Source organism: Erigeron canadensis, chromosome 1 (genome assembly GCF_010389155.1).
Source record: "Erigeron canadensis isolate Cc75 chromosome 1, C_canadensis_v1, whole genome shotgun sequence".
Lineage (NCBI taxonomy): Eukaryota > Viridiplantae > Streptophyta > Magnoliopsida > Asterales > Asteraceae > Erigeron > Erigeron canadensis.
Window position 1 is genome coordinate 60297509 of NC_057761.1, and position 72089 is coordinate 60369597.

At 33.9% G+C, this 72089-nt stretch overlaps 8 protein-coding genes across 10 annotated transcripts in view; 3 read left to right on the forward strand and 5 right to left on the reverse strand.

Annotated features, from left to right (window-relative positions):
- Positions 1-3060: 3060 nt before the first annotated feature.
- Positions 3061-16622, reverse strand: LOC122598240 (myosin-8-like). Of its 2 annotated transcripts, XM_043770853.1 has the most exons (37): positions 16543-16622; positions 16232-16360; positions 15632-15775; positions 15389-15534; positions 15137-15296; positions 14980-15038; positions 14732-14891; positions 14487-14636; positions 14279-14415; positions 14043-14189; positions 13865-13966; positions 13709-13766; positions 13517-13618; positions 13367-13404; positions 13147-13273; positions 12857-13036; positions 12627-12758; positions 12442-12551; positions 12222-12282; positions 11952-12129; positions 11685-11860; positions 10003-10059; positions 6300-6491; positions 6121-6218; positions 5916-6003; positions 5752-5838; positions 5409-5579; positions 5138-5272; positions 4852-5016; positions 4543-4641; positions 4385-4455; positions 4200-4299; positions 4078-4134; positions 3927-3983; positions 3701-3775; positions 3558-3625; positions 3061-3473 (listed from the first exon to the last, which is right to left on the reverse strand). In XM_043770853.1, exons 1-37 carry the CDS (start codon positions 16543-16545, stop codon positions 3356-3358), a joined length of 4137 nt encoding a protein of 1378 aa, XP_043626788.1. In that variant the 5' UTR covers positions 16546-16622; the 3' UTR covers positions 3061-3355. The 2 variants fall into 2 exon arrangements, with proteins under 2 accessions (XP_043626788.1, XP_043626782.1); XM_043770847.1 differs by lacking the exons at positions 15389-15534; positions 15632-15775; positions 16232-16360; positions 16543-16622 and having other exon boundaries at positions 5752-5829; positions 15137-15264.
- Positions 16623-19112: 2490 nt separating this feature from the next.
- On the forward strand, positions 19113-20297 carry LOC122585620 (golgin subfamily A member 6-like protein 22). The gene is made up of 2 exons (XM_043757745.1): positions 19113-19628; positions 19912-20297. Exons 1-2 carry the CDS (start codon positions 19214-19216, stop codon positions 20145-20147), a joined length of 651 nt encoding a protein of 216 aa, XP_043613680.1. The 5' UTR covers positions 19113-19213; the 3' UTR covers positions 20148-20297.
- On the reverse strand, positions 20267-25582 carry LOC122585619. Its single transcript, XM_043757744.1, has 18 exons — positions 25053-25582; positions 24871-24929; positions 24684-24765; positions 24506-24573; positions 24304-24373; positions 23809-23890; positions 23661-23725; positions 22560-23492; positions 22430-22492; positions 22303-22349; positions 22183-22228; positions 22027-22106; positions 21815-21928; positions 21593-21674; positions 21373-21498; positions 21046-21126; positions 20767-20892; positions 20267-20515 (listed from the first exon to the last, which is right to left on the reverse strand). The coding sequence occupies exons 1-18, from the start codon at positions 25389-25391 to the stop codon at positions 20438-20440; spliced, it is 2541 nt and encodes an 846-aa protein (XP_043613679.1). The 5' UTR covers positions 25392-25582; the 3' UTR covers positions 20267-20437.
- A 7156-nt stretch (positions 25583-32738) lies between these two features.
- Positions 32739-36527, reverse strand: LOC122602905 (beta-amylase 1, chloroplastic). Its single transcript, XM_043775520.1, has 4 exons — positions 35785-36527; positions 34084-34294; positions 33849-33959; positions 32739-33732 (listed from the first exon to the last, which is right to left on the reverse strand). The coding sequence occupies exons 1-4, from the start codon at positions 36345-36347 to the stop codon at positions 32941-32943; spliced, it is 1677 nt and encodes a 558-aa protein (XP_043631455.1). The 5' UTR covers positions 36348-36527; the 3' UTR covers positions 32739-32940.
- A 9762-nt stretch (positions 36528-46289) lies between these two features.
- LOC122596579 (transcription factor MYB20-like) lies at positions 46290-47374 on the forward strand. Its single transcript, XM_043769190.1, has 3 exons — positions 46290-46425; positions 46587-46716; positions 46921-47374. The coding sequence occupies exons 1-3, from the start codon at positions 46290-46292 to the stop codon at positions 47372-47374; spliced, it is 720 nt and encodes a 239-aa protein (XP_043625125.1).
- A 10731-nt stretch (positions 47375-58105) lies between these two features.
- LOC122585052 (histone-lysine N-methyltransferase family member SUVH9) lies at positions 58106-61871 on the forward strand. Its single transcript, XM_043757151.1, has 2 exons — positions 58106-60465; positions 61449-61871. Exon 1 carries the CDS (start codon positions 58394-58396, stop codon positions 60380-60382), a length of 1989 nt encoding a protein of 662 aa, XP_043613086.1. The 5' UTR covers positions 58106-58393; the 3' UTR covers positions 60383-60465; positions 61449-61871.
- Positions 61872-63110: 1239 nt separating this feature from the next.
- LOC122585928 lies at positions 63111-64330 on the reverse strand. Of its 2 annotated transcripts, XM_043758044.1 has the most exons (5): positions 64200-64330; positions 63897-64091; positions 63739-63786; positions 63436-63582; positions 63111-63323 (listed from the first exon to the last, which is right to left on the reverse strand). In XM_043758044.1, coding segments are annotated over exons 1-5 (507 nt in total). In that variant the 5' UTR covers positions 64201-64330; the 3' UTR covers positions 63111-63207. The 2 variants fall into 2 exon arrangements, with proteins under 2 accessions (XP_043613979.1, XP_043613977.1); XM_043758042.1 differs by having other exon boundaries at positions 63111-63582.
- Positions 64331-71693: 7363 nt separating this feature from the next.
- The window catches only part of LOC122585387 (plasmodesmata-located protein 2-like), a 1391-nt gene continuing 995 nt past the window's right edge, over positions 71694-72089 (reverse strand). Inside the window, exons 2-3 of the mRNA XM_043757521.1 lie at positions 72029-72089; positions 71694-71939 (exon numbers count right to left, since the gene is read on the reverse strand). The exon at positions 72029-72089 is cut by the window's right edge and continues 50 nt beyond it. Coding sequence (XP_043613456.1) covers positions 71932-71939; positions 72029-72089 — 69 coding nt within the window. The 3' untranslated portion in view covers positions 71694-71931. The remainder of the gene's footprint in view (positions 71940-72028) is intronic.

Here is a 72089-nt window from a genome sequence, read left to right on the forward strand (position 1 = left end):
CCACAAATTTTGATGATTATGTCACCTTCTTAGCTGAAGATGAGGACATTAGAAAGCTTACTGATCCTACCTCTTATCAAGAAGCCATTAATAGTAACCAAGCCTCTAAATGGAATGACGCCATGATTGAGGAGCTTAATTCCATGAAACATAACGACGTTTGGGATTTGGTTGAACTTCCTGAAGGATCCAAACCAACAGGTTGTAAATGGGTCTTCAAAAGCAAACTAGACCCGAATGGAAATGTTGAACGCTATAAGGCTAGATTGGTTGCAAAAGGCTATACTCAAAAGGCTGGAATCGATTATCAAGAGACCTTTTCTCCTGTGTCTCATAAAGATTCCCTAAGGATCGTCATGGCACTAGTAGCTCATTTTTATCTCGAGTTACATCAGATGGATGTCAAGACCGCTTTTCTTAATGGAGACTTGGAAGAAGACGTATACATGTGGCAGCCTAAAGGATTCATTCCAAAAGGTAAAGAGCACATGGTCTGCAAGTTGAAGAAGTCCATATATGGGTTGAAACAAGCGTCACGTCAATGGTACCTTAAGTTCGATGAAGTCATGAAAGGACAAGATTTCTTAAAGAATCCAGTGGATCAATGCACCTATTTCAAGATCAGTGGGAGTAACTTCATAATCCTTGTTTTGTACGTAGATGACATCCTACTTGCAAGTAACAACTTGGATATGCTGCATGAAACGAAGCGCATGCTTTCGCAGAATTTTGACATGAAAGATCTCGGTGAGGCCTCTTATGTCATAGGTATCGAAATACACCGGGATAGGCGTAATGGTGTTCTGGGTCTTTCTCAAAGGGCCTATATTGACCGTATTCTGGAACGCTATAAAATGCAGGACTGCTCGCCCACTGTAGCTCCAGTAGTCAAAGGAGACGTATTCGGTTCTTTCCAAACCCCGAGTACTGAGATTGAAAAGGAGCAGATGAGGGTGATACCTTATGCATCTGTAGTTGGGAGCATTATGTATGCTCAAGTCTGCACTCGACCAGATATCGCTTACATCGCCGGTATGCTAGGACGTTATTTGTCTAATCCTGGATTGGCACACTGGAAAGCGGCTAAAAAGGTTCTACGATATCTGCAAGGAACCAAAGACTACAAACTGACTTTTAGAAGGAGTGATGACTTAGAAGTAGTAGGATATTCTGATTCCGATTTTGCTAAAAGCAAAGAGGACAAGAAATCTACTTCTGGATATATTTTCATGTTAGTTGGCGGACCTATCTATTGGCGGAGTCATATACAGAAACTGACTGCAACGTCCACCATGATGGCTGAATATATTGCCGTTTACAATGCCACTTGTCATGGAATGTTGTTAAGGAGCCTTGTCAGTGGACTTAAAATCGTCAATTCTATTTCTAGACCATTGAAGCTTTACTGTGATAACTCAGCTGCCGTAACTTTCTCGAACAGTTCGACTGGCGCTGGACTGTACCTCGATACAAAGTATCTGTTTGTACGCGAACGGGTTGAGGAAAATGTTCTTTGTATTGAGTACATAAGTACAAATGATATGCTAGCGGATCCGATGATCAAAGGTCTTCCTCCTAATATCTTCATAGGACATGTGTCGAAGATGGGGCTCACAAAAGATTTAATTTAATAGCATATTGTACTTGTCAGGTCATTATTATTAAATTTAATAAAATTTTTCTCTGTATTCAGATTTTGTTTATCTATTATTTACATTCAGCATGCATAATGATGTATGGACATTACTGTAACAAAATTTGTCTTAGTCAATTGATCATTGCTTATTTAGTTTTAAATTTGAGTCATAGTTTGACTAGTGAGGGTCCTGAGTTGATGTTCTTCTCTACGACTGTACTTATTGGCTATGATTTCGGTTTAAAACAAAATGAGTATTATCCCGGCCGGATTAACTGTGATACTCAGATAAATGATCGCTTGGTCAAGTGAGAGAATGTTGGACTCACGAAGTTGTGACCTTCACCGATCATATATCAGTCCGATATGATAATTGACAAATAATTGAAATCCTTATGTCGGTAAATATACGATGAGCGTATTTACCATTAATGACATAATATAGGGTTTCCCATTAGGTGATTGGAATTATAGAGAATTATATTGCACACTCATGAAACACCAGGGGGCTAAAGTGTAAATGTTCTATTTATAAATAGAACCTAATTACACTTCATTATAACACTTAATCACTTTCTAATCTCTCTTAATTGTGTGCTTATGCTCTCTTAATCACGGCCTAATTACCCAGCCGAATAACACCTCATCAAATATACAATCACCTTAATTTGGGAACCAATCTCAATGGCAAGAATGCTAAATCAACTAACAGGTTCCTCAGGATCTTCAGGTTAGTGTTATTAATCATGTTTATATTATATTAATTAATACGAATCATTATTTTTCCAACACTACTTTCCATCATGCTGCTCTAATATCAACCCTTCTTCTTTATTGTTATTTGAAAATAACGTCTCACTTTCCTGCATGCCAGTACTATAAACAAGAAGATATATATATATATATAATATATATCCCTATAGGTAACACTCCAGAACAGTCTTAAAATAAGAACGGTGAGAATACTTAAAAAATATCATTTTGATGCATTAAAAGTCCATATAACTAACATAGTGCATAACTAATTATCATTATTTAAGTGTTTAACAACACATTGATCCATCAAAATCGAAAAAATCACGTTTTTTGATGGATGCATCATTTTGAAGAATATGCATCCAAGATGGATGCACAAAACAAAAAACATGAATTTCTTGATTTTAACAGGCCAATGTGTTGTTATACACTTAAATAATGATAATTAGTTAAACACTATGTTAGTTTTATGGACTTTTAATGTATCAAAATGATATTTTTTAAGTGTTCTCACCGTTATTTGATTGTACTTTTATATATATATATATATATATATATATTGTTCGACCGTAAACATATAATAATATACTCGTATATATTAAACATCTCTATCTCTATACTGTAATAAATGGTTGAAAATAGTAGTACTAGTATAATATAGTCATTGATCGATCATTTAATTAATAATCAGATAGAAACCCTAAATTGAAGAGTTAATGAATGAATGAATGCTGCATCCCTGCCCTGTCCCCATATTAATTTTGCCTATCTCTCTCACACACACACATATATATATATATAATCTACACATCTAATTAACCTAACATATATAATGCTTTTTATACCAAGGGCAGGGGATATCGCTAAAACAATGAGCAACCTACCTAATTAAATCTACTCGTAAAATTGAGTGGTAGTGGCTGATGATCTTGATGTGCCAAAATAACCACCACCAGCCACGGTCTACTCCCGTAAAAAATGGAAAGCTGGGTTTTCAAGGAGTTCACCGCTAGGTTTTACGTTTGGAAAATCTTTTTCATTGAAACACTGGTTAATTATTTCATCTATTGAGAAAGATTCCCTGCAAATACAATGAACAACGATCACTTGCGGTGTTTTATCATCAAAACTTGTAAACTTAATTTATGCTATGTCATGTACATACCGACAATTCACATCCAGTAAAAAAGAGTTTCTTTCATTATCAGCTGTAACTTTCAACTTGGAAATAACCTGTATGAAACTTTGAGGGTGAGGGAAGATCATTGGTGGAAAGAATTAAGTTGAAGAATATGAATGAATTCTTACTTCTGGGGTTACAGTTCCAGTTTCATCATCCTTGTAGAGTGTGCATAGTCTATAATGCTGTTGAACACCTAATACCTATAACAAAAGGTATCATTCATTCATCTACATCACAATTATTGTTATTATTATTTTGTAATATTGATTAGCTTTTTTAAGATTTTTTTCAATTTGTTATAATTAATTGTTATATAATAAAAAAGATAAACAAACACATGCAGAGACTTACAGGGCATAGCTTGGTTGTCAGTTGATCGTACCCAATCGTAGACTTCTCCTTTGTAACCTGTAGAAATTAGAGCTACAATTTTAGTACCAGTATCAGTCAAATTTCATAAGGTTGCATTTACACTTGCTTTTCTAGGATCAAAAGCATATACCAGAAACCCAACTGCTTCCCTTGTGTGTTGAAGTTCATTTGCTGATGAGCCTGCATACTGATTTCAATTGAATAGTTAGACCCGCTTACTGTGATCGACATCAACATATATCAGATTACTACCTCTTTTGTAGCCCGACTACACCACTGTTCTAACTCAACTAATCCCGCTTTCACATATTTACCAGTTTGTAATGTGCAATACTCTTGGTATTTAAGAAGGCTGCATGTCACATAAAAGGAGATCATACAGTAATTTGAAATGCCATACGGTCCATCCAATAGAAAGGCAAGAAGAGAGAAGGTACCTGTTGAAAATGAGAACATTGATGCAAGAGAAAGCTTCAGTAAAGATCCTTTGAACCAGAACTGGTGGCACCTGAAACAATGATGCCTAAATCACTAAAACAAGAGGCATGATAATAACGGGACATTTCACATATAAGAATATAACAATCATACATACATGATTTTCCTTCAATATAGTGAGCATTCCATTTAAGCATTCAATGACAATTCCCCAGTGAGTATTTGGAGGCGGGTTATGTTTTGAGGTTTTGGCTGCCTGAACCGTTGGGAGAATATAAATTAGTGCCTTGTTTTGCCTGTTATTAGGACTAGACTTCATAAGAAAGCTAATGAGTGGAATATCTCATTTAGATTAAGAGTTCTCTCTCCAACCCGGTTTACAGGTTTGTGCTGTCAGCCAGAAATTGTGCAGAATAAACAATATTTAATTTATTGACAAACTTTATGCTGCACAAACACATCATACCTGAAGACAATAAGAGATGATTGATGACAATTCTGTCTTCACGTTATCACGAATAATTGCATAGATTTTTTCAACATAAGCAGTTAATTGTTGCTTAAAAAGCAAAGCTGGGTACTTCGCCTCCACGTGGCGCACTAAGTCGCTGAACGACGATTTATTAAATCCCTAAAAAAGAGCATTTGTATTGGAAATGATTTTCACAATTTAATCGCAAACATCCTAGCTATTTAAAAACAGATGAAGTGGTATATAAAAATTAGCGAGTAATGAAAAAAGAAAGTATTACTTGAGTCATCCTTCCAAAAAATGATGGTGAATGTGATGCTTTGTTTCCAGCTGGGCTTAAACTCTTATACAGTAAATATAGCAATGTAGATGTGGTAGATAGCCAATACGCCATGTGTTTATTGTCATGTTCTTTCTGGATAACATGGTATACAGAAAGATGCATGTTAATTTAATCATAATCTCGAATTGCAAATACACGTAGTTATTTGTATACATATCACTTTAAAGCATGCATAAACATGTTAATCTGACGCGCATTAACATCCGACCTCTATGGCGGAACCGATCATCAGAATAAGACGATCAAATACATTCGTTTTTTCAGCTTCAAAAGTTTTCCAGTGCATAAGACTTTTGTATATAATATATGTAGCCACTGGTTTTCCGTGACTAAAACCAAGCTCTTGTCTAACAGCCGCCAAAAGAGCTTCAACATTTTCCTGTATCACATACATAATATATAACATACTATAAATAGTAACAAAGTGTAAATCATTTTTAGAAAAATTCTGTTGAAGAACAATACATAACATAGAAAAAGAGAAAACATGTTGGCATAAAAGGAGAATTGATGAAACAATAAACAAATGAGATCATGTTGAAGAACAATACATTCTGCTTTTCAATGACAGAACGTCTCAAGCTGCTATTGAATCTCTTTAAACTCTGTGGACTTCCTTGTTGGCCATTCTGTTGATCCTGAAATCCGTTGTAATTAAAAATAGAAAGATATATTTTCCAATGTGAATATATGATATCATCTGTTGCATGTTCACCTTAGAAGCTGCACTTGATGGATGCATCATCACTTGTTGGCGCAGAATCTGCTCCTCAGTTTCAATGTCAGAAAGTTTTTCTTTAAGGCTGAAGGAACAACATAATTAAGGAACAAAGATACCACTTTAGCCATGGATTGTGAATAAATTGAAAATCTTATCATGGTGAAACATGAAAAAAGAGTCAATCTAACATTGGTGTAACCTTTGCATGGAGGTCTTCAATTCAATTACCATTGACTCTGCATCTGTCGCCTGCTTGTGGGACTCATCATATTTCCATTGTAGTGAACTAACCGCATACTGCAAGTATTCAGAATAATACAAAGATGCAATAAATCATTACCAAGCCAGTTATGACCTTCAAAAGTTCACATTTAGTACCTTAAGTTTCACATTTTCAGAAGTAAGCTTGTCAATTGCCTCATTGCCTGTAATAGGAATGTCTTCAGGTTGAGGGAGTTTCCCAGTTTCTATGTCTGCGGCCCCCTCTTCCTTTACACGATACTCTGTAATTTCTCTCAGAAAAGCACGTAACTTTGAAATTTCTAGATTCTTAGCTTCCTCCATCTCAGCCTACAAAAGTTTGAATAGTGGAAATATAAGAAACAGAAAGGGAAATCAAAGATTCAAATGTGATGTTAATGAAGTAGCACTACGGCTACAGTTTAGAAAACTTTATAAAAGTAACCTCAAAAGTTTGAGTTGGACACCGAACATATTATCAAATGAATGAGGTAATATTGTTTGGGGTTGACAACAGCAATTATCGACTCTTTATTATTCAAGCAAAACAGAACATGTGGTGATACTTAAACAGCTTAACCTTATTTATTTGACAATTTAGACTAATCTAGTAAGAAAACTAATAAAGGTAACTCCCTCATTAAACCAAAAAATTCTTAGTTATATGCGAGGATTCTTTGTTGGAAAGTAATCATCGAATTCCAAGTGGGTCAAGTTTTCTGTTGTTTGACTATCATGGGCATCCATGTGAAAAACCCGTTTTTGGGTTTCTATGCAAGATGGTATACTCCATACCATACCAAATCAGCTACATAAGCAGCTATATTATTGTATTGTAATTAAGAAGGATTATAAGAGGCTATATCTATAGAGTAACCTAAACTAATATATGGTAACTAGATATATAGAAACTAATATATGTCTTATAGAGTAACCTAAACTAATATTTGGAAACTAATATATGGTAACCAGATATATAGAAACTAATATATGTCTAATATCCCTCCGCAAGCTAAGGCCGGGGAGCGACCTTTAGCTTGGATCTTATGTCAATGGGAATATTGCACCTAAACTAACACACCACAATTTGGGAATGTTCTTCAATGGAACTTGATGTTCATGTAGGAGAGCTTGTAACCATGTAAGTTCGGCAACCGTATCTGCCAAGGCTTTATATTCAGACTCTGTTGACAACCTAGAGACAGTATTTTGCTTCCAGGCAGACCAGGAGATGGAGATTTAATCCAATGTATATGGCATATCCCATGTGGATCGACGGTGGTCAGGGCAACCAGCCGAGTCTGCATCAGAAAGGGCGCATGTAAGCTGGTTTTCGAATTTTGTTTTATTAATGTTTGGAACAGGCCTTAGCCTTAGCACAGCGGAAGCAATTAAAACAAGAAGATAATTCAAGAAATAAGATAAACGACGCACGAGATTTAACGTGGTTCGGCCCCAGTGGGGGGCCTAATCCACCGACTGCAAACTAGGTTGTTTTATTGATGCTCTAAACCATTTAAATTACAATTACATATGAAGGGTATATATAGAAGGACAACTAGGGTTTATGGCTTGTTGAACAAGGAAACCAATTTGGGCATCCTAATCAATAAAAAGAACCAGGAGGCCTATAAGGCCTTCACAAACCCAACAATCTCCTACTTGAAGGCCTTGGGATGAATTTAATCCTGGCATTCAAGCAAACAATATCCCAGTCAAACAGTAATCTTCAGATAGTAGAAATCCTCCAAGCCTCCAGTTCCAAGAACAAACGAAAACTTCAACAACAGAAACTTCTCAAGTCTTCCGTTCTCCATGAACAAGCTAAGATTTCAATAAGAACATATAGGAACAGAAGTCTTCACAGGTCCAGCTCTGAAGGACAAAACAAACTTCAATCCAACCAACTTCAATCCAAGCATCACAAGTCTACCTAATCGCGGCAGCCCTTTTCATCAGTCACCTGAAAGGCCCATTGAACCTGTAACCGCTCCAATACAGTCAGACACAGTTGATTCAGTCATGGAAAAGATCACCAATGACTCATCCTCAATCTCAACCATCTCCTACTGATTTGAAATACCGGCTCCAGAGATTCCAGAGGAACAACAACACTCTCCAATAACGGTATCATTACATGAGAGATTTCATTTGGAACCTTAGTCTTCAGAACTCAACGTCGATTTCAACATATGTCAACACAACACACTCCTCGTGCTCTCACTGTTACAAAATCTCGTCCAAGTTCAAACCTCCGAATACGCTCTAACAGATTACCTGAAAGTTCCAGAGTCCTCTACCACGCACCAGGCTCGTAAGCAATCCCCTCGCGCTTGGTTTGGCCCATTCAGTACTGTAGTCAAAGCATTCGGAATGATACGAAGTGAGGCAGATCGTTTAGTCTTCTATAAACATCCAAAGACAGGTTGTATCTACTTAGTCATTTATGTTGATGATATGGTAATCATTGGAGATGATCACATTGGCATCTAACTACTAAAGAATCATCTTCTCAAACATTTTCAGACCAAAGATATGGGGAAGCTCAGATATTTTTTAGGCATTGAAGTTGCACAATCTACCAATGGAATTTCACTCTCTCAATGCAAGCATGCTCTTGATATACTTGAGGTTACTTGAGGAACTAGCCTCTTAGATTGCAAGCCAGTTGACACTCCAATGGATCCTAACGTTAAGCTTCTACCTGGACAAGGGAGCCGCTAACAAATCAAGGAAAATATCGACGACTGGTTGGTAGACTCAACTATCTCACGGTGACTCGACCAGATATCTCATTTGTTGCGAGTGTAGTTAGTCAGTTTTTGAATTCTCCTTATGACTCTCATTGGGAAGCAACATTACGTATTCTAAAGTACAACAAAGGAGCACCTGGAAAAGGCTTATTATATTATATGAGAATAAAGGGCACCAGGAAGTTCAATGTTATTCGGATGCAGATTATGATGGGTGTCCTTTCAGCCGAAGGTCAACCTCGGGGTTTTGTGTCTTATTTGGAGGCAATCTAGTGTTTTGGATAAGCAAGAAACAAAATGTGGTTGCAAGATCAAGTGCAGAGGCAGAGTATAGATCAATGTCAAATGCAACATGTGAGCTCGTATGGATCAAACAACTTCTGGAAGAACTAAAGTTTTGTAAGGTTTCCCCAATGAAACTCATTTGCGACAATGAAGCTGCACCACACATTGCCTCTAATCCAATCTTCCATGAGAGGACAAAGCACATTGAAATTGATTGTCATTTTGTTAGAGAAAAGCTACTTGATGGTATCATTGTAACAGAGTTTGTTAGTTCTAATGATCAGCTAGCAGATGTGTTTACAAAGTCTCTTAGAGATCCACGGGTTGAATATATATGTAACAAGCATGGAGCTTATGATATATACGCTCCATCTCGAGGGGAGTGCTAGAATACATATTGGCTAAGCCCACATTGTATAATAGGCCCGTAGGGTTTACTAAGATTAGGGTTATGTATCTATAAATATCATGTAGATTGTATTTTATTATTCAGCTAATACAATTACAAATTCAAACCTTCATACCAAACATGAATGATTTAGAACAAATATTCTCGATTCTCTTTCATTCAATCAACAGACAAACGTCATTTGTTGAAAACTAAACAGGTGAACCGTATTTATTGACTACGATTAAAAAAATATTATTTAACTCAAAATAAGAAACTAATACTATCTAATAACAAAATAATTAAGATAAACTGCATAATTAGATAATAGACTAACAATTAATGATGATTCCCTACAAATAAAAGGAGCGTCTAATTAATCAGAATGATATACTTCAGTTGTAGAAAAATATACCATCGCCTGTTTGAGTTCTTCAATTTGTTGTTCTAGTATAGATGTTGCATTTGCAGCCTGCATCATTAAAAACATGTGTCTTTATAAATCCAACCGATAGTCATCATTAAAAACTTCTTTAGTTATCACTCCATTATTTCCCCCTACAAACAAATTGAGCGATTATGCTGCTTTCCTTGTCGTCATGTAAGAATGGGGGACCAAATCTTACATGCATTGAGTTTGTGAGTGGTTCATAATACAAAAATTTGAAAAATTGGCTCAGGGAAATTTGGTTAATTTTTTTGGAGTATAGGCACAGGCATCTCAGTTGCCTCAGTCTTCCATCCATAGCGGAGCTATGGCGGCTGAGGGCCGCCACATGTATTTAGATTACCCCATCACCGATCACCCCTATGACCTATCTATACTACTATATAAATATTATTATAGCCCCCATGTTTAAAGTTAAGAAAAATGGGACAACAAATTGACCAAAATACCCCTAAAGAATTATATCACCATCAACCCTTAATATTAAAGTACACCATCAGTCCTTATATATAAAATATCTCTACTGCCCCATTTTAAATCAAAACATCTTTACATCAATAACCTACACCATTTGTCGCTGCCACCATCATCACCATCCATTGCCCTCATCGCCGCCGCATTGCGCGGGTACTGTAGTCACCCCCTATGACTTATCACCTCCCCCACCCCTTATTCATGTCTTAAGGGCGCAACCCGCTTCAAATCACAGTTTCCAGCGACTGTGGTGGGGGCCGGGGAAGAAGGCTGGCGTTAGTGGTGGGGAAGAAAGAGACGCCAGAAATGGGTATTTAAAACACTTCGCACGTTAAGACACTTCCTACCATAACCTCCACCAATATGTATATACATACATATATATATATATATTCCATTGTCTTATTATGAACTTGAAGTACTTTATCACTTCTACCATAACCTCCACCAAGATATATATATATATATATATAGGGGACAATCAAATAAGAACAATCTTAAAATAAGAACACGGTGAGAATACTTAAAAACTACACTTTGATGCATTAAAAGTCCATAAAACTAACATAGTATATAACTAATTATCATTATTTAACAACACATTAGTCTGTCAAAATCGTGAAAATCATGTTTTTTGTTTTGTGCATCCATCTTGGATGCATATTCATCAAAATGATGCATCCAACAAAAAACGTGATTTTTTCAATTTTGACGGATCAATGTATTGTTAAACACTTAAATAATGATAATTAGTTATGCACTATGTTAGTTTTATGGACTTTTAATGCATCAAAATGATGTTTTTAAGTGTTCTCACCGTTCTTATTTTAAAACTGTTCTCACCGGAGTGTTACCATACTATATATATATATATATAGAGAGAGAGAGAGAGATAAAGTGAATATCTGGTTGTTAGGTATAGAACCCCTCACATATTACTATTCTTATATATTTTGTATAATTCTTATATATTTTGTATAATGAGTAAAAGATTGAGCCCCCATGTTTTTAATGGATTAGAATATTAAGATGCGAGGGGTTCTAGCTTAGGTATCTACAGCCACATATTCCCATTGTCATGTTATAATGTACTTGAAGTACTCTATCCATTTCTATAGATATTACGATTAATGAGCAGAGACACCATTGATGCCTTATTCAGCGTGAAGTTATACCTGAGCTGCGCTCATGTTTGATGCAGCCATCCCACGGATACTAGCTTGGAGTCTGACAACCGAACAACGTAACGCCCTATAGGCTTTCATAGTCAGAAACATACGAGTTGTTTTCTGGATTTTCACACACGCCACTTCTTTCCTTCGATGCATATAACGATTATGTGCCACTTGCCCTGAAATGATATAATATTAGTATTTTCACTCATTCAACAATTGATCATCATAACTATTTACATATAGTCGACATGTGATAATAGTAAACACCTCTAACAACAGTTTGTATTGGAATTGCTGATTTCTGTAACAAGATAAACTTTTTGTTAGCAGCATGTGAGAGATATTTTGCTTGAATTTTTGTTGCAGATCTTCCTAACACCTCAGCTCTGTAAGCATCTAGCTCAGCCATCTGACCAGCTCTCAGAAACAACTTTGTTTTACCTATCTGCAGTCGTTTCAATTAGAGACATATCAACTGTTTAGACATCCATACCATGAAATCCTTAGCAGACAATATTATAGTGAAGAGTAAAGTACCTGATACCCTTTAAGCTTAGCCTTCTCTAATAGCAACACTGTACACTTGATATCATCATCACTACAAGTGAATATGAGAGAAAGAAAATCAGGATAGATTCCAAAACAGGGAAGGAAATTTGATTCTCATAACAATTTTAAGAGGGGATATATATATATATATATAAATACAGCAAGAGGCAAAGAAATTAATGAAGTACTTTACAATTGATATAAGTACCATTTTTTTACAGCATCAGGTGCAAGGATTTTGAAGCGCTCCACGAATTCATGGTAAGGTTTACGAGTAGGAAACCCCGCACAACTAATTCGGATTGCCTCCATGACTCCCTGGAATAATATGGATACCCACTCTCAGTATATGTTGAAATCTTTATCACGAAAATCCCAAATTTCTCAACTTACCCCACACCGAAGTTGTTGCAGTATATTTTGATTCTCAAATATATCAGGCTTCAAAAGATTATTGGGTTTGACACAACGAACATAATGTGGTTCTGTATGACTGAGTGTCTCAAGCAATTGTTGTAGTTGTTGCTGTGAAGGTGACACACAAGAAAACCAGATCAACTACAACTGGTAGATAGCATGAACTAGACCAACCAAATTTGGAAAACGGAGACAGCGAACTAAACCTTGAATTTAGAACCTATTGATGAAAATGACTTGGATGATTTATTACTATTAGCGTCCTCTACCGTGGTTGGGAATAAGGATGATACAAATGAGCACTTCGAAGCTTTTAAGAGAGCTTCATGCTCTGCAACAACATAGTCCTTGTTCTTATCCAAGAAATACTCACTTTGATATGTCACCTGTAATTATAACTCCATTTATAGGAAGTGGAGGTATTTGAAGGTCTATGTGGATAAGTAAATTTGAAAACATCACATGCAACTACATTGAAACTAAGGACAGGGCATACATCACCCGCATAGTGACAAACAGTGAAGTCTGTTTTCGCCAGCTTTGGTTTACTGAAACGTTTATGATCTTTGAACGTCTGGTAAAGCTTTTCTGCAAAAGTTTCATGGGTAGATCTTGGAAACATGCTGCACGAAATTGGCAACTTCATCTTTTAGAAATTAAACTGCAAAAGTTTATGATCATTTTCTTTAAGGTATCTAACAAAAACACATACGTACCAAGCCTCATCGAGAAGAGCAAGGATCCCCCCAGGTTTCTGAAGTAACAAAAATCTCAATTGGATCAAAAAACATGTTGATAGTTTTTAGGCAATATAACTGTAGAAATACCAAAACATCAGGAGCACTATCTAGTTACAAAGCACAGACCTTTTCAATAAGATCTAATATATCTTGATTATCCTCAAACTGAATGTAACTCCAATCTATTTCCTCCTTAGTATATTCTTCTTGTTCCATCTTGAAAACATGCTGATAAAGAGAACATTATTTACAACAATCAGATTAGGCATACAGGCTGATATTTGAAAACTAACAGCCTCAGAACACAATTTCACTAACCTGATTAAAATGTTGTTGCAGCTTCTCATTAGTTAGATTAATGCAAAACTGCTCAAAACTGCACAATAGAAACTAATGTTAAACTAGAATAAAAATAGCATTTAGGGGTTTCATGCAGTAATGTACGATGAAACCAAAAGCGTACCAGTTAAGCACCTGTTTGTCTTGAAACTTTCAAATCCATATATATCCAGAACCCCGATGAAGAACTTTGAGTCGGGGTCTTGACCAATAGAATCATTTATCCTTGTGACAAGCCTGGGTCATTCAATAAAGCCATTGAACAGTAAAACAAAAACACAAAACTGAATAACAAGCTTCCATTCAGACCTACCAGTCAAATAACTTAGAATAAACTATTTTGGCAAATGCATCTCTACTGATAGCTGCAGCAGTTGGATCAAGGCACTTTTTGATGCTTTCACCACGAGTTACAATCGCACGCGTGCAAAAAGAATCTTCCAGAGCTATCTTATCACACCTAAACATGGTGTGGACACCACAGTTGAATTAACCAACCGAAACATCAACATAACATCATGAACGAACTTTGATACCATAAATAATTACATGAATAGCTCAGCTGCAGTTTCTAAATGAAACCGAGATTGATCATCCTTTGGTTGAGAAGAATCTGGTTCACTGCCCTTAGAGAACTCGATGTTACCTAAGTGGAGAATTGCAGCGACAACACGAAATATAGCGTCCTATAGGAGGTAAATACTTTCGATAAGATTTTAAAAGTCAATCTTGAGAAATATGACCTATATAACATTACCTGCTCATCAGAGTTGATCCCAACAACACCCATAGCCTTCTTTGTGGCAAGATACTCCTGAGACTCGTCGACTCCTTTCAGTTCAAAAAAGTTTGATTGATTAAGGTAATGAAACTTCCTAGGGTTTCCAACTTTGTACTTTTCAGACTCCTGAGATGTTATGAATAATTACTTGTTTTAAGGTCAACAAAGTGGAAAACCTAATAATTATGCATTCAGATTGCAGATTGTAGATACCAGATTACCTCGGGTGGTGCGGCGCATATCATGTAAAAGCAGTGATAATTTCTTTCTGGATCAGAAACTTGACAGACTCTTGACCTTTCTAGCAGATAAGTCCTTATAGCAGCTCCAGAGATCATCCCTCGCTCATTAAATTGAATCTCAACGAACTTACCAAAACGACTATCATAATGCCACATTCAGTTAAAAAAAATGTTGATAGACTGAAAAGAAAAAGCATCGGTGCTTATTCAATTGAAACATTTGGTACCTTGAATTATTGTTTCTGACAGTCTTTGCATTACCGAATGCCTCTAAAACTGGATTAGACTGCCAAAATAAAAGAATGTGTGAGAAATAAATCATACAAGCAACTTTGTATATTTCTTTAAGAAAATAACATATCTAGTTAAGTGAATTTAGCGTACTTCTAGAACTTGCTGCTCCACACTACGCCGTCCCTCAGTGGAAGGACGACCACCCATAAATGCAAGATACTGCATAAGATTCTTTGTACTTTCCGTTTTGCCAGCTCCACTTTCTCCACTAACAAGTATTGATTGACTGATTTCCTCACTAACCATCTGCCTGTTTCAAACAAACCGTTGCTTAATTACCAATAGATACAAACAACTAATGATTCTATTGAAGAAAAAAAAAGATCAATAATAATGGAATGCCTGTACGCAGCATGTGAAATCGCATAAGGATGTGGACTCAGTTCTCCGAAAGCTGCCCCTTTGTATTTAACCATGATATCATTAGCATACAAATGAGGCAATCTTTTGAAAGGGTTCACGGCTATTAAAATATTTCCTGTGTAAGTCTGCAAAAAGGAAAGCCTTAAAAAAATAATCATGCATGTTATGCACAACAGATATAACAAGATGATTGAGGAGCGTGTTTATATATAGTATACTGACATAAATTTCATTGATATCGTATCGGCATTTTAAATTTTGAAGAACCCCTGGTTCATGAAGATAAGACAACTTTGTCATATCATCGACTCCAGATGCAGGGAACTCAGGATCTTTATGATGCACATCGGATGCATTAACTTGTATCTGGTAATTATTAAGAGGATATATATATATATATGTCAGGAAAGGAAAGTTTTTGATAATTGTTTTCCAATATATATATACTAATAATACTAATACTAATAGGTAAGTGTAATCTACCAATGTAATAAAACAGGATTGAGGGATTTTTTGAATGACACATGGCGTAATCCTTCATCAGCATGTCTATTTTTCTATTTAATAACTAAAATATGTTTTGAGTTTTAGAGTTATCAAACTATGTTTCTAATTATTTTTATTAAATAAATTATTTATTTATTATATAAAAATAAGAACTCTTGCAAAATATCCAACGTAAATATTAAGATAATGTAATTATACGTATGGATACGAAAGAATTCTTTTTTTACGGTTTATATCTAAGAAAACAATCCGTACACCGTACGGGTATTAGTACGTTGTTATAAGATAGAATAGCTAGGAGGCAGGTAGGCTTACTTCTTTTCCTGAAGAAGTTTTGAGTTTAAGTTGTTCAGCATTGATTTCTAAAACCTCGGCATCTATCCAGGCAACGTCATGATCTTCTACCCAGACTTGAGATCCAACTACTAGTTTGGATGGACCATCCTGCAGTTTGTATATATGTGTATCCCCATGTTATTATTATGTATATATGTATGTAATGTAATGACAACATACACTGCTACGTTATAAATTAAATAAACAGACACAACAACAGCACACAAATTAATATTAATATTAATATATATACTCAAGTACTCGTAGAATAATAAAATGGAAAAGCGTACCATCAGATTGGGGGTAGAACGCAGAGGAGCCCTAACAAATGTCCAGCTGATTTAAATCCATACATCCGGCAACACAAAACCATCCCCAATTTATATATATTTTCTGTTAACAATTTAATCTAATCTAATGTACGTGTTTCAAAATATACATATATGATTGTTAAATGACATTTATATATATCCTAATATCATTTGGGGTAAAAATTACACTGCGCACATTATATCTATGTCCGATCAATTTTTTGACTACGAAAATACAGAAATAAATAAAAACCCGGCTAATTTGATCCTCCGGCAAGGTTCCCTGATACCAATTAATTTTCCGGTTAGAATCTCCGGTCCGGCGTGCATGGAAGGGTCAGCCTAGTTTCATTTCTCAACGATTACATAACAGAGACACAAACAATCCCACAACGAAACCGGTCTAACGCCTTCGTTTTTTTCTTTTTCCGACTTTGCCCTTCCTCCTTCCCATTTAAATTTTCAAATTATTAGTAACTCCTTTCAGGTGTCATAGTAATAAGTGATAAAATAAATAAATCAAGTTAGATGTGAAAATAATAATAAATGAAACCATTAATAAAATAGATAAATCAAGTTAGATATGAGCAAAGAAGTTAACTAATCTATCATATATTAGGTCTTATGTGGCTAATATCTAATCTTGATAAAACTTTTCTTTTATATATATGTGTCAAAGTTTTATGTTTGTGACTTTTTCCAGTTACCCATTATATATATATATAGCCAATGAGGTTGGTGACCCATTGGTAAGGTTTTTGACCTCGGGAGGATCCACCTGGGTTTGAGTCCACTTCTCACATTTGTGGGGGTGAATTAATAAAGGTTTTTCGAGAGTCCTAATTTTCAGGCATACGTGTAATTTAGGAGTAGGATAGAATGTCGTTCTAATATATATATATATACAAATTATGGGGTTGTTTACATGGGAAATCCATCATATACAAATATTTTAATATTTTTTTGTTGTTTAAATAAATCATTGGACTCAATGAATTTTATGACTAAAAAAACAAATATTTTAAGGATTAAGATCCTCTAAAGTGATTATTACTTCATAGGTGAAGTTGGGAAAATCTTAACCTTTGGATTAAAATCAAAAGTTAAAATTCAAAGTTGATATTTGAATTTTGACCCTTAATTTTAATCTAAAGGTCAAATTCAGCAACTTTACCTATATAGTTAATAATAACTTTAGAGGAATACTAGATTTTAGACCCGTGTTCAACACTGAACATGGGGTTTACAATATTATCAATATTAGAGCTACATATATTTAAGTCATAAAAGTTTATAATTTTGAAGATATAAGGTTTTAAGTGTTATACTTTGCAAGTTGTAGTACAATAATCATATGTTCGTCACTGTCATTATTAGCTGAGATATATTGATGGAATTGTTTGTCGTATTCATTCCACAAGACACATGTTATAATAATTTTTCTATTATAATTTTTGAAACCAGTTGTGCTCATAATGTGATATTATTATGAAAGATAATTAAGAATTAATATATAAACATACTTTTGATAATGTATTTGACATTCAAGTATATGTATGTGATCATGATGCGAACCCATAACACGCATAGGTTTATTTTCAATCACTTGTCCTATGATAATTACATAACAATTAAGATTGTTTTCATACTCTTTAATAACAATTAGGTTTCTTGATTTAAGTGACAATGGTAACTTTAAACATTAATACGCAAACCTAATGTACAAATATATATATATATACACACCTTTTTTAGAGGAATATTATATTGTTTTGTATTTTTAATATTTTTTTGTTAATAAATCACTTCCCCCAATCACTTCTTTATAAATCACTTCCCCCAATCTTGTTTCAACTAATTAACATTGCATTAAACTGTCAGTTAGATACTATTTGATGTATCAATGAGATAAATTCAAAATCTGGTTTTACTATATTGGCAGATATCTCTCCTACTTTATAAGAATTATTATACTCTCTCCTAACACTTTATAACACTCTCTCTCATAAAAATGTCCCCATGTGAAATAACCATTCTACCCTTAATGAATTAATAAATTCTCTATCTTTATTTATTAATCTAAGCATCTCCACTTAAAATACTTATACTAATAATACCCTTAATGAAGTAATTTATAACATACACACTCTCCTAAGATAACTCTCCTAAGATAACTGATCTACCCATTTTACCTTAATTATTTCTACAATCATAACCACACCGCCACCACATGTCACGCCGCCACCACTACCAACCACCGCCAACACCACACCGCTGCTACCACCATCACCGCCGTATTGTGCGAGTAAATGCTAGCATTTTTTAAGTTGCTTTTCAATATTGATTTTGTATATGTAGTTTCCAATAAATTTTACTTTCAGCCGCGCTTGTAAGAAGATTTTCATATCACGACTCACGAGCATAACATGACTTGAGTTTGAGTGCTAAGCCGCTCCTCAATCTTCAAGGAGCCTCTGCACACAATTTATGTCATGTTCCATCATTCGGCATTTATCACACACACACAGCTTTTTGGTGTATAATTATTCTTACTTTATCTCTGTTGAAGCAAAATCTTTGTTAATAGTTCTATTTATAAGTATAAATAAGATTGTCCCGTCAGCTAAGAAAAAACATAAGAGTTTTTCACATGGGTGGTTCACAAACCAAGTGCCATGCCAATGGTCATGAGGTAAGAATCTTGAAAGAAAAAACAAAGCTGCTCCAACAAAAGCTCAATGAAATGATGTGCCTTCGAGAAACCGAGAGTGAAGTGCACGACCAAGAAGTTATGGTCCATGCACTTAAAGAATCTGAATGGAAACGAGAGCGGAAGTGGCTGCAAAAGGAAGTCAGGAGGTTAAGGAAGGTTCTGGAAGATAGGGAGCAAAGAAACAGACGAGAGGCAATGACAATAGAGAAAAAGAGTGAGAAAGTGGCATTGCATGAGTTGGAGCAGATGAGGGAAGATAGAGCACAACGAGACGAGGCTGTCGAGAAGTGGAAAAGATTGTATCTGGCAATCAAGATTGAGCTTGATAATCTCATTAACAGAACTCCTCAAGGTAACATATCAAACATAAATCATGAAACAAAATGATTCAACCTTTTTCAGATGCTGCCAACCCACGTACAGCATCAGGTCAAGTGATAATTTTGATCCATTTACCTATAAATGGGTCCACATGGGTCATGTTGTGTCAAATAAATGAATGTAGCTAGAATGAGACAAATGAAATGGCTCAAACATAGTCTACTTCAAATGCATAAACCTTCCTAAATCATTTTAGTAGTGTAATAAATCTATAGAATATGTAAAAAGACTAAGTGATTAAATATGAGATGCAGGGGAGACAGGATCTTGGAGAGAAGATGGAGAGTACCTGATTGACGAGCTAAGAAGAGAGGTGAAAGCCAAGGAAGAGACAATTGAACTTTTACAGGCTCATATCGCTTCAATAGAGCAAGAACAATCCAGGAGGGAGCGTGAGGTGGACATACTGAGGCAGAGTTTGCGTATCATGAGCCACAAGAAGAAGCCAAAGAATATCTCTACAGGTTTCTCAAGAAACTTGCAACACTAGATCAAACTCATGGCTTGATACATTTGTGCTTCATGTGCTTGTGGTAATTGATATAAGGAATTTGATTGAGAAAAATGATTATATATCTACATGTAACCACAAGCTAACAAGCTTATATATAACACATATATCTCAGTTTCTTGAATGAAAGCTGCCAATAAGTTGAAGTCATGACCTATATTATTTACAAGGATTCCTCATGTACTGTGATGACTATTAATGAATATTATATCATATTTACCAATTTAAAGAGTGAACTTCGGAGTAAAGTTCAGATATCTATATGTTTATTACACTTCTTGAACTGCTGAGCTACCTCCATCGACAGGTTTCGTTTTCCTAACAGTTCGGTAGTTTGATCTGACATGCTGCAAAGATAAAGAAAGGCTAAGTGAGGATTCATAATCCATAGTTACGATGTCTTTGTACTAATATCCAACTGCATATACTTCTAATGATGATGATTAATAGGATGACCATTTACCAATTTTCTATCAGAAATTTTAAGTACATACACCATATGAATATGAAAAGTGACTTTTTCTCTTAAAATAGTCAAAAGTACTGTCCATATAACGATGAGTATAACTCTAGGTTATAAATCAAACACAGCCAATACCTCCAGTAAAGATACGTAGTAGAAGTCCTCCATATGCTGCATAAGGGCAGTCCCATCTCTGATTGAGCGGAAAATATTTATTTCCGTGTTTAAGATTTTCTCAATCAGTTCCCTCTCACCTTTCATCTGTACAAAATAGATACACAGAAAAATAGACAATATGATGAGTTATACATATTGAATAGAGATATACAGACAATTGTGGTAGCTAAAAACAAGTTTGCATAAAACAGTATCTATCATTTTTTGATAGAACGGATAATATGAATGTGAACTTACAAATTCAGTGACAAGGGCATCAGGGGTGGATTCTCCAATAACATCACCTTCATAACCATCTCCCAAGACCTCTAAGTTATCCTGCAACATAAATTATAGAAATGAGGGGCACCCAACTTTATTCAACCAGTTTAAGCTTAAGCGAATCATACAAGATACTTATGCTCTCTGTTCTATTCTATTCTATATTACTTTGGGTTTTTAATAATAACTTGACATCTAAATACGATGTCAGCAAAGAAACTCGTTCACATGATGAACAGCTTTTGTTTGTTTTCTTTTAAGCAGGAGGAACAAAGAAACTGATTTTCATATTCGATTACCCACCAATGCATTTTCTAAATCTCCAGCTGCTAAATATATAGGCTGGGCGACATGGCAATAACCCATCAAACGAGGCACAGATGGAATAATATCTCTGTGGTTTACAACTCTCCAGCTGTCTTTAACTTTCTGCACAGCAATAACAAAATGATCAAAAAGAATACGTCACATCTCACCGAGTTAGACACATACCTAGAATAATATTAAAAAAAACATATAGTACCTCGTTATACACTTCAGCAAATTTTTTGTTTCCAACTCTTGGAGAGCCAAAGTTATACATAGTTACAGAGATGATCCCACGCCTATTAGGATGCAATACGAAAGTTTAGATCATTATCTATCAGAACTCCATCACACATCATAAGGTAATATCAAAAGTACAAAACTACACAACAGTTCGTATGTAGTAACATAACAAGAAACCTCCCAAAGGAAAACTCACGTTGCCAATTGACTCGAGGATAGTTCAAGAGCAAGCAAGGTTGCCAGCGCACCACCTAAACTATGGCCAGTGACATAAACGTGCCATTTGGATAACTCAACAGCATCTTCATCTCTGACATAGAATTAGGTTGAAGAATTCATAAATATCAAGCACCACGTGTCACCTTACATATAACACAGATTATCAATATTCAATAATCATAAACTTACTGATACCGAGTAGCTGCTTTGATGAGAGAGAAGATCCTCGTTCTGACCGAGTCATATGCACTTAAAAATCCTGAGTGAACCTGAAGAGAACATAGCATTAAGATACGCAAAGGTGTAGGTGCATCATATGAAAAATACCAAATCACAAGGCAATACCTGAACCTCTTCTTTAAAATCACCACCTATTCTTTCTGGGTTTAGCCTACAAAAGTCAAAAAGAATGTTTAAGCAAAATACAATCATACAAGACAATTTCAAAGGGAATTGTACAATTACCCAGCTGGAACCATCATTAGATCAGTTCTCAAGTCCTTCCATCTAACCTGAATCAGCCATCAAATCATAATTTCAACAAAAATAAAGCATTTAAAACAAATTTGCAAATCGACTGAAATGGACCTACTTGTTCTGTTCCCCTGAAGGCAACAACTAATCGTTTCCGAGCTGAATCACGCCAGATTGCCACCTACAGTTCTCTGTAAGTCATTTCTTCACAAATCAAAGTCTTACCAGCAAATAGGGATTAGGTTGACCTGTGTATCGGTGACTGGGTTATCCAAGAAACATATCTTCTCAAACTCTGATTTGATAAAACTTGGATGGCCCAGTGAAGTGGCTAACATTGCCCAAGCCTCCATTGCACTCTCAGCTGTTGAAAACAGGGCTCTCATCTCCTCGGCTTCTTTTTCATCCAATACTTTTTTGCTACTAAAACTTTCAGAAACATTCTCTTTGTTAACATCTTCTTTGGTATCAGTCTTTACTAAAAGACCACCATCTTTGGCCAACTCTGTAACTGTAGCATTTAAAACCATTAAAGCACCCAAAATAGAATCTGTTTGTCTCAACAAATCTTGTGTGACTTTCTTAATATCAGGAAGTGTCGATTGAATGGTGCTTGTAGTTGTTGGAGTATCAGTCGTCTCATCATCCTGACCGTATGGAGTTGCAAGCCCAGATTCTATATAACCTGCTTCTGCAATGGTTTGTGATTGACGTCCTATCGTGCTTAATATATCAAATCCTTCCCACTTAATATTTTCAGGAGCAGGGAGACCAAGTTTCTTAACAATATTCTGACTAATGGTATCACCAAAATTCTTCCAAAAAACTTTGTCAGATTGGGAGCTTGCATCTTTTTTGTCGCTTTGAGATTCTAGAGAATCTTCTTGATCTATGTCTGTCTGTACCATGTCCCATTGAGAGTTAGTATCTTCGGAGATTCTGAAATCTTCTTTATCATATTTGTCACCATTTGAAGAGTCACCTTTCTGTATATATGCATCATTTATCAACTTTAACTGCCCAAAGGCATACTCGACAAACTGACGGGCTTGTACAGGTTCGGATCCAATAACTTTTCTCAAAGTAGATTCAAAACCATTGTTTCGAAGAAATTCTGCTACAAAGGGTATTCTCCACCAATTTTTTTCTTCCTCAATTGTCTCAAAGCTCTTGTACTCAACCTGAACCAGATGTATGAAACCAATTTTAGACATTGATAGGAAATAAGTAAATGTATGAAACCAATTTTAGACATTGATAGGAAATAAGTAAAGGGTTATTGATTCAGGTTCCTTCCATGACAAAACATTGGAGCAGAAATGCAATGCTCACTATTTATAAAAACACACCTCTAGCTGCACTTTTCCACCACCTCCCATCCCCTCCAATTCAATTAGCACCTCATGTAATTTACCTATAATGATAGTTTCAAGATACTGGTGATTGAAAGCATCAAAAAAAAAAAAAAAGGTATGATGACATAAAGAAAAAACTTACCATCACAAAAGGAGTCCAAACTGACACTGGAATTACCCATACGTTTATGGGGGGTCACAAGATTTGCATCCCAAGCAGCAATCTAAAGTAAAGCATAGGATAAAACATCAACTACGTATCAGGATTGAAAAAATGATACATGATAATGTTATACAAACTGAAACATATGGTTTTAACAAGGCTGAAAGTTAAAAGCAACAAAGTTCAATCCATATGCAGGAAAATAGAGGCCCAAAACAATACAGACAGAATATGGGTTTACTTAGTTTGATGTCTACTGCATATAGATATATTATAATGAATTTAAGAGACAAAAATTCATCACAACAAGGCCAGTCAGAATCTAGTTCTCACATTTGGCCAGCAAAAAAGAGAGGCGTGATTGCGTGAAATAGGTAAGCAAGGATGGAGAGTTAACATGGACACCTAGATTCTACTTAGAGTAGTAGTGTTAGTAGTAGTAGTAGTAGTAGTAGTAGTAGTAATTGTAAGAACCTGAAGAGTATGGGTTGGTGGATGTTTGATGTACAAGGTGAGTTCCTCATTCCAAGTAGGTTCTTTTGTCCTGACAGAAGAAGTGAAATATACCTTGAAGCATTTAGAAGGGAAAAAAGAATAAATTGAGTGATTAAGTTATGTTGGTAGTTAGTATTAAACACGTTAAGAGCAGAAACTTATAAACAAAGTTAAGTTATACCCCCATTTAACGTTGCTTTTCACGATCTGACAATCCAATTGCAGCACGACATAAGGATCACTCGTTCCCTGAAAGCAAAGCAGGGATCACAATTGATAAATGCTAGTTTCATCATTGTTGTATTTTGGTAACCCATAACACGATTAAGATAGTGAATGATTTGAAAAAGGGAAATTACCCAAGGATCCATGGCAGGGAAAGCATAACCCTTTTTAAGCTTAACAAACAGCTGTCCATCATAAATCTCACGGAGAAATGACCTGACAGTCAAAAACACGCTTGCAGATAAGTAAGTGTATACAACAACAACAAGAAGAACGGATGATGAGCGTTTATCAAGAAACAAGGAGTATTAAATTATATACTGTGAAAGAATTGTGGTCTGACAACCAGCAGCATCCACTTCACTCTTTCCAATACTTTCCTAATTATTTTTAACAGCAATTTATTAAAGTACCACTAGTTAGTTAAAAGTTACAACACATTATTATACAGTAAGTCATATACATCTATACATAAATAAAATAGAAAAAGAATGAGTTTTTACAGTGGGAGTAGTATAGGCTTCAAATGCAAAACCGGCCAGAATTACGGCACGATTTATATCAAATGTGGGCCGTTCTTCTTGTTCGATGCCACCGCCCATCAACAACAGCAAATCCTTATCATCAGAACTACTTGGTTTACTACTACTACCGGCGGCGCAACAGCAATCACCTAATCTCTTCTTCTTATTATTATTATTATTCAACAGAAGAAAAAGAACAAGGGGTGATGTTCCCGGCACCGGAAAAGGTGCGATGAAATTAGGGTTACGAAAAGAGGGGAAACGGCTATTGCTACTACCATTAACTAAGTTCAATCCAACATTGAAAGCGCCAGCCATTTTTTTTTATTTAATGGATGAATAAGATATCAAACACACACAGATTTTATTATATTTTGATTATTTTTACTCTTAACGTTAATTAAAATAAATAAAAAAAAAGACAGTTCTGGAACTTTGTTATCCACACAGAGGCAAAAGGCAGGGCGGACACCGTTGCCGCCAACTAACGGTCAATTACCCCTCCCCTCTAGTTACTACTCGTACTTTATTATTCACCCTCCAATGACAAAGAAGAAAAAACATACAAAAATTTATTTTGGTCAAAAATGTTGGAAATTCTAATTTAATTTGTGTCACAATAAAACAACATAATATATTATTATTATAGTGGTGTAAAGTGCACATTTATATAAACCAGACGAAGCACGTGTGATACGGCGGGACGGGTGGTAGCGGTGTGGTATTGACGACGACAGATGATAGTGACGCTGTGGTTATTGATATAAAGATAATTGATATAAAAATGGTAGTGTAGTTTTTTCAAGAATTGAATGATAGATTTAGTAATTATTTAATTAAGGGTATTTTAGGTATCTAGTACTCCTTTATAATTTCCACTTTTAGTAAATGTTAGAAAATAGTTAGTTAGAAAAATACTATATTATCCTTCTCTACCATCTATTAATAAGCATAAGTGAAGGGCTTTCCTGGTATTTTGTCAATTGAAAATGGGTAGTGATCTTATTGCACAATGTATATTCAAAAGCATTTTAACGTACCATCGGGACTTTCAATCCGAATGCATGATTCAATATGACTTTATTCAAACATTAAAACCCAATTTAAAGAAAACTCTTCTGTATCCCTTCCTCTAAGTTTCAAACGAATGTTATCATTGAGGGTTTCATGCTACTGCAAATCCCGCCAAGGTTAGGTAACAAATATGTTTTATTTTTTGAATCAATGGATTATAAAGATTTTGGGTTTTTGTTGGTTATTGATTTAGGGGTTTTTTTTTTTTAACAGGATTAGGGGTTCTGTTGATATAGAAGATTTAGGGTTTTTTTAACCACTGCAAGTAGATCTTGTTTCATCAACCCATATAAAAATCCATAATTTATATGATATGGTTGTTTATGAGATATGGAGATTTGAAAGCACTTGGGTAATAAGTACCTACTCAATCCATGGAATCCCCATCACAATATCCCATTTAAAGGTTTATTTCCTTAAAGTTTGTATCTTTTTTGTTATTAAACCTGACCCAGATAAACTAATCTTTGTGTTTGTTTTTTTCTTTTTTGAATTGCAAGGATCAAGTAGCGTAATGGCCTTTTATCTTTTCGTTCCAAAAAAAATAAATAGTAGCTTTATGGCTTCGTCTCCAATGATTAACGTTGTTTTCGATAAGCATTTTTGGAGTATTCCTCGTAATCAGATTAATACCCTCTCAAAAACCAAAAAGATCAAAACTTGGTATGTGGGTTAGATTAAAAAATGGTTTGAAATTTTTTTTTTTTGTAAGGTTTTGAAACTTGGGGTTTTTTTGTGTGAAGAATTGTGAAGGGAAGAACCGTGTGAAACGAATTGATATTTGTTTTAACAATTGGATTTCGATTTTAGAAGCCAAGACATAAATATTACTTGAATTAGCTTATTTTTTTAAATTATGTATGGTTTTACTGCTGGCTCATCATCCGGTATAATTTTCGACTTACTTGACTACTCAAACCAAGACTTACTTGAGTACTCCCAACTCGCTTATCGGCCGCCCTGAGAACGATTAACGATTTCTGCAACCTTGATTATAGTTATGATATTTACTTGTATAAGATAACAAAAAGTTGTTGAATGTGGTATATAATTGGTTATTGATAGATGTGACTAACTAACTATAGCTGACGCAAATTTAACCATACCCTTCCATTAAACTTCATTTACTTGTGACAAATCGAATGTGGACAGTAAACATGTTAAAATACGGGAGTTTTTGTACAATCGTTACTTGATTGCTGACTTCCCTGTTTCGGTAATCACGAATTACCATGTCCATGGTATCCGCCGTAACGTTCGGGTACCATGCTAGTAGAGGTTAATTATAAAAGAAAACTTTAAAGAAAATAGGAGTATTGAGGTTTTTCAAAGGCTTAAAAGTTTATAGAAGAAAAGGGATGTTTGTTTTATTAAGTAGTATGAACTTACTAGTTTTCAGGTCCGTCCGATAGACGAATAATCTCAAAATATATATATATCAACGGTAAATATCAAAATAATAAATAACAAAACAGTTTAAAATAACAAAACATGAACAAAACAATTTTAAAAGAATAAACCCTTTTTTTATTCGAAGAAGAAGTCATAATTAAACTACAATTGACAACAAACTAAATTAAAAGAAATGAAAAACAATAACATAATAATTCAATATCAAATAATAAACAAACACGAACAAAATACCAATAATATAATTAAAGCGATATAAAATAAAAACATATGTTTTTTTTTTTGAAAAGTTAGTTAACTTGATTTGTATTAAAGATTAAAAAAAAATAATAATATGAATGAGAATGATTAATAGAAATTTAGTTTCCAAATATAATAATTTATTGAAAGAGTTTTAAAAATATTATATATCTTTAAAATTTAAAAAAATTTGTTTTAATAGAAAAAGATTTATGATATAGTTTTAAATATAACTATATATATTTAATAAGCAAATAAAAAATAAAAAAATCTAGAAAAAAAAAAAGAGAGAGTTGTAGAGTAATTAGGAAATTAAAATTATGTGATAAAAAGTAAAAAGGATAAAAGTTCATAGCAGATTTGTGAAACCATCCAAGTTTTGTTATTGTACGTTATGCATCCCTATTTGTACATTTAAGGACCAAATGTGAACAAAGTTAAAGTTTGTGGGGAAAAAACAAAAAATCCTTAAAGTTTTGTGGTAACATTTAAAAAAAGAAAAAATCTACTATAGTTTTTACTACTTAAATTGTTATATATGATCTATATCTATACTAAGTTTCAACATTTACTTTCTCAAAATGCCTATATATCAATTCTATATTTACCTAAAACCTTTTCTCTCTCTTCAAATCTCAACCAATCTTTTTTTTTCTCTCTCCTCCATAAATCATTTCTTCCTTCAATTCATTCAAAATCTTTTATTTCAAAAACCGTACATCGATAAATTATAAAAATTGTATGGGTGTTCTTAAAATTTAATGCTCTTTCATTAAAGATGTCATTCGATATATTTTCGATGAATTTTTAAATCTGAGGGTGGAGCTCGTACGGTTAAGGCATTTGGCTATCACACTCTATGACCTATCACCCCACCATCTCACCGTCGCAACGCGCGAGTACTTGCTCTCGTAATAATTATAGGAAAATTTGCTTATATATCCTACTTAATAGACATAATTATACATTTATCCAAAGTACAAGTTTTTAATTCATAAATACAATGATTTTAAAACATGTTTTTAATAGATATATAATTATGTCTTAAAAGTGGATTATATATGTAACTCTTCCATAATAATAACAATACCTCTCTTATTTGTAATTAGAGATTAAAACTTCATAATAACCAGAGACATTGTTCGTGTGAGGTGTGATAACCCTGCCTAGCAATTACTACAAACATCCTCATAACGATCCGCAACTGATAACTATGTGAATGTGGTTTGTTTTTTATATATGAAACCGTTTGCTCTGTCAAAATTATATATATATATATAAAATTATTTCTAATCCAAACCATTAAAAATAAACCAACAAATGAATCTCCACCATTAAAATTAAAAGTCAACTTTGATATTTAATTATGGTAAATTTTTTTTATTAACTAGCTAATACCTATTTAAAAGTCAACATATTAGTCTAACTTCATGTTTAACTTAGTTTTACAGTATTTGGGAGTAGTTTTCATGTTACCATGTTAAATTAAATTACATGTATATCTTCCTTTAGTTTAGTGTGGTGGGCATAATTAGTCTTAAGGAGTTTGTATTTCCCTTATATTGTACGTAATGGAGTTTATGTCTTTATGAAATGGCCGTAAACTAACTTTGTCTACTCTCCTTCGATACGAATATATGCTATAAATGCCATTGATTTTAGATACATATAATACAGATATTTGGTTTCTGTATTAACTTCGGACTACAAATGCACAATTGAATTTATATAATATTGCTCATGAAGCTAAAAGAAAAAGAATTATTTTTTTATTAGATTCATTCAAAAAATAGCAATCCACTACAACAAATTAGTCAATTCAGCACACTTTATTTTACACAGTTTTGAAAAGTGTCAAATTTGTTGAATCATTCACACTTAAAAATGTGTGCAAATAAGCTACACGAAAAAGTACGAAAAAAATTTAAAAGTTTCATATGAAGAAAAATGTTAACATTAATAAGGGTGCAGTGTTATATATGCAAATATATTGAGTAGATTAGTTCTCGCCTCTTTTACTCCTCAATCACTTGTGAATATGTTTGGAAATCATTATACTATATTGAGGGTCGTCACATGCATACATATATGGATATATATACACGATAAATTATTCTCCCCTATGTATCTTTTCTAATATTTTTCTATACATTATTCATCTATTATTGATTGTGGATGGTTGATTGTTGTATTGTTGATCTAAAGATCAAATTTAATAACATTTACAAATTATATACTTTATGCACTTATAAGTAAAGATCATTTCTCCGCGAGACTTGCGTAGAAATCACCCGTAAAGAAATGATTTTTCAGTACGTATAAACACTTTTAATATACAAGTATTCAAGCATGACCTAACTTATTATGATGGGTTTGTTTCTGGGTCATTTGAGTTGACATCAAATGGGTTTGTTTTAAGTCAAACGGGTTGTTTTTGGGTCAAGTGACTTGACGAGTCGACATATCAAATGGGTTGGTTTTGGGTCAATTAAGTCAATAAGGTTGATGAGGTTGGTTTTGGTTTGGGTCAAGTCAGTCAATTACTTGACCTAAAACCATCAATTGTGTTGGCGGATTGATTTGGGCTCAAATGGGTCAAGATCACTTATTATTAACTTTAAAAAGTTATTCGGGATGTCGGGTTGAAAACTCAACCCAGACTCGATCCAAAAAAAACTAAGTTAATGGGTAGAAAGTTTTAGATGGTTTGGCTTTCGGGGTCGATCGGGTTTCCGTGTGTGATACATATATATTTTTAAATTAAAAGTAAATACAGTATATTTCAAGTCATATATTTTTGAATTGTTACTATTACACTAAAGGGTAGCAGTGCAATGCGGCATTGGTGATTGCTGGCAGCGGTGGCATAGTGACGGATGGTGGCGGTGACAATAGCGGCGTTAGTCATGAGCAGGGGTCAAAACCCGGCCAGAGCCGTGCAAACCCGACGCCCGACAATGCAATAAAATTCAATCCATTGTTTTCTTATCGGATATACGTGTTTGTTTAAAATAACTGTTATTAACCTGATATTAATAACATACGTGCCCATCAAGTTTCGATATTTTTTTATAATTTTATTTATGTCTTTTATTCGTATAGGGGTGTCCATAAAGTCGGGTTCAGATTGACGAGTTGAAAATATCCAGCTTGATAAATTTTAGGTCGGAAAACTAACTTGAACCAACTAACAAGCTAAGATAATCCGAAACTAACTCACCAACCTCAAATAAATCAGGTTGGCATGTTGGTGGACGGGTTTAGGGTTGATAGGTTAAACGGGTGCTGGGTTGGGAGGTTCACGGATTAATTTTAAGTTTTGATAGTTTTTTTATGTCTTTTATTTGTATAGGGGTGTTAATAAGGTCGGGTTCAGGTTGACAAGTTGAAATATCTAGCTTGATAAATTTTGGGTCAAAAAACTGATCCGAACCTCTAACCAGATAACCCAAACTAACTAACCAACCTAAAATAATCAAGTTGGCGGGTTGGTGGATGGATTCAAGGTTGATAGGGTTAGCGTTTTATGTTACACGTTAATAATAAAAGTTGGATATTTGCACTTTTGTCAATTTATTTTATCTTTGTATATAAAGTTCAACATGTTTCATATATTCTTAACTATATATTGTTTGTAACCCGGTCAACGACCAGGTATAGATCTAGTTTGTTTTGTTAGTTAACTACAAAACTTATTGTAACGCAAAAGGTTCAGTTATATGAGAATGTGAATATTATATAATAATAATGTCCCGATCATCTAAAAATGTTTATTAGGCATGCGCTTATAATGGAGTCCTCCTGGGTGCGTCCTGGAGCTCCAAGAAGTTAGATGTAATCGTGTGCGGGCTAAACTTCTGTAGGAAGAAGTTGAGAGATGCGTCCGAGTGGGTCCGGAGAGGCAACGGCTAAATGTGTCATGTTCAAAATATTTTTTTAAGGGAGGGAAAGTGGGTCCAAGAAGCTTAGGGCGTGTTTGGTTCACAAAATGTTTTTGGAATGAATGAAATCTTTTGAAGAAATTGGAATCTGATGGAATGGAATTTGACGGAATGTTTTTCATTTTTTTAAGATTTAAGTGAGAGACGGAATGAGATTCCTTCCCTTATCCCCATGGAATGGAGATTCCATCAAATGAAGGAATGTTGACATTCCAATGGAATGATATTCCTTCGCCATTGAGCAACCAAACACACTAAGGAATGAAATTCAATTTTAATTCCATCAAATTCCATCAGAATCTGCAAACCAAACGCAACCTTAATTTCTTATATAGAGGGAGAGTTCGGAATCGTGGGTCATGTGGTGCTGAACTGACAGCCAAGAAGCTCTTTCCTATAAGCACCGGCCTTATACATCATTGTTAAGACGTGAAACAATTGAAGTGATAGACTGAACAAACCCTCAAATCACTTTATACAGGTTCCCCAAACAGAGTCCGACTATACAGGAACAAACAGAGTCCGACTATAATGTCTAATAAACTAATACCATGCTCATTGCATCCCCATATTACTTGGGGAAAACTAGAGCCAGAATATACATATACTTGCAGACATCCATATTACTTTAGAATAGTTCGCCGTTCAGAAAAATAAAAGCAATAAACAGATAGCTAAAGTGAGTTTATGGAACATACAGGATGATGAATACAAGAAACAGATAACCACCCCACATTGGCCAGGCACTAATGATCGTTTCTTGATTTCTCCATATTGTTTGTTAATACGAAGATGATTGTTTGTGTTTTATTGCAGGTAATTACTCCATACTATTAATAAATTGCATTGTTTCCTGGGCATTATGGTTTCCTATTAATCCTGAAGTTATTCATTTGGCTGCTTGCAATCCAGATGATCAGGCCTATAAGTAGCTCGTTATGCTTCATTTTTACATCCATACAGTTGCTAAGTTTTAGATTGTATGAAATACCTGAGATGCTTTTCAAATAACAAACATAAATTTTATAATGTATATGTATTGCGTTATACATAAAAACCCACCCGACCAAATATTACAGTTGTCTAGCTATCTGTCTGTCTGCTAATTACAGTACGTAGTAAATTACACAACTGCTCTACTATTACCCTTTCCTAAAATACCAGAGCAAATAGAGTAGCTGGAGATGCATAAAAATGGGTTTTTAATGCATAAGAGCAACAGCAGCTTCTTGCACCAATGGCTCTGTCACATGCACGAAATGCTCAGCCTCCCTCTCCACCTGCTCCCAACATTTGTGCACATCTTTTCCTTCTTTCATCTTCTTCACAAATGCCACAAACTTCCTCCAGTTATCAGCCTGGAACAACTCGGGGTTCATCCTTAGATAAGTAAATGCACACATCTCGTCACTGTCAGATAATGAAGCTGCCTTCAAGATCTGCTCATGTGCATAATCATCGTATCTTGGCAAAGCGTTTTCTCCAGCCAGGGGTACCTGTGCTTCCTGCGTTGCCAATGTCACTTGCTGCACCAACTTCTCGGGTGCACACTGAGCGTCCTGGGGCTGCTCATGATCACGCATCTCGATACAAGTGAAATTGAAAACAGCACCATGACGTGCTAGCATTCTAGCAATTGGGAGGTAGCCATCTCGGTAACGGGTGTTGTAGTAGCCTGCAGTGAGCTCAGGCGCATGGGATCGGGTCCCATAATGCCAGTGTATACCTGCAACCTTGACTGAGATCTTGACACCTTGGTTTTCAAATATAGAGGTGGTGGATGAGAGGATCCTTTCTCCGTGATCCAACAGCATCTGTGAATACCAGGTAAGGAAGAAATCACCATACTCGCTGTTCCAGCCACCGTTTTCCTTCTTAAAAAAGTTGGTGTCTTCGGGCCAATTGTTGTACTCACCAGCATCAGTAGGGCCTGTGCTACCCCATTCTGGCTTACCATAATTTTCAGCTGCGGCTTTCAGGCTACTGAGCATATACTGCAGGCAATAATTAATACAAAGCAATTTGTTACGTAAACACTCATTGATGGATGCTATAGAGCCTGCAAACTAACACACGAGAACAACGGATGGCGTGTATGTGTAAATTTTACCTTATCGTAACATTGGAAGGCTCCAATTCCTGGGAATCTCCAAACTCCATCTTTCTCTGGGTAAGATGGGTACCGGAGCTCTCCAGCGGGACCCATTCCAACTTGAATTTCCTACCACCCACAAATTAAGTAACATATATATGCTTTAAATTGTTGTCAATTGATTGATTGATATATATATATATATACACATATATATATATAAGGATATGAATAGAAGTAATAAGGAGCGTACCACAATAGTGTGACCAAGGAGATGACTGAAACGGTCTCTAAAAGAACGCATGTAGTCCGAGTAGCATTGAATGGGAGTTCTGCCCTTGAGGCAGGGAATGGTGTCACAACCAAGGGAGATATATTCATTATTCCTTCTTCCCCATTGATCCGTGTATGCAAGGTCAGGGTCGTTATTCATCTCCTCCAATACCCATTTGGGAAGAGGTATCCTGCATTCATTCAGTCATTCAAATTGTACACGGCATTTTTAGATAAGATCATTAACACCCACCCATTGGGTTTCTTTTAATCTTTTCCATATATCATATTTTGAGTCTACATCATTGGTCAAAACAACCAACCAATATAAAGTGCATATAAGGTTGTCCGACATCTAAGTTTAGGTGTGTAACTCCTCACATACAAATTTTTAATAGTTCTTGATTAATGAATAAATGCGTGGCCACAGTGGCGGAACTTGAAATATTTTCTGGAGGGGTTAGCACCATTTGATGTTTGTGTGTTATGCATCGCATATTAAACATAATTATACGATTATTTTTATATTTAATTGATATATTCATCATCACTTTATATCTATATTTGTATAACCATCACTTTAGATTAATATTTGTATAACTTAGCAAGTTAAGTATATGTCTTATAGTACGTGATTTATAAAATTACATATACTTTTATAATTTATCATCAATCATCATGTATATAGATAGTAAACTACTCATAAAAAAGGTTAAAATAGAAAGGAGGCAGCAATGAGACAGTTATGGAATAGATAAAAAAGTACTCGTATTAAAAAAAAGGACGTAGTATGTTTTGAACCTCCGCCAAAAACAAGTAAAACACATTGCATAATCCTCCATTACCGGTTGGACTAAAGAAACTTTATTCCAATCTTGGCCAAATCTATTATATATTCGATAACAAATGGACATTTTGGAGGGGCTGGAACCCCTCCCTGCCCCTATTAAGTTCTGTCTATGGACCCCCATGAATTATATGGATTAAAAATAATAATATGTGAGTGTTCTACACCTAAGCTTAAATACCTAACAGCCTTATATTCCCATCCCCCATATATATATATATATATATATACATATATTCTGTTTGTATGGTATGTGTTGTTTGAGTCAAGATCGAAATGGAATCATAGGGTAAGGTTCATGTGAGAACTATTCAGATGTGAACATAGAAATTTCAAGCATAATTTCATCGGTTCATATGTGAGCAAATTTGTCCACATGTATCATTCACATATGAACATAGAAATTTCAAGCATAATTTCATCAGTTCATATGTGAGCAAATTTATCCACATGTATCATTCACATATGAACATAGTTATAATTTAAAAGTTCTTATACTTCTTTCGATTTCAAATGGTTCCCACATGAACCTTTTCCCCAGTGTGTATATATATATATAGTAGTAGTATAAATTAAATGATTTATATCAGATGAATGATTGAATATTTCTGTAACAAGAAAGATTAGAGGAAGAAAGAAAGCAATTTTATCTAATGTGATGGTTTGATGGGAATGAAAGAAAACGTTAATTTGTAGTAAGTAATAGTAGTTATATACTAGTCATATTTGGTTAATCATGAATAAGGATTATAAATTCATTCATTTTACTTTTTGATGGATGGATAAAATGGATGGATGTAAGTAAATAGGAAAAGGGAAAGGGAGGGGACGTACGTGCAAGAGTCGCCGACGTTGCCGCCACATTGATGGAAAGACATAACAGCCTGAACTTTGAGACCATGTTTGACAGCCATGTCCAGGAGTTGGGCGTAACCCCCCCAATTGTATTCCCCGGGGGTTTCCCTCTCCACCAATCCCCACCACACATCCACCATTATCCCTTCCACCCCCGCGCTCTTCAACGCCTTTAAGCTCGCGTTCATCGCCTTCCTTCGATTCACTCCATCTCCGCTCATCGTTACGCTGTCCAGCGGCATCATTACATACACCGGCACTCCCCCTCCTTCCTTACTCGTTTTGTTATTTGATGCTAATAATCTATGTTCTCTCTCCCCCGTCATTAACGCTTCGCACGCTACTGTCAGATCCCCCCTCATCGGGCTCATCGGCGGTGACGGCGACATCCTCTCTACCTCCTTCTGTACCGACACCCTGATATTCGCCGGGGGCGACCTCCACACCGCCACCGTCTTCGGTTCCCCTACACTGGACTCTGATGATGCCACGGGTGTCCCCGCAGACGACAAACCTCCGATCTGGTTTAAGCTCATCGCCATTTACTTGAATTGAATTACTCTTCACTTCCGTCGATCGCTTGTGTAAATAATATTTTTGTGAAGAATTAGTTTTGAATAATTAATGTTCAAATGAGATGATCGATCAAAGCTTTAATACAGTAACGTACAAGATACTTATATATTCAAGGGGAGTTGGAATTACTCGAGGAGTGTTATTACGTAATACTAATACTAATATAATAATAATAAAGAAGAAGATAATCCCTTTCAGAAGCCGTTAAGTAAGTGACACGTGTATACAAAACACGTGGGATAATATGGGCCACGCCGGAGGCGACGGTTATGATTCATACTGTGTGTGGAAGGGTTTTGGAGTCATGTGCAGTTGGGCGGTGCGATCCCGTGAACCATTTTTCCATGACGCGCTTTTACATACATCATGTCACCCACTTGATGTTTGACACGTGTTACCCCTATTCCATGTAATTAGCATAACCAGCGGCTGTCCAAAGAATTCAATAAAAAAATAATAATAATAACGGAAAAATCAACGTACTTTTTCATTTGTACACAGTTGTTCATTATATTTTTTTATTGATAAGGTTTACCCATAAACTTTTTTTTTACACGCTTGACTCATATTACCGGTAATCACCATTTATAATGACGTGACAACCACGTTGACGTTTAATAGAGCTGACATGGATTCACAACGACAGGTTTAATCACTGGATAACTAATGTACTTTTCCTTTTGTACATGGTTTCCCGCTGAACTTTTTTTTATTGATGTGTATTACCAACAAACTATTAAAATTCGTACATGGTTGACCCAAATATTTAAAGTTGTTTCTCTCACATACTCAAATCTTCAAAATTGCTACTTTCTCCGAAAAGAAAACCCATATATTTTAATTAAAAAAAACAAAAGATTTTTCTTAAAAAAATTCCAACCGTTAATCCCTCAGTCATCTGAAAATTGTAATTCGTAATTCTGTTGGTTAGGGTTTGTGCGGGTTTTAATTTCGAGTGTTTTGGTACTAACTTCGAGTTTCATTTCGAAAAAACGAGAGAGAAAATGTCGATTTTGAGTTTTCCGACAAGATGTTTGAATTCTCGCAGGCTAACAAACGTGAGTGTATAAGATATTTTTTATCTGACTTAGGAATGTGAGTTTGAAATTGATAACGTAAATGCCGAATTAGTCAACTATTTGTTTGACAAATTTCCGATTATCTATCAAATTGTCAACCAAATGGGACAAATTTCTTAATTAAACGTTTTCTACTACAACATGTATATAATTGATGGAATTTTTTTTAGTAAAAAAAATTTTTTTTTATTAACATTTATGGGTTTTCTTTTTAGTGAAAGAACCAGTTTTGAAGATTTGAGTATGAGAAATAACCAGTTTTGAAGATTTAGGTCAACTATGTATAAATTTTAAAAGTTTGTTGATAATACACATCAATTAAAAAAGTTCAATGGCCCTAATTTCTATCGAATTCAAATATATAACCAATTCTTTCTATAAAGGATAACTAGTATTAGAAAAAAATAGTTATATATTCATAATAAGATCATAAATTTATAATTACACACCATAATAGTTACTTATTTACTCGAAGATTCATGAAGATCTCTTAGCATTTTTCATAACAAATTGTTTGATTAGCTCTTCACAGTTTATGTTCTCTAAGATTTCGTTCTTGATAGCTATCATGGCTAATCCACTAAATCTTTTTGGGGACATTGTTAATCGTAAATAAAATTTCAATTACTTCAACTTAGAAAAACTCCTTTCTACAGATGCAACTGTGACTGGAATACTCAACAATATTTTGTATGCAATGATTGCATATATTAAGTTGTGTTATCAATGTATGTAATCAACATCCAAATATAAGTTATGAAAACCATGTATTACGCAGAGGGGATGGGGATTCCCTTAAGTTAAGTCAAGTTATAGAAATCTTGGCCCTAAGATGAAAATCAAGGGTTAAGAGATTATTTTTAAATTTTAACTTTTAATTTTCATCTAATGACCAATAATATTCTTCTAATTTGACCTCTCAAGTTAGAAGTAACTTGAAAGGATCTTCAATTATTACGCAGGGGTCTTAATACTAATAAGTAAACAAAACAAAAATAAATACATGGTTCGAGGTTAGTTTCCTTGTCATAGCGTGATGTGAATTTAAGAAAAAAATGGAGATGATTGATAATGTCTTAGATATTTTCGGTCGGCTAAGCCATAAAATCAATTATTAATAATAGTCTTAGTCGTCTATGAATATGATGGTGAGTGGTAACATCCATGTGCGCATGCGCTTATCTTGCACCCCGAGTTTTCCGCTTTAGTCAAAGTGTGACAATAATGGATTGCAAAAAAAAGGTGTCTCCTACGTTTGAATTATGTATAAACAAATAAAAAGATCAATTGCTTCCGGAGTGATATCTTTTACCAATAGGTCGGTAATAGCCACGGTTTATCCAGTAGTAGACATTATTTCTGACCAATGATAACAAAAAATAATACGAAAAACATAACGCCATATCTAAATCAATCAATCTAACTCTATATTATTAGCTAACTAAAACAGAATATTTTCTACAAAATTTTTTAGTTAAAACACAGGCACATTCTTCGTTATATACTTATACTAGCTAATCAACTCGGGTTCAACCGGGCCGACTAATTAAAATTTTAAAACCATAAAATATGTATAAAAATGTATGTAAATTGTGTTGTTGATATGAGGATACTATGATATATATCTAATAAAGTAATTAATGCATTAGCATAAAATATAAACGTATTTCACAATATTAACTTTATTCCAAACCTACTTTATTATTAAGATATAATAATCAAACACGAAAAGTTAAAAGGTTCTTGACTCTCATGTCTGAAAAAGTGAAAATGTATGACGTAAGTTGTACATATATATCAGCATAATACCCCAATTCTAACTCTACGAAACACGCGTTATAGATCATCATTGTCGTTGATCCTTGTCACACTTTCTAAATGGTTGAGAAGTTGCATTGGTCTTCTAGGTAACATCAGCTCCACCAAGTAGATTGAATGGCTCAAATACTTGCCCATTAATCATGTCAAGTTGCTCCTAATTTGTTGCTATTGACCTGGCCCAATTATCTTTAAATTGTTGCATCTCGAATACACTTTAAGAGGAGATGGAGTTGCTAGGTGCCTGGGTATTGACGTCCTTAAAAGTAAAATAGACAACATGACACAATGAAAGAATATTTTATAGCATAGGGAGCGTAAACTTTTTATTTCAGTCTTAGCACGAGCAATAAACTTACATTCTCCAACACAAACTCTCCTTTGCACCTTTTCCATTTAAATAGACAATGACTTGATAAGAAAAAAACATAAAAGGCAAATGTTTTTTTTTATATGAACACTTGATAATGCAAAATAATTGCCTGAATTAAAGTTTATAAGGTCGGTCTCATCCCTTCTTTGACAGGGCCGTCGACTACCTCTTCAATGAGGAAGAGGTTGGCACGGACCTCCTCAACCGGCCTTTCATCCCTCACCATCAATGGATCGATGGGTGTTGACGAGAGAGAAGGAGCGACATGTGCGTGACCGTTTGAATTTATGATAAAGTAGAAACGTGTGAAAAAGTTGTGTGATTTTGCTCAACATTTACAAATCTTAACCAGATAGTAAGCTATATCTTGAAGTAATATATATTGAATCACAGTTGTTATAAACTTCAAGAAAAACCTTATAGATTGGTTGTTCTAACTGCAGGAAAATCCATAACGTAACCCCTAAACAAACCTCACAATACCTCTCTACAACCAATAATAAATAAGGCTCCAAGTAACCCCGCCATATTAAAATAAAAAAACAAAAAAAGGATACCTCTCATTCCGATCTAAATTTCTCTAATTTCACCATCATTTCATATAAATCAATAACAATGAATCAAATCAATCAATAACAGAACTGCGATAACTTTTATGACAAACAAATTTGAAATAATATATTTAGAATCTTTATCTTTATAAAGTATATATTTCACTGTAAAATCGTGTTTTAGAGAAAGACGGGTATATATTATTGGAAGCGTGTTTTATATAAATCTTCAATGCAATATAAATAAATTAAAAAATACGTGTATATAAAAAACCTAATCAAAAATAAAAAAAGGAAGATTACATATGAAAACCCTATATTGAAAGTTTGAGATACCAGATTTTGATTTACTGTGTTGCATAGGTGGAACCGACGATATCACCCTTCAAAAGTTGTAACACATCGTCAAAATTGAAACTTCAATTAAGAATAACAATTGAAAATTAACTTGATGCATCCCTTTTATTCTTAATCCTATTAATCTAGGTCGAAGATATTTAGGAGTTTGTATACATATATTGAAACATCATCAAAATTAAAACTTCAATTAAGATTAACAATTGAAAATTAGCTTGATGCATCCCTTTTATTCTTGATCCTATTTTTTCGAGTTAAGGATTTTTGATAGTTTGTATACAGAATAAAATTAACTTTATTTTATTGTTTGTATTGGTAATGGTAAATTTTGAAATAGTGAAGAAGAGTTTGATTTTTCCGGGTGTTAGTCCTTTAGCTTTTTCTCTTGTTGGGAATTTTCTATTTGCACTTATTAAATTTAAGTTAGACAAAAATTGGCTCAAACAAAGAGTTAAGCTGCCACTTGGCAGACTTTTAAAAGTAATTAGTCTAAGGAACCGTGTTTTATCAAGGAGAGAGATTACATCAGTAGTTAGTGTTGCATTTCAAATTAAATTTGCATCCAAAATTAGTCAGTCGAATTGATTTCTTTGTGGTCGGTCGAAATTGATTCCTTGGTGACTTAATTCTTGCTGTCATCTTTTGCGTCCCATATTTCATTCGTGCTGCTTTTGATTGTGTGATCGATTTAATGGTATACGTGTGGATATAATATATATTTTCTTAATATTATATTTTTTTAATGGAAAATGATAAATCCTCCTAATAAATTGACTTGTTAACACATGGAATCCACTAATTCTTTTTCATAATCTCACCCCCTGATTTTTCCATATGTCACAATCCTATTAATTAGGAGAATTTTTAGGCTAATAATTTAGGAAAATTGATCATTACCCTTTTTTAATGTATAATAAACAAACATGAAAACTCATAATATAACAATTAGATATATGTTCAAATACTAATTACGTATATCTGTGGATTAATTAGTTTTTTTTATTTTATTTGACTAAAAGGACACTTGTCAGTGTCACATGTCGTTAAATAAGGGCTACAAATCATATTTTAGATTATTGGTAGATATGAGACTTGAAGTCATGTCGTCATTAAAGTATCAAGTACCTAAATATTGAAATGATTGAATAACCTTAGGGGGTGTTTGGTAGAAGTGAATCAAAGAGAATGGAAATGTAATAGAGAATGAATATAGTGGGAAAGAGAATGAGTATTTGGAAAAAGAATCGATTTCGTCGTTTGGTACAAGTAGAGAATGAATATATAAAAAATACTAAATTTTAAATAATAATCAAATTTAATACATATACATCACTAAAACAAAACAAAAATTTAAAAATTTTCATTCCCATCAATTCTATTGAGGGAATGAAATCGATTCCCTATTCTCGATTCTCTTTCCCATTATCCATTACAACCAAACATGAAAAGTGTTTCTCATTCCATTTCCATTCCATTGTACCAAACACCCCCTTAGTGTATATCATTGTCTAGAAGCCTAAAATTCAAAGTAATAGTCAAGAATATGATGTGCACTTTTCAGAAATCAGAGTTTCTTTAATCAAGAAAACCATTATTGATATTGTTTGTACACCAAACCTTGGTCCTAGAACGGGGAGGATGAGGGGTTTATGGTTGTATGTTGGCGATTCCCTTTCGGTAGGAGTTTTTCTCCTTTGTACGCCAACTATGTGTAGTATGTGTGTTGAAAGTGTAGAGTATGATCTGATTTGTGTATATTGTGTCCCTATTTATAAGGTGAAAGTCTCTTGTCCTCCAAGTAGGGTTTTCCCCTATTGGAGTAGATTTGTTTCCTTCTTTTGAGGAGATTCGTAGCTATCCAGCTTCTTATGAGATAAGTGCAGATCTTCATATTGGGAGAATGTATATCCTTTCCATAATAGTCGGCCCCAGGGTAGTCTGTGTAGGCTTCATAGTGAGGTTGCGTGTAGGCTCCGTAGTGAGGTTGGGTGGGTAACACCAACAAGCCCCCTAGTATAATATAAGGAGTTGCGAAGGTCGTTGTATTAAACTCGAAGAACTTCTATAGCACTTGCCCGCCAGAGCATCGTCTTGTCTATATAACTCCTAACCCTGCTCCCCCACACCTCAACAACTTCGTATGTTAAGCCTATCCCGAAGTTTGCCCAAACTTTGTAGTTAAGCCATTACAAGGTTTGAACAGCTGCTGGATGTGGGTAAGCCAGGGTTTTAGAATCCTTTTGTGTCACCTAGGCTTGCTCCATGGTGATGTTTATAAGGTATGCCCGGATTCGTTGGTCAGGTCGTAATTATATTCTCGGATTCTTCCTCCGGTTTAAAGTGGTCGGATTCTTCATCCGGTTTAAAGTCGTCGGATTCTTCATCCGGTTTAAATTCATCGGATTCTTCATCCAGTTTAAATTCGTCGGATTTTTCATCCGGTTTAAATTCGTCGGATTTTTCATCCGGTTTAAATTCGTCGGATTCTTCATCCGGTTTAAAGTCGTCGGATTCTTCATCCGGTTTAAAGTCGTCGGATTCTTCATCCGGTTTAAAGTTGTCGTCGGATTCTTCATCCGGTTTAAAGTCGTTGGATTCTTCATCCGGTTTAAAGTTGTCGGATTTTTCGTCCCACGGATGGCGCTAATTGTTTGTACACCGAACCTTGGTCCTAGAACGGGGGGATGAGGGGTTTATGGTTGTATGTTGGCGATTCCCTTTCGGTAGGAGTTTTTCTCCTTTGTACACCAACTATGTGTAGTATGTGTGTTGAAAGTGTAGAGTATGATCTGATTTGTGTATATTATGTCCCTATTTATAGGGTGAAAGTGTCTTGTCCTCCAAGTAGGGTTTTCCCCTATTGGAGTAGATTTGTTTTCTTCTTTTGAGGAGATTCGTAACTATCCAACTTCTTATGAGATAAGTGCAGATCTTCATATTGGGAGAATGTATATCCTTTCCATAATAGTCGGACCCAGGGTAGTCTGCGTAGGCTCCGTAGTGAGGTTGCGTGTAGGTTCCGTAGTGAGGTTGGGTGGATAACACCAACAGTTATGATGTTTGATGTGTTAGTCACCTGTAACCGTACATTATACGAATACAATTGTTTCTTTTAAAAACACGCATGCAAGCCCTCAATTTTCTCATATATGTTGCATCTTTGTATGTCGACTAGATCCTTTTAGCACTTTCAGATGTTTGCTTTACTTCACTTTTTGGGGTAAATAAATCAAAGACGTGTTAATGGATAAGATTAAGGTTAAAATAAACCTTAAACAATTCTATTGTTAGTCCATATCACAAATTAGAATACTACTTTATATTATTCATCTTTGCATTTGATGTACTGTGTTCAACTAGTTAAAAACTTAAAATAGTTTAATGACGTAACTTTTTTAAATATAAGTTATTGTTAAAATATATTTATAAGCTTGCCAACTTTCATATAAACAAGACTTGTTATTCGGGTGTTGTTCTAAAAGACATTACATTTATTGTATGTCGTAACATGTGAAATTAAACAAATGAAAGCGTCACAAAACGGGGAAAAAACAAATGAAATGATACTGACATGTTACTATTATATGCAATACAAAAAATTGAGAAATATCATACGATTCATAGTGATAATAAAAAGAAAATGAACGCAGATCCACGTATTATCCCGAAAGACATTACGTTTACTAAATAAGAAAATATAAAATAATTCAACACAAACAGATTGTTGCTTACCTGATGCAAAGTATGAAGAACATCAGAGGTTGAAAATAACTTCTTAGTCTTCTTCAATGAGGCTGTAATTTCCAGCAATTTCCCATCCAAATGGACGTTGAAATTAGAGCTAAGCCTCGTGTGTCCCTCTCCGGGTCCATTGTGAAATATAAAAGGCAACAACGGGGATGCTGGTTATTCAATGGGGTTAGAGTAGACATGGTTGATGACAGAAGCCTCTCTTTGTCCCTCTAGCAGCAAGATTTGTGTATATCTTCAAAACCGTGTTTTACATAAATAATTAGTAACAATGAATACAAATTTCTATATGTTAGAACCCTAAACAAAATGAATAAAGGGAATGTTGCATATGAAAAACCTAAATTGAAGTTTAAAGTACCTGTTTTTTTCTTTAGCGTGTTGACACATATGCAACGACGATCTTTATCCATCCGATTTTTGAAACACATCGTCGATTTGAAATTTCAACAACTAAGTAACAATGGAAAATTAACTTGATCCATCCATTTACTTGTTAATCCTATTTTTCTGGTACGTGAAATTTTGAGAGATTGTATCCAAAAACTGAAACATATATATATATATATATATATATATATATAAAATTTAATTTGTACTTTCTTTTTGATTTTTTTTGAATTTGAATTTAATTAATTTATTGTTAGTATTAGTTGATGGTTCATTGTTGATGATGTTGACGCGTTCCTTTTATTCATATTGATTGAGATCGCTATTATTCATAATTGGGTTTAGGGTTTTTTATTAAATTTATTTTATTTTTATTTGTTTTTACGGGAGGTTTATTTTCTAACATTCTCCCTTGAATTATGTTAATGAATTATGCTAATGAAAATGTCATGCTGCCACCTGGCAAATTTTTAAAAGGTATTAGTTTAAGAACCTTGCTTTATTAAGGAGAGAGATTTATTATGTAATGACCATTTTACCCTTAGCTTATTCTATAAGCTTAGTGAACATTATATAAGGGTCAAACTTAACCTTATTAGTTAGATGTACACATAATATTGATGTATATAATTATCACATCTCTGCCTCTTTCTATTATCCATCTTTTTATCATTCATTATTCATGCATATTGTTGATACAAGATCTATACATTTATAACAAAGATACGAATATACTAGTTAGATGTACACATAATATTGATGTATATAATTATCACATCTCTTTCTCTTTCTATTATCCATCTTTTTATCATTCATTATTCATGTATATTAATGTTGATACAGGATCTATACATTTATAACAAAGATACGAATATACGATTGTGATTTATGACCATATGGAGTAAGTTTATAAACACCTGCACGAATGTCATTAGTCACCATTAATTTTAAATTAGCTTAATTAATACCACTAGCTAGTGTTGCATTTGGCTCTATGTCATACGTGGCCAAATGTTGCAATCAATAGTTATACTCTTCGGATATGCACAAGATTTAAGATGATGTCACTAAATTCCATCACAACTGTGTTATTTCCCACTGTACCCTTCAATGATTATTTGATGGATACAGAAACTTTCTTTGGATACTTGCTCACTCCAAAAAGGTGAAGAAGGGTAGGTTCGTAAATTTGGAGGATGATCGATCTACTAGCTAAATAATTAATTAGATATGATGGTGTTTTTCTGAGATCATTAATTTTACTCTTTTTATGACGATGATGATATATGTATATAGATGGATTTGACAGGTACGGCCCTTAGTTATGAGTTGCTAGCTAGCTAGCTGATGGTATTATTGTGTTTTGAAGGGTATAAATACCTTGCTAATCAAGACGATTAGAGACACAAATGAAAGTTAATTAATTAGCTAGCTACCCATAAATTACTATATTAACTATAGTATTATTATTATTATTATGCATGGCTAATACATATATATATAATAATCATTAGCTGGCTGGCTGGCTAGGTCGATTATCACTTAGGTCGTAATTATATATATATATATACAGTAGTAATTAATTAAGTAATGTATTGGGGAATGATGGGAGGTGTAGAAGGAGAATGGAGAAAAGGGCCATGGACTGCCGAAGAAGATCGTTTGCTCATTCGTCATGTCAACTTGCATGGTGAAGGCCGATGGAATACGGTTGCGACCCTTGCTGGTACGTACGTACAACTTAATTAATAATGATGTTAAATATCATTCATCTACTCATGTTGCTAGCTAGCTAGATGCATGATTTAATAAATTTATTAATTACTCGTACGTGTACGTAAGTAATTAATACGGTCGAGTATAGTGTATATAATTAATTAATTGTAGGCTTGAAGAGAAATGGGAAAAGTTGTAGACTAAGATGGGTGAACTATCTAAGACCAGACCTAAAGAGAGGCAGAATTACCCCTCATGAACAAACCATCATTCTCGATCTACATGCCAGATGGGGAAATAGGTAACGTACATACGATCGATCGAGTACGTACTTTTTTATACATATATATATACTCGTATTAATTAATTCGAGACTCTTGCTATATTATTACAGTACGTATTTGTGTACATATATATATATATAATATATATATATATATCTTACGTACGTCCACGCACGTACTTATGTCCACGATATATATATATGGTCGGCCGGCCGGTTCAGATGGTCAACAATCGCAAGAAGTTTGCCTGGTAGAACAGATAACGAGATCAAGAATTACTGGAGAACTCATTTTAACAAAAGGAGCAAATTATTGGTGACTGCTTTAGATGAGAAAACACGGTTATTGAAGAGACAAAAGTTTCAACAAGAACAGCGACGACTACAACAACAACAACTTGAGAAGCAACAAAACGAAACTAATTACATCATGAGAAAAGTAATGACGTTGTTGGTTGATGAAGAAAGTGAAGGATATAATAAGTATGTACCGCCTGCAGCAGCTAATCGAGTCGAGGGGCAACAAGACAAGATTTATGATCATCACCAGGAACAAATATTGCCTAATAGTAATGGCGGTAGCTCATCATCATCATCATCATCTAATTATGCGTCGGAGACGCCCATGGCCGAAGTTGGTCTATGGGATGGCTTTTTATGGAACTTGGATGCATGATGATATGCATGACAGCTCATCCTCAGTGTACTTACGTACATACGTACGTATATGTACATAATACGTATGTACATAATTTTCTTATAATAATCACAATTAATTGTAATAATGAATTAATAATTATAATAGTTATCACTCTGCTATTCAATAGAAATAATTATAATAGCTCAGCTAGTATATATATATATATATATAAATATTCATTTGAAAACTAATCTTTTTGTGAAAACTAAAAAACTGACCAAAACACACTCTGATCTAAATTTAACACAATGAGTTTTTATAAAACACAATGTGTTTTTATTGTGTAACCTAAAATACGTTGTGTTAAGTTTTAAATCATGGTGTGTTTTAAATCGGAAAAATTGTTCAAACACAACGTGATATGAACTTAACACGATGTGTTTTTGAAAAACATATTAAAAACACATTGTGTTAAATTCAGATCACAATGTGTTTTGGTAGTTTTCTATTTTTCACAAAAATTTTAGTTTTCAAATGATCAAAACCCTATATATATATATATTTTTCTTATTTTGAGAACCATTTTTTTGTTATAACAACCATGAGAACTCTTAAATTATATATTTGTTCACATGTTTTTTATTTGTTCATTCACATGTGAAATGATATAAAAATATATATTTTAGAAGAAAATTTTTCAAGAAACCTTCAAATTAGCATTTTATGAACTTGTGAATGAATTTGGTCACAGTTTTTGTTCACATGTGACAAACGACTATATATAAGGTTTCAAAAAAAAATTCTTCTACAACATATGTTTTTACAACATTTCACACGTGAATAACAAAAAAAAACGTGTTTCAATATGAAATTTAAGAGTTCTCACGGTTATCAAAATAAGGGTCCCTATGTATGTGTATATAAGGTTGTCTGACATCTAAGCTTAGGTGTGGAATCCCTCACATACAAAATTTTTTAATATTTTTTGATTAATGAATAAATGTTTGTGGCCCCCATAAATTTTATGGATTAAAAAAAACAAAATATGTGAGTGTTCCACACCTAATAGGTATACCTAACAGTTTTATATTCTCAACCCCTATCTCTCTATATAACTAAGAGAATAATGTTTGATTAGTTGACAACTATAAAATAATGTCATGTAGGAATTAAATAATTTCCTACTTTTAAGCATGTTTTTTAAAATTTATTCTTTATCTTAATCATCATTCGTTCCTAATAAAATAATTTAAAATTAAAAAAATAAATAACAAATCGGTTAAACAAGATAACATGTCAGCTAACAAGTCATATTATATGTTAAAATCTTCTTTATGTTTGTATCATTGGTATATATTTGTATAAAGATCTTCCATATCTCTCGCTTGTGATTATTTATTTTTTTCTAAATTAACGAGATTTATCATTATTTTATATTTATATTACAATTACAATTAGAATTAAATAATCTCTAATTAAAACTTCTTTTGATTGCTCAAACACACTTTTTATTAATAATCTAATAATATAATTATGATGTTATATTTTGCTTGTTAGTTTTTCTTTATGTATTTATAGTATATTATTTTTCTTTTATAATATAATTACTATTGTTATTGTTATTATTAATATAACATCATTTTCATTCAAAAATTCATAGAATTTTATTATTATTATTATTATTATTATTATTATTATTATTATTATTATTATTATTATTATTATTATTATTACTCTCACATATAAGTTTTATAACTTAAATTAAGTTAATTAATCATGTTTTAATATATTTGACATATATCATATATTTTCAAAAATCATAATCTTATTATTTATATTAGTCTTAATCTGATCATTTTTATAATATCAAAATTTATGAATAATAATATAACTGTCAATACACTTTTTATTTACGCTTTCGATCAGGTTCGGATAATGTCCAAGTTTAATCTAATATATATATATATTAGGTTTTTTACCCGTGCGTTGCGTGATCCATTATAAATATTGGTTGACATGATCTAAATTAGAAGCGATGTCATTTCAATATTAAGATTATAGTTCTTGACATAAAACATGTTTATAAGTATTTATTTCATTTCTTACCTAAGCATTCAGTCTGTTTTACACTTTTGATGATATGTGTTTTCTTATCTAATAGGTTTCCGAAGATAAAAAAGATCTACAAATTTAATTGTAATTGTTGACTACAATTAAATTTCAAAAAAAAAATTAAGTTGTCGGTGATAAATCGACGTTTTATAAACTATAAAAAATATAATATAGCAAATATGTTTCACAACTTGTCACCAAATATTCAACATTGAAACCCTTAAACTCAAATTGCATAACCTATATACAGTATATGTTACATCTTCAAGCATGAACATGAGGTTGTCTATTTTCCTAGAACATAAAAAAAATCCAAAATAAATATCGTAGTATATAAGAACTAAAAATCAGCATAAAGTTAATTTGATTAATCAATCAACAATAAAAGTAAAATAAGAAAACATGAAAGAAACACCAGGGCGAACGTTCATAGGAGAAAAAATAACTTATACTAATGAGTAAAAAAATATAAATTTTCATACATAGATCTATAAACATGGAAAAAATATTAATACATTAGTAAAATTAATTAAAAATAATATAAATCCGTATGTTTGAATTGCGTATCTCAATTGTTGTATCCTGAAACATGATGATAGAGTTGTTTCTTTTCATGAAACATGAAAAAGTCAAAAATAATTATTATAGTTATAATATATAGTAAACATAAAAATAATCATTATAATATATCTATTACATTAATAAATCAATAATATATAGTAAAATAAAACACATGGAAAAGAAATAGGGCAACAATTGATTGAGGATAAAAAGCATATAAATTCATACTCTTTTAGTAAAAAAAGATATATTTCTTACTTAAATTTGTTAACAGGAAAAAGAAATCATAAACATGTAAATCATGAGAGCATGAGTAAAAAAGAATAAAACAAAAATTGTTTTTTGTTTAGAATTTTCTTCACCTTTATGCATAAACGTAAGATATTAAAATGACATATCTCTTGATTTTTTTCAACTTTTTTTTTTTTTTCAAATAAAGCCAGGCAATTGAATTTAAAGGATGGAAAGAACACTAACGTGTTAGATGAATTCTTGAATGGGAAGAAATTGAATAGAATTGCTAAAATGAGATTTGATATATATTATCAAGACAAAGTTTATATTATAAGATTTGGTATTATCTTTGCCTAAAAATATTGTATCTAGTAGCTCATTTGCAATTTTTCTAATAGTTTTTTTAATTAATAAAAATTCAAATTAATATCGAGATGCCACATAAGATTTATTCTATGTGTCAATATATTAACGTAGCTTTAATATTGAGGAGGGCTTTAGAAAGCTTGTTTTACTAATCTTTTAATAAATATATAGATATATATATATAATATCTAAACGACAATCATCCATATATAACATCAATTAACACATGCATACACAGATTTACTAGTTGCTTGCGTATGCATGTTGTTAGACTTGACTTTCATAGGCCCGCATAAACTGAGAAACAACATTAGGCCTCTCCTTATACCGCGTTTTCCCGGCGTCGGTCGCACGGCGGCTCCTCGCCGCTAGTAGCACCGCTACGTCTTGGGACGCGTCTTCGTCGTTTCTTCCAAATTTAGCCGCGTGGCGTAGGAGTGAAGTGGGGCCCGCTTTTGTAATAAAGTAACATTAAAAAAAATTAGAAAGTAGTCGTTGCTTTTTTGAATCATGTAGCCCGCTCCTCTTTTTTTTTTCTTTTTTTTTTCCTATTTAAACCACCACCACTTCTTCCTTCTTCACATTCATCCACCATTTCACATACTCACATCTCCATCATTCTCTCAATTTCAAATTCATCAAAAACCTTCTTTCTCACTTCATCCACCATGCCTAAAAGAACTAACAAAAACCAAAACAAAAACCAAAATCAAACCACTAACCAAAACCTTAATCAAAACCCACCCCAATAGCAATACCAAAACACTATCGATGAATTTGATGCGTTACTGGTGGGATCTCCCTCGTCTATGTCGTCGTCTAACATGATGGGGGCATCTAGTAGCTCGGGTGCTATGAACCAATCATATACGCAGTTGTTGCAATCGCCACTGCTGAACGAACAGTTTCAGCAGTTCATGTTAATGCAACAATTTAATCAATTTCAAGCTACGAACTCACAATTTCCTCAATTTCAGAGGCCAATAGGCGAGACTTCGTCTCAACCGGCACGTACTAGTGTCGCATCTGTCGAGGAAGAAATGGAAGAAGTTCCTGCACCGCCCAAACGGTTGACGAAAAAAGGGGTTGCTGTAGCGGATAAGGCGAAGTGGTCAACTCAGGAGGCGGTTTTGTTGTCGCAGGCGTGGACACATGCTTCTCAAGACTCGAAAGTGGGGGTAAGCCAAGACGAGACAATGTTTTGGGCCAAAGTGGTCGAGGGGTTCAACAGTAACCGCCCAGCAGGAGAGCGCCATAAAAGTCAACTACAAGGCAAATGGAGCAAGATCAAGAGAACCACCAAGCTGTATGGAGCAATTTTGAAGAGATTGCTAGATCAAGGCCGTCAAAGCGGGGCAGATGACAGACAAATTTATGCTGCTGCTCATGAAATCTATGAACGGAACCATGGGCCACCCCGATATCCATATGAAGAGTGTTACGATGTCCTGAAAGATTGTCCTGCATTTTGGCAAGACCATAGTGTTTCCAAAAGAACTGCAGCTGATTATGTTGATTTGGGAGAGGATGAGGGGCACGTTGGGGCTGGTCCCAGTGTGCAACCAGATGCGCATTTGAATCAGTTGTTTGGAGACGACCCAATTAGAAGACCACCGGGTCGTAATGTTAGCCGCAAAATGTCTAGCGGCTCGGATGCAACTTCCAACCCTGGAACCGGTTCGAGTGGGTCAGATTTGGCGTTGTCCAAGCTTGATCAAATGCTCTAGATGCAACAAGAGTCGATGTTTAAATTTGAGGAGGATAGGAAGAGGATAGAGGAGGAGTGTCAGGCGAGACAGGATGAACGCTTCCGGAAGCAGGTGAGGAAGGCGTTTGGGCTTCTGCAGCAGCCAATTCCGACCGGCATTGACGAAGACGAGTTGGAGCAGATCAGGAGTACCTGCAAAAACCTCATCGACAAGTACGACCCATATTTTAAGGATATCTAAATGTAGTTTGTCTTTTCCGATTAAGTGTGTTTTAATTATTAGCTTTAATATGTGTTTTTAGGATGTAATTTTAATTTCTATGTATTGTTTTGTGTTTAAGAATAAAAATGTGTTTGTTTTAAAAAATTGAATGTGTTTTTAATTATTTTTAGTAAAAGAAAATGAAATAATAAAATAATAAAATGAATAGTGGAAGAAGTGGTAGTATAAGGAGGGATGTTCTTGAGGTGTTCTAGGAGAGAGAAAATTGATGAATAGTGGAATAAGTGGGTAAGAAGTAGGGAAGAAGTAGTATGTATAAGGAGGGGCCTTACCGAGGACAGGATAACATGGTACTCTTATGAATCGGTTACATATCAGTGAGTATATATTTTTGGGAAATGATTAATCCTCCTAATGCATCTACTCTATACAATGTTAACCTAATTGTGAAAGACATATATTATGTACGTTTTTATCAATATCTACCTAACCTAAAGTCCAGATGATAAAACATAGTTCACATCATTTTGTAACTTTTAACCGTGCATGTTTCGAGAGCTAGTCTTGGGTTTTATCTCAGACGAGCGTGTAATTTAAGAGTATGAATAAAATAGATACACGGAATGCAGTTTAAAAAAAACGTCATAAGTTATAAATTACCACTAAAAAATACGATTACCACCGTCAATATGAATGGCGATAAAACAACATTATTACAGTAACAATAAAATATAATAAGTTTTTTAACAAGCGAGTTTTAAGTATATTAAATATTTACAACTTTATTTAATTAACTAAGAGGTTTAATTATTTATTGTATTTAAAATGTAAGATTATTATATATATTTAAAAAGACTTGTGTTATTTAAATAAAGTATCATGTTTAGATAAAAAGATGTTCCAATCTTGTTTTTTAGATAAGATACAATTGATCTAACTACTTATTAATCAATTAGATATTTTCATTTCTTTAAATTGAAACATGGTGTAGTGATTTTTAAATATTTTTATATTTACGATTTAATGAAACCTTTTATATAAATTTATTAAATATATTAACAAAATAAAAGCTAAAGATCTTATCAATATTTATAGTTAATGATAATTGGCCTAACCTTAATTAGTCGATCACAACTTTTAATTTCTTAACTTTTTGTTATTGAACATTTGGCTTAATCCTGTTAATAAAAAAAAGGGTGTGATGACAACCACAGATGATGATGGTAGAAATGACATCAAATTATGTATATAATTAATGTAAAAGTGTTTTATTTAAAGGGGATAGTAGAGGTTTTTTATAATATAAGGGAAAGTAAGTGTAATTTAATATCAAAGGTTGGTGGTGATTTAATTCATTAAGGGTAGTGGTAAATTCGGGTATCCCATTTTTCGTACCTTTCAACATGGGGCTACAATTTTTATATAATATGTAGTATTGATTAATTCTTATCTTTATCTTTATTTTTGCAACAGTATCCAATCCCTCGCGGGGTACGAGGAAGGTAAGATATAGACAGTTTTGTCTCTACTCAAATGTAAAGAGACTGCTTTCAAAAGAACTTTTAGTCAAATGAGGAAAGAAAAATAACGTGTAAAATGTAAATGACGACCATACCTGACGGTCGAGTACCATATCATTATAATAAAAATAGATTAAAGTAACAAAAACTTATTAGTGACAATCAGAGTAATATATATATACTAGATTATAACCCGCGTAAAACGTGGGAGAAATACATAAAAAAAAACCCTTTAACGGAAAAAAAATTGGCAAAATTACTGAAAATATATTATCAAAAATATAAAAATAACTTAAAAAATACAATAAAAGATAGGGTAAATTACATAAATCATACATGAAGTTTGTTCAAAACTACACTGATCATACCTATAATTAAAAATTACGTGAGACATACCTATCTTTGTCTAAAACCCACACTGACCATACCTAACCCTCAATAACCTATTACCCCCACCAGCTTTAGTTTATGAATATCCTTAAGGGCGAAGCCCCCTCTTCGAATCATAATTTTTGTTCAACCTACATATATGTAAGTACCAAAAAGAAAACGAAAATTAAAAAGTTGTCAAAGGTATATCGAATTGGATCTCTAGTGAAAGAGCGCGAAATTTTAAGATTACAGATACTTTTTGTTTCGCTTAACAATTTACGGTTTGAGAGATAAAACATTTTGAATGATTTGGATGAATTTACATATTTAATTGAAGAGAGAGAAAGTTACACAAAATATGTGGTCTAGATTTGTTCTCGTGTTCTTTTTTTTATGAGTTCCCAAAATAACCCTCCTATTATATAATATTTTATTATTAAAAAGTTCACTTTTTTTTCGTCCTCAATCCCATTATATAATATTCTATTGTTTAATTGAAAAGAGAGAAAGAATGTGTGGTCCAGAATGGTTCTTAAGTTCTTTTTTATTTGTGGGTTCTTAAATAGCCCTTCATATATATATATATATATATATATATATATAATTATTAAAACAGTAGTTAACCGAGTTTTCTAAAGCATTCTTCAAATTCAAATCTATGCTAAAAAATTGCCACATAGGATTTGTCCAATGTGTCATCTCCCTACCTTTTTAGCAATATTTTATCTTATATTTATAAAAAAAATTAAAAGAAACAAAAAAATATCTTCCATCAAAATTATCAAATCTTATTTATTAAATCTAATTAAATAAAAGCAATATATAAAATATTGAAAAAGTAAAAGGTAAATCTTATATATAAATCTGGCCTCTTATCGCCGTATGTAATATATGATAACTAAAAAAAAAAATCATTTCCAATTTTGATAATGAATTATAAAGGATCAAACCTGGATGCGTTGAATTTGTGTTCAGCCTCATTTGTTGTGTCATAGATATATAATTATGAAAATATTGGCGGATTTGCTTCAAGTGGAACTAATCCACCTAATTTATGACAATTTTGTCCGTGCAATCTATATACATAAGGACCTCGACCATTATAAGGAGGGTGGTTTTCGTGTCCACAAAATAACATATCAATGTTGAAGAACATTTTTCATATCTTTCGAGTTTATCAAGTTGCCACCGATCAAAGTTTTTACTTACATATTCTCACATAAAAATTTATACCCTTTTATGATAATTGTGAGAAATAAAGAAAGAAGAAAATAAGCATTAAGCTAATTAATTCTGTTTTGGAAAACTGCATGGGAAAGAAGGTCGGATTAACCCCGAAAAAAGTGATCCAGTATCTTTTTTTTATAACTTGCAACTTTTCGATCTCTCCATATAAAAATTAAGTAAACCTAATAATGTTTACAACTCATCTTCAAAGAAAATAAAAATAAATCAACAAAGACTTTATAACTAAAATCACTAATAAACTAGATATACAAAATAAGTTATCGAAATATATGTGATTATCTTCCGTGATAAAAATTTCTTTTGATCTTACCAAATGGTTATGTATAAAATGGTAACAAAAAAAGGGAAAAAAAGATAACAATAACATATTTATCTTAGCTTTTGTTTTTCAACCTTTTTAAACAATAATTATAACAATCCGCACATCGTGCGGGTACAATACCTAGTATATATATATATGGTTATTTTGAGAACTAATAAAAAAAAACGCGAGAACAAATTTATACTACGTATTTTGTGTAACTTTCTCTCTCTTCAATTAAATATGTAAATTCATCCAAATAATTCAAAATGTTTTATCTCACAAACCGTAAATCGTTAGACGAAACAAAAAGCATGGGTAGTCTTAAAATTTTGTCCTCTTTCATTAGAAATCCAATTCAATATACTTTTGACGACTTTTAATTTTCGTTTTTTTCTTGTGATACTTGTGTACCTACACATGTGTAGGATCATTGTTTTCACATGTAAATTAATAAATCAACATATGTACACAACAATGAAAGTTAAGGGTGGAGCTCCATCAATCCATGGCGGAGCCATGGTGGCCAAGGACGGACTTCGTCAGTCCATGGCAGAGCCATAGCAGCTAAGGGCGAAGCCTGTTAGGTAGATCAGCTCATCACTGGTCACCCCCAATGACCTATCATCTTCAGTGACCTATCACACTATGACCTATCACCCTCAATGACCTATCACCCCTACCAACTTTGGTTTATGAATATCCTTAAGGTCAAAGCCCGCTCCGAATCATAAATTTTGTTCAATCTACGCATGTGTAAGTTATGTGTAAGTACCAAAAAGAAAACGAAAATTAAAAGTCGTCAAAAGTATATCGAATTGGATTTCTAATGAAAGAGGACGAAATTTTAAGACTACCCATGTTTTTTGTTTCGTCTAACGATTTACGGTTTGTGAGATAAAACATTTTGAATGATTTGGGTGAATTTTATTATTTAATTGAAGAGAGAGAGAAAGAAAAAAAGAATGTGTAGTCCAAAATGGTTCTTGAGTTTCTTTTTTTTTATGAGTTCTCGAAATAACCCACCATATATATAGGAAAGGTTCAATTAATAACCATTTAAATTGGAAGAACCATGAGAACCACTATATTATAACTTGATGTTCATATATGATAGATATATGTGAATATATTCTTTCACATAGGTTAATTTGAGAACCATTCATATATGAACATAGGTAATATTAGTTATAACTTGACATGTTCAAATGTGCATGAATTTGTTCACATTGAATATTCATATATGAACACCAAGTTATAATTAAAGGGTTCTCATGGTTCTTACAATTCAAATACTTCTCATTTGAACCTTTGCCTATATATATATATATATATTAAATGTGTAAAAACTAATTTATACTATATCTATATCTATATTATATTATAAAGCATATTGGATATTCAACATTGAAATTAAATTTTCAATATTTATAATAAGTATCTCCCCAAAATTCTTCTGCTATCTATTTTATATTTACCTGAAATAACTATAACACCCTTACTCTTTCCATAAATATCAACTAATCATTTTTTTTCTCTGTCCTGCATAAATTATTTTATTCTTCTAATTCATTCAAAATCTTTTATCTTAAAAACTGTACATCGATAAATTATAAAAATTACATGGGTATTCTTATAATTTCATGCTCTTTCGTTAGAATGGTCATTCGATATACTTTTGGTGAATTTTTAAATCCGATGGCGGAACCCGTACCGCTAAGGAGGAGGCCGTCAGGTAGATCACCGCCACCGCCATCGCCACCGCCATTACATCTCCACCCCACCATCACCTCCTTCACCACCGTAACGCGCGGGTACCGTTCCCGTTATGAAAAAAATAGCCTTTTTATTGAAAGTTACATAGGAAAAATTATCTAAAATGTCTTTAATGATTAAATTACATTCTTAGTTCTTTATCTTTTAAAATATTTTCATTATCCATTTACAGTATTTAGTTTATATCAATTATTACATCACTCGACGCCACCACTACCACTAACAGGCGCTCTCATTACCACACTGTCGCCGTGATGACCATTCATAACTAGTAATAATAATGATAATAATAAAAATAAAAAATAAATGTGTAAAAAATACGAGTAAAAAAGAAAGGGAGACAAATGGAGAAGGAAGTAGAGTTTGTTGGGGTCGGGAGGAAAATGAAATTTTGGTATTCCGTTCCGATTGGATTTTGCGTAAATTGGATTGATATATAGTAATAAAAATAATAATAATAATATAATAATAATAATAATAATTCAGAACCGAATCATAATCACAATTACAAACAGCAGCAGCAGAAAGAAAGAAGAAGAAGCGGTTAACAAAACTTGGTTTGGTTAATTTTGTGTTTGGCAAAAGAATCGATCAAAAAATTCCAATTGAAATTGGCGAGTGTGGGTGAGGGGAAATGGAAATGGCGGCGGCGGCATCTACAAGTACATGCTTAATTGATCTGAATCTGTACCCGGAGCCACTCCCACCGCCGTCTACTTCTAATAACAATAATTTATTAATTCCCAAAATGGAACCAACTACTACTACTAGTGTCATCGATCCTCATCAAATCCCTCCACTACCTAGTCCCAAAACCGAACCATCTGCTGCTGATGATGATTCTAATAATAATCCAAACCCTAATTTGTTTCCACCGGTTCCCCTCCAAGTCCAAGTCCCACAGGAGGATGTTTATTCCGAATTCAACAGGATTTCCGACATGTTCCGTACCGCATTTGCGGATGCACAAGCTATTGTCCCCGTCCCCCCCAACAGTGATGGTCTCCTCGCGGTGGGCCCCCCCCGTAAGGTGCCTCCCCGTTCCTCGGAATTGGTGAGGGTCACCAACCTGGCAATGGACGACGAAAGGTACTTTCGTGATGTTGTGAGGAAAACCAGGATGATTCATGATTCCCTTAGGGTTTTAGTTGTCGCCGAAGACGATAAGCGCCGCTCCCCCGCCCCTGCCCTCTTTGAGCCCCGTCCGCCCCGTGCCAGGGGTGATCTCAAAGCTTCCTCCGTTATGAAACAACGGGGTCTTTGGTTGAACCGTGACAAGCGCATCGTCGGCGCCATCCCCGGTATCCATGTCGGCGATGTCTTCTTTTTCAGGATGGAGCTGTGTGTTGTTGGAATGCATGGTCAGGTCCAGGCCGGCATTGATTACCTCTCTTCTTCCCAGAGCTCCAACGGGGAGCCCATCGCCACCAGCGTCATCGTTTCCGGCGGTTACGAAGACGACGAGGATAACGGCGATGTCATCGTTTACACCGGCCACGGCGGCCAGGATAAGCACTCCAGGCAAGTCCTTCACCAGAAGCTCGAAGGCGGCAACCTCGGTATGGAACGAAGCATGCATTATGGGATCGAGGTACGCGTTATCCGCGGCTTCAAGTACGAAGGCAGCCCCAGTGGCAAAGTTTACGTTTATGACGGCCTCTACAAGATTGTCGAGTCCTGGTTTGATGTTGGCAAATCTGGCTTCGGGGTGTTCAAGTTTAAGCTTGTTAGAATGGAAAACCAACTTGAGATGGGCAGCGCCGTTTTTAAGTTTGCAGATACTCTTAGAACCAGGCCTTTAGATGCCAGGCCTGTTGGCTATGTCAGTTTTGATATCTCCCTCAAGAAAGAAAAAATCCCCGTCTTCCTGTTTAACGACATTGATAGCAATCACGAGCCCATGTATTATGACTATTTAGTCACCACTGTTTTCCCCCCTTTTGTGTATCACCTCGGGCCCAAGGCTGGTGGTTGTAATTGTGTCTCCGGATGTTCACAAGATTGTTTTTGTGCCAAGAAAAACGGGGGCGACTTTGCTTATGATTCAAATGGCCTTCTTGTGAGAGGAAAGCCCTTGATATTCGAATGCGGACCACACTGCCATTGTCCTCCCACCTGTCAAAATCGTGTCAGCCAAAGGGGTGTGCGAAACCGATTTGAAGTCTTTAGGTCGAGGGAAACCGGTTGGGGAGTTAGATCGTTGGACCTGATACAAGCTGGTTCTTTTATTTGTGAATATACCGGAGTTGTTCTCACGAGAGAACAAGCCCAGCTCTTTGCCATGAACGGAGACACTTTGGTCTACCCGAATCGGTTTGGGGAGAGATGGGCAGAATGGGGGGATTTGTCTCAAATATTTTCCGACTATGAACGCCCGTCATACCCATCTGTTCCTCCCTTGGACTTTGGTATGGATGTTTCTAGGATGAGGAATCTTGCTTGTTACATGAGCCACAGTTCATGCCCTAATGTTCTAGTGCAGCTGGTGCTTTATGATCATTCAAATTTGTCGTTTCCCCACCTTATGCTGTTTGCTATGGAGAATATTCCCCCCTTGCGGGAACTCAGTCTTGATTATGGAGCTGCGGATGAGTGGACGGGGAAGCTAGCGATTTGTAATTAAACCCATATTTGTTATCTTCTTTTCTTTTGATTTGCCGTTTGTGTATCTTCCATTGCAGATCTCGGGAAGCTTCACGTGCTGAGGTAAGTGCAGCTTGACATTATACTAATTATTAGACTGAGTAAGCCTGCCTTTTCGTCCATCATTGTTTGGTTGTTTTCCCTACTTTGTTGTGGTCTGAGTTCAGCCTGTTGTGTTTAAGTCAACTCTGGATCTCATTTGTTTCTTATCTAAGCACATTTTTTTGAATCTCGTAGAGGCATTTCTTTGATGTCCCAGCCCATTAATATTAGCTCATAAGTTGGTAGTTTATACAGCTTATACTTTTGTATTCCTTTTATTAAGTTTAATATTACTGGTGTGGCTATCTTCTGCCACGCAAGACGGATATTATGCGTGTGCAGTGTGCTATGTGAACCAGAAAATCTGCCTCCAAGTGGAACCTATTAACTTATGTCAAGATGATAGCCGAAAAAAAGTTAGTCTGCTGCATGGGAACAATGGCTTATTGGTTGCCGTTTCATCTTTATTTGCAGCTGCTTGTTTTCTTTTTTTACTTCTGTTATGCTTTCGTGTCCTTTGCTGTGCTTTTGGTTATATATGCTTAACCCTTCATTTTATAAAATATGAGCTGTGGCAGAACCTTTCATAACACCATCTTTCATTTGTACTATGTATATGGCTATATGCCCATTTTAGGAAGTCCGAGGTCTGTGGAAAGTGAATATGCATACATGTCTCTCCAGGAAGGTTTATGGTTTGTTAAGTTTTGACAGAGTATGAAAGGAAAATTTCAGTTATTGTTTCCCTATTAGTATAAATATGCTAAATGTGAAAGAATTCCTCTGTGTTTATTAGTTAATCATCTTTAGGCTTATATATTATGAGTACATATATAATATATTTCCCTGAAGTACCCTTTTTGGTTGCTTTGAGACTAATCTTATTTGATATCCTCACAATACAACAAATCAGTCTGATGTACAAGTATTTTTTAAACTTTAAAATGAATTCTATTGCTTCTTGTTGACACGTACTAGATGATTGATTGGCAACTCTTTTGCAGGTCAGAGTCTATCAAGTAAAGGATTAGAAGTACCGATCTGCCGTGGCTTCACTATCTTGCACTTCTTGGTTCTCAACCAGTGACCCTTTTTCTCTACAACTCTGACATGGAATGCTGCATTCAGGCTTTTTCGGACTTCGTTGATGATTTAGGTTGTCATCATGCTTTAAGCAAGTATTATTTACTGACGACAACTTCACGTAAGAGTAGAATGAAGTAAGTTTTGTTGTAGATTTTCATTTGCTAGGATTACCAGTCAAGCTCATTTATTTTAGGATTCCAGCATGTATATAATAAGCTCAAGTTTAGTACAATGTATGTCGTAAAGCAGCTGTATCGGGCATGTTCAAATGAGTTTTTTCTGGTCTAAATTCTATATTTTTGTTATTTTAATTTTTCTTCAACTTGAGGAGGTATTGCCTATAGGAATATTTGTCGTAAATTGAATGAATAAGCCACAAGTGATTGAAATGTAGTATAGATAGCATGGTTTTAATATAATATATCTTATGAGCAGAGTGTTGAACTTTTAGATGGTTTTTAGCAATTTCTTCCCAGTTGTCCGGATGTGGTAGATGATGATGTAAGAAAAGAAAGATAGGGATCTCAAGGGATTTGTATTGGTGATAGACTGGAGCTTCTTAGTCTTAAAATGAGTGTTGCCAATAAGGGATGAGTTAATTTGAGCACACACATGAGACATTCCAAAAAAGATAGGGACAAATCTCAGCTATTAATTTCCTCCAACTCTTTCCTCCTTTTGACATAGTTTTATACGAGTACTTTTTTTTCATTTTTATTTTTTTATATTTTAAAAAATAAAACCCATTCTCCATTTTTTTTCCCGATTTCATACGATACGGGTTTTGTCATACGGGTATTTAATAAAGGATACCTGGTAAGGGTGATAGGTCACAGAGAATCTAAAAAGAGAAAGAAGAAATTGAAGGGATGAGAAATGAGTGGTTTAGATTTTTTTTTTTGTTTTTTTTGAAATGGTGTTCTTGAATTATCTTTTTCATATATGTGTGTGTGTGTTGGGGGGGGTGGTAATGTTGCTGTGTGATACAGGTAAACAAGAGAGGGCATGTTTTGTTGCATGGGAGAACTCACACTCTGAGTTTCAAAGCATCATCGATACGTTTTTTTAAAGGTGAAATTTATTAGCATCATCGATATGTTTTTCCCTTAAACGATGCACATTGAGATTGGATCTTGGTCATTTACTAGTCTAACCACGAGTCCATGATTTACAACGTGCTTACTTAGTACATATAAAAGTAACTTGGTTATAGGATTTTGTTAAAAGGGGATCATTTTTCCCTGTTAAAAAGTGTTATTTAGAAGTGAAAACGGATCTTCATTTTTTTTTTAACGTTCGTGTCACGGGACGGTTACTTGTTACATCCAGACAGTCATTAGCGACCGATCCACGAAGTCAGGGATCACAAGGGAGGGAAAAACCACCAATTTAACCGTTACAGAAGGCTCGACATTAAACCCTAAACGTATCTTAATTTAATAGTTGGAAGTTGGAACACAACTAATTAAAGCAAGGTATTTTCTTTATTTTTTGTTGATATCCAAGTAAAATGGTTTGATTGCTATTAGCAGCCCAATTGTTATGGTTTCTAGTCAAAGTAAGATGTAGCAACATAGACAAAACAACAATAACGTAGCTATATATAACTTGATGGATGGAACAATACATAATATAACAATAATAATAATAATAATAATAAAAGTTTCCATGTTATTGCTATTTCCATGAGCTTTTGGTTTTGCTTCTGTCGTGGAGTTGGTTGCACCTGTTACGTGTGTTTGGATGTAGAAGTGTTTTTGTAATTTTTTTGGCTCCGAGCATTGCATCATTCTCTGGTTGCTCGATCAATAACATCCAAAAAACCAATTTTTACATGAGGAAGAGGGAGATGTAAGTAACTTAAGTAGTACTTATTGCGGTGAATGAATATATAAATGATTGTACCTGGACTGGATAAAACAGCGCGTGGTGCCGGTAGGACAGAAGAAGGTGGCTTTTCGGTATAATTAGTTACCTCGTCGCCTGTGATGATGTTTTTATTAACTACTTTGCTTCTGCTGCTGCTGGTTGAGGATATCTTCTTATTGGCACCTGAATGATTGGTTTAAAAGAGGAAGCAAGCGAATTAATTAATTATTAAGGTTAGATAGGTCGATCGGATGATGATTATTATTATATTATGGTTAATTAGATAAAGAAGTGAAATATGAAATGAAAATTTTCGTTTATTGGGCCTGAACAACATACCGGAGATAGGAACCCTGACGTGTGGTGGTGTGTAACCATGTTTATGTTCTGCAGCAGCCATACATACATAGAAATACATACATAAAGAAAATTGAATCAATTATTTATTATTATGTACGTGGTGAATCAAATTCAGATACTCCGGGAAAGAAAATCACCTGGGGGGGATTTAGGATTAGGATTAGGATTAGGATTAGAATTAGAATTAGATGGATGATGATGGTGATACAAAGAAGTCGACATAGATTTAAAATCCTTCAAAAAAATCCTTTGAAACTCTTCCTCTGATGGATGATGATGATCCTGTAATTCTTCTTCCTCTTGTTGTTGTTTCACTTTCACCTTTGGATACACTTCGAACAACAAACAATACAAAAACCAAATTTTATTTCATTTATACATAATCACAAAGTAACAAGATCAACGTATTCAGATCCATATATAAAATAATAAAAGCTTACTTATTTCATTTTTCTATTTATAATTTTTTTCCTTTTGGTGTTGCTGGCAGCAAAGATAGATAGAATTGTAGAAAGAAAAAAAAAGTTTGTTTTAGGATGATTTTGTTGTCATAATCCAAACTTCGGAGATCTAAAACAAGTCCTTAATTTTATTTTATTTTTTGAACAGCAAAACAAGTCCTTAATTAAGTAGGAAAGGAGGAGGGCAGAAAAGTTGGTCAACTTCAAAGACTTGAATACGGACAAGATTTTACCATTATACGGTAAAGGTTATTTAACCATTATACGGTAAAGGTTATTTAATGTCGTATATTTGGACTTACTAACTAATCTTTTTATATCTAATTTATGGTATTGAATATGATTAAGATCGATTTGAAAGTAAATTTTTCTATATATAATAAAATAAAATTGTTTGTTATAAATATTATTAGAATGTTTTTGATGTGGCAAATTCATATTTCACTTTAAAAAACTTTTTATTTAAATATGATTGTCATATATAAATAAAATAAATATAACCCTTTACATATTTAATAAAAATATTAATTATTTATTTAAAGATAAAAATTCTCTTATATAATATTACAAATAAAATGTCTTTTTTTATTTAGTTGATTTATTAACTATATAGTTATTGTGTTATGATGAGCTAGAAGTTTAACTTATAATTTCCTAACAAGTTTTAAATTTATATTACAAGGTTAACTTCTCTTTTACACTCACTCACGGGCAGTAGACCTGTTCGTTTATAGTATAGCAAACAGGTAAGACCACGATCGTTCTCAGGGACTATGTTTTAATAATGCAGCTAGGTGTAATTCTAAGATTGTTGGGGGTTTTGTCACTACTTAATAAACTAAAACTAAAAGCAAAAATTTCCAACTGCTTGGTCTAGCGAGGAAACACTAAATGCATGATTTGATTTGTAAAAGACTATAATAATAATGAAAACGATACATTTACATGGAAACAGTTTACATGCCACCTAAATCATCTACCAAATTACTTATAATTGTTGAACGACTAATCACGACCAAGCTTCCTGTCAAGTCACCTAACCCTTTAATTAAGCTTCATATCAAGTCCCCTAATTAATATGATCAACTAAGCCTATTTTTATGACCTAATCTTTATAGTCTACGGGATTCCTGTCAAGTCACCCAAACAGTTTGACTTTCGGTCAAGTCCCCAACCTACTTTAACTAGATCAAGCATAAAAACGGTTCAACAACTACAAGCAAATAATATCACTACATAGACATGATCACATTATCCAAGCAAATGCATAACAATTTAGCTACTCATGACAAGACAAATAAAACTAACAATCATTAATATAAATAAATCCATAAGAACAATTGTCAACCAAGTCTTGCATTAAAGTATGCTAACAATAATAAAAGAGTAAAGAAAGATCAAACTAATAATAGGGCGAAGTTGAGCGGTCCGTATCCTTCTTCGTCGCTCTTTCAATTCAACACCCACGAATCCTCCTATTATTACTTTGACCGATGTTGGCTATTTTGAATTTATTGTTGATGATAATTGATGCTCGATCTTCCAAATGCTAAGAAGGTTTTACAAGGGTTTAGATCTAATGAAGGTGGTTGATAATTATGATGATGATGTTGTTAAGGATTGATGATTGATCATATGTGTGATATGGAGGTGTAGGAAGGTTTTGAGATGGTGAAAATACCCTAGAAACGACCTACAAGTCGCCTAGAGGAAGTGAGCTATGACCCTAGGGTTTTAGAGGGGTATTTATAGGTTTTAGGATGAAAACCATAGCTGACGGCGCTCCCAGCGGCGTTGGCAAAAGTCCCAGCGGCGCTGGCTGGCTCCCAGCTCCGCTGGTTGGCTCCTAGAGGTGCTCAAGATGGTCCCAGCGCCGCAGGTGGCTTCAGGATCACTTCCAGCGGCGCTAGTATGAAATGAGCGGCGTTGTAGGCTTCAGTTCCAACACAAAAGTTGTAGATCTTTCTCTCACCTTTCCGTGGATAGCTTACTTGTCAGAAACGGAGTCCGTATGAAGAAATTATGCCCAAAATACTAACAGGTGGTCGAATGCTTTATGCCGGCCTCCAATTCTTCATGTTCTGCTTGCTAGTCTTCGTCCAAGAGTCTTGTGGCTTCGTGTTAAGTTGAGTAGAGATGTTTGCCTTCACTTCCACGCTTTGTGAACCTATCATAACATGTCATCCCATTAAGTACCAAAAGTTCACATTTCTTAACTCATTTAGGGTGTGTTTGGTTCACAGAATATTTTTGGAAGGAATGAAATATGTCAAAAGACATAGAATTTGAATAAATGGAATTTGACGGAATATTTATGATTTTTTGAAAATTCAAGTGAGGGACGGAATGAAATTCCTTCCCCCATCCCCAAGGAATGGAGATTCCATCAAATGAGGGAATGTTTACATTCCAACATAATGTGATTCCTCCTTCTTTAACCAACCAAACACGCTAATCAATGAAATTCAATTCCATTTCCATCAAATTCCATCAAATTTTGTGAACCAAACGCGACCTTATACATCAAAACATGACCTAATGATATAGGAAATAAGCACAAAATGGACGCTCATCATGTTAGTTGAATTATTGTTAGTTTAGGGATTAAGACAGGTCATGTAACATCTCAAACTTTTCGTATTTGACTAATTGATTTTTCGTTAGTCAACGTTAGCTCGTTAAGTTTATGTGCCTTTTATGTGATAATGTGATTTGATGTTATATGCTACATGTGATATGACTAACGTGATGTTTAATGAAAGTAATTAAAGTGTCATGATGTAATTAAGTGCTTGTTAATGTGTTAAGTCTCTCGTTATGTGAGTTTAAGCTTAGAACGATAAGATTAGAAGTTAAAGGGTCCCAAGTGCAAAATTAGGAGTTGATAGCCAGGGTTCCAGGTGTAATTAGGTATCCCTAATTGTCACCAAAACTGATTGAACGTGTGTGAAAACCTCCAGCTGCTCCTAACTCCCTCCCAAAGCAAACCCATCATCAAAAGTCTTCGATTCTAGGTGTTTCGTCCAAGTTTTGCTTAGATCTTGAATCCTCTAAGTCATTTACAGGTATTGTAGGTATTTTCCTCTCTGAGATCTGATTATTTAAGTCTTGGATTGTATTCAACTCAGGCCATGGGGTGTGGGTTGGTTTATTTGATCAAATGTTTTACCGATTTTGTGTTATTCGGGTGATTTAATGATTGATTTATGTTGTAAAGGATTAAAGGATTGATTGATGGATTTAAGTTGCTAAAAGTGTTGTCAAAAGGCTTAATTTTATGTCTCCAGGTCGAATTGATGATTGGTGTTCGTATGAGATTCGATTAAAGGGTTAAAAGTTGGGTTTTTGGTCGAACTGGGTTTTTTGCGGTGCACAAGGATTTTGTGCAATCAAATTTTGAAAAATGGATTTCTGAAGGGTGCCCGATATGCGGCGCACAAGGATTTTGTGCGGTGCACAGATGATATGCTCAAATTTTCTGTGACGAAATTCGTTTTTGTGCGGTGCACAGACTTTCTGTGCGGTGCACAAATGACTTTTTCTTGCTTTGTGCGACGCACAGGATTCCTGTGCGGTGCACAAATGGGTCCAATTAGTACTTAAGTTTTGTTTAGCTTATAGATCGATCTTATACTCATTCTAGGTTGTCGGGAGCACTTAGCAAGCACAGTTAGACACTCTTAACTTGTTGGTAAGCTGTATCAAGGTAAGATATACTATTTTGACAAGCTGAAGGTTCAACAAAAGCATGGTTTTTGTATTATAACTTCCTTAACGGTATTTTGTTACTTATAACACGGAGGTTATATGGGCTATGCAAATGACCAATGAGGCCTGAAATGCAGTCCCAACGATATGTGATGTTGTCTTATGAAATGAAATGCAATGTCTTATAATGAATTGATTTATGACACTTGTTGATGAGTATTGAAATGTGTATGTTTGTATGGCTTGTTTATCTAGTTCACTAGACTTATTAAGTTGCCATGACACGTGCACGTTTAAGGGCCCAAATGTAAAAGATGTATATGTGATGATTGTTTAGGTTGTGTAAACACCTAAACTATATGTGATGTGAAATCGAGCTCGTAAATTTGATGTGAAAGTGTTAAGCTTAACCCGTACTTGCCCTAGCCCGGTTAAGTGCGTTGATGTGGTTGCTCGGGTGGCTCCTTGCAATGAGGTATAACGTGAAGAGTAATACGGGAGGTCTTACCAGCCCCATTGTCATTGAACATACAGATTACTTCTGGAATTGGCTTGCCATTCCTTAACGACATTGATGGATAGCCGTAAGGTGTGTTCATCTAGTCGGGTGTGACTTCAGTTACACTTAAATGATGCTATGATGTGTTATTTGATGATGTTAAAGATGTTTAGGCACAATTAGGGTGACCTATTTTGTATGAAAGATGATGAATGAGATGATATGTGATGATATGTATTCTAATGTTGCAAAACGATCTTTATAACGTTTTAATTGGACAAATGCTTTCTAAACCTTGTGTATTCTTACTTAGCTAATTCGTTAGCTAACACTTGTTTCTTGAAATGTGTTGTCCCCTTAGGTTTAGCAAGCTAAAGGTCGTTGATGAAATAAAGAGAAGCATGGGTAGATAGCAAGTGATGATGACGTTAGTTTACCCATAATTGCTACTCAATCTAGACTTTGATTTATGTTTTTGCAATTTTCATATTTGGAATATTTGATGATTGGTTGCTTTTATATTGGGAAATAATGGGTTTCCATTAGACTTATTCAATGATGTGATGAGTAACACCTTTTGAAAGAATAAACCAAACTGAATTTTCTGATTTGGACTTTTAAACGTTTTTTCCGCTTTCTTTAACGCCGTTAGGCGAAATTTTTTGGAAATCCATATTTTTAAATGTTGGGTGTTACAGGTCATCTAATTAACATAGGTTGTGCCCAAAACTGTTCTTGTCAAGTAATATAATTATGTCTATGTAATTTAGAATAAATACTCGGTAAAGTTTATTAAGTAAATTAACGCAAATTTTGGGATTCGGGAGGGATGCACTTTTTATCATTGTTTACAAGTTTTATTTTTAATTTTGTTTCGTTTCATTAATTTAAGTCTAGCTATTTAGATAATTAAAATTAGTTTTGTTTTTATTTTCTAAACTAAACAAAAATTGTTAAAACTTGACTATAACCACAGACGTTCCTCATAGAAATAATATCTATTTATCTTACTAGTATAAGATATTTAGGTTTATTTTTAATTGATACTTCGATTTCGATCAATGATAGAATAGAACAAGAATATCAAAATGTTGGTAAGGAGTCTTCCTCTCTGAGGACCGTACGGACCAAACACCTCGAATTTTTCTATGTTTATCTTAACTTTGTATTTGTATAGTAATACACATACACATCCACGTGTATGTCCTAGCAATGGCCAGGAAATGTTTTTGTCTTGCCTAGTCATACACAATTTCTTTCATATTAAATCCCTAAGTATCTTATATTAACATTTGAAGCTTAATTCAACTTGTAAAAATAAACAAATACATCCAAGCACGTAAATAATTTGACATACCATGTAACCATTATAAAATATAGTCATAACTAAAGGTTTCTCTTTTACTATGTATATAAGTATCATATTTAAAATCTAAGATGTTACATAAAATTCAAAAATTTAATTTGTAATTTTTTTTAAAGTGACATTATCTAAGCTTATATAAAGTTTGTAGTACGAATTATTTTCCTTTCTTTTATAACTAATAATGTTTTAAAACTAAATTTTTTTTATTATAAATTTAACTTTTATAAATATAAATATATTTTAATATAAAATGATAAGTGTTTTTTTAAACAAAAAATTGAAATGTTATGAAAATAGTATAGTACTCGATAAACAGCGAATAAAAAATATATGTTATTTATTTAAAAAATGTATAGATATTCATTTTATTAAATCCAATAATAATTGAATTATAATTATAAATTTCAACAAAAGAAAATAAAGCAAATGCAGTAGTAATGCTAGTCAACGAATCTTTTAGTATTGCTATGGTCCACTTTTAATATATATATATATATATATTTTAGGTAAAATAAAACAACTATTAAAGTAAAACAAATAAAACAATAGGTTTCTTTTCACTAAAAGTCACTGTGCATCATGAAAATCATTGTGCATCAATTGCTTTGTGAATCGTCGTGCATCAATATAACCATGATCTAAGGGTCAAGATTTTGTCTTATTTATTTTACCTTAATACTTGTTTTACAATACTCAACCCCTATATATATATAGGGGATGGGAATATAAGGCTGTCGGGTATCTAAGCTTAGGTGTGGAACACTCACATATTGTTTTTTTAATCCATAAAAATCATGGGGGCCCATGCATTTATTCATTAAACAAAAAATAATAAAATATTAGTATGTGAGGGGTTCTATACCTAAGTTTAGGTACCGGACAACCTTATATTTCCTTTCCCATATATATATATATATATGGGAAAAGTGAGTATGGGGATGAAACCCCTCACATACAAATATTTTATTATTTGTTTGAATTTAAAACAAATACATGACCCCCATGATTTTTATTGTTTATTAAAACCAAACGTGAGAGGTTCCCCATCTAAGCTTAGATGAGGGACAACCTCATACTCACTTCCCTCATATATATAACTATATATATATGTTAGTTAAAGTCAACTTGTCATGTCAGCAAATCTGATGACGTGACATCAGTGACGTGACACTTAACGGGCGTTGTCTGTCAAAAACTAACGAGATATCCTTTATTATGAAACTTTTGGAAATATGATTTTTTAAATAGACAAAAACAAAATAGTTTACATTTAATATGAAACTTGTATAAATAGGTTATTGAATTTTTCCCATTTTATAAATAGGTTACTGAATTTTTCCCATTTTATAAAGGTGTATAGATTGTATTAAATTAATTAATCAGATTAGGAAGTTGATTTCAACTGGAACACTACTCCACATTGCAATAGTTTTGACTTAAAAAAGAAAAAAGAGCATAGGTAAAGATAAAGTCATTGTTTTTGGAAACTGGTGGGAGAGAGACAGACATACAAATTAAAGAAATCAAATGGCCTTTAATTCGAGGAGTATGTAATTTATATACTACAAAAATGTTTCTAAGATGAATAAAATATGTTAAAATAATTAGATTTTAAAGTAATAGAATTTGACGGATATTTTTGAAGATTAAATTTAGGGAAAAAATGAATTTTCTTTCCCAAAGGCAAAGATTATATTAAATAAAAAAATGATTACATTTTACCCAAAAAAGATATTTTTATTTTTAAATAAATAACCAAACACTTAAAAAAAAAGAAGTAAAATTCTAATCCTATTTCATCAATTCGATTAAATTATGTAGTCAAACACGACCTCATGGCTCATACTACAGTACTACTTAGATATAAAATAAAAAATAAATGTTAAATAAATCACGAGTCTTTCCTTAATCTATTTCATTGACAGAACATTCATTCTTACAGATTTAAGGTTCATTAAACATTAACAAAACAAGATGAACATGGTGATGATGATTAGTTGGATCATCCTGCCCTATCTTCTAAATCTTTACCAAAATCAACATAAAATGCTCATGGATCTACCCACCTCCATCAAAATTTGGATCTCCAGGTTTCTTCAATCTTGAACAACTACCTATAGCTACTCTCTTGTTTTCTTTCAATAACCTGTTGTACCCAAAATTCACATGCATAAGTAAAATCTGGGATTTTATTAAAAGGTAAAGTAGTAGTAGTAAATAAAAAAAACGACTTACCATCATCATCTTTCTTCATAGCCTTTCTAACAATCAACAAAAAAACAATCAAGAAGCCAAC

Bases quoted from the DNA above. Each gene is read 5' to 3' on its own strand.
- LOC122598240 (XM_043770853.1), bottom strand. The intron at 5,839-5,915 runs GTGAACATGCAA...AACGGATTTCAG, and splicing joins CATCAAGTGCAGCTTCTAAG to GATCAACAGAATGGCCAACA. The intron at 4,300-4,384 runs GTACCTTCTCTC...TGTGACATGCAG, and splicing joins AATGTTCTCATTTTCAACAG to CCTTCTTAAATACCAAGAGT.
- LOC122585620 (XM_043757745.1), top strand. From the start codon at position 19,214: ATGGGTGGTTCACAAACCAAGTGCCATGCCAATGGTCATGAGGTAAGA. The intron at 19,629-19,911 runs GTAACATATCAA...TATGAGATGCAG, and splicing joins CATTAACAGAACTCCTCAAG to GGGAGACAGGATCTTGGAGA.
- LOC122585619 (XM_043757744.1), bottom strand. From the start codon at position 25,391: ATGGCTGGCGCTTTCAATGTTGGATTGAACTTAGTTAATGGTAGTAGC. The intron at 24,766-24,870 runs GTATATAATTTA...TTTGACTGTCAG, and splicing joins CAGACCACAATTCTTTCACA to GTCATTTCTCCGTGAGATTT. The intron at 20,893-21,045 runs GTAAGTTCACAT...TATTTTGTACAG, and splicing joins ATGCCCTTGTCACTGAATTT to ATGAAAGGTGAGAGGGAACT.
- LOC122602905 (XM_043775520.1), bottom strand. From the start codon at position 36,347: ATGGCGATGAGCTTAAACCAGATCGGAGGTTTGTCGTCTGCGGGGACA. The intron at 34,295-35,784 runs GTACGTCCCCTC...GAATGAATGCAG, and splicing joins AACGTCGGCGACTCTTGCAC to GATACCTCTTCCCAAATGGG. The intron at 33,960-34,083 runs GTACGCTCCTTA...TGTGGGTGGTAG, and splicing joins TCCTTGGTCACACTATTGTG to GAAATTCAAGTTGGAATGGG.
- LOC122596579 (XM_043769190.1), top strand. From the start codon at position 46,290: ATGTATTGGGGAATGATGGGAGGTGTAGAAGGAGAATGGAGAAAAGGG. The intron at 46,426-46,586 runs GTACGTACGTAC...AATTAATTGTAG, and splicing joins TACGGTTGCGACCCTTGCTG to GCTTGAAGAGAAATGGGAAA. The intron at 46,717-46,920 runs GTAACGTACATA...CGGCCGGTTCAG, and splicing joins CATGCCAGATGGGGAAATAG to ATGGTCAACAATCGCAAGAA.
- LOC122585052 (XM_043757151.1), top strand. From the start codon at position 58,394: ATGGAAATGGCGGCGGCGGCATCTACAAGTACATGCTTAATTGATCTG.
- LOC122585928 (XM_043758042.1), bottom strand. The intron at 63,787-63,896 runs GTGATTTTCTTT...TGGCTGCTGCAG, and splicing joins TAATCCTAAATCCCCCCCAG to AACATAAACATGGTTACACA. The intron at 63,583-63,738 runs GTATGTTGTTCA...CCAATCATTCAG, and splicing joins CGTCAGGGTTCCTATCTCCG to GTGCCAATAAGAAGATATCC.